Source organism: Pogona vitticeps, chromosome 1, assembly GCF_051106095.1.
Source record: "Pogona vitticeps strain Pit_001003342236 chromosome 1, PviZW2.1, whole genome shotgun sequence".
Classification (NCBI taxonomy): Eukaryota; Metazoa; Chordata; class Lepidosauria; order Squamata; family Agamidae; genus Pogona; species Pogona vitticeps.
In genome coordinates this window covers 270,890,477-270,962,565 of record NC_135783.1, presented here as the reverse complement: position 1 = coordinate 270,962,565, position 72,089 = coordinate 270,890,477, and the positions used below count along the sequence as shown (strand labels likewise).

Below are 72,089 nucleotides of genomic sequence, written 5' to 3'. Positions count from 1 at the left end.
TGTAAACTGCTCAGAAAGTACTTTAGCATATAAGTCAAAAGGACAGCAGCAGCAGCAGCAACAACAACAACAACAACAACAGTAACAACACACCAAAGCAAATAGTCTAGCAGTTGATTCTTCCTTCAACCCTGGTGATGGGATGCTGTTCCCTACCTTGCCCAAGGGCAGCAGGCCCAACCTAGGGACTGTAGGGCAAGCAACACAGGTCTATTATTTTCAGGACCCTGGCAGCCATTTTCTTCCCAGCTATCTGCTGTTTTAGGCAGACATTTCATTCCACCAATCATACAGCTGCCTTAAGAGGTCATTCAAAGCAAAAATGCATATATTATATACCATAATCCCCCATCTAACATGGGCATTCTCCAGACTTGGAGAAAAAGCTGAAAGGTGAAGTTTCAACCCTCCAACTTCCCTTTTCCCAACCCACAGCTTTTGGAATGTGCATACTTATGGTAAGATTTCCTTTTCATCTCCATCTTATCAGATATATTAACACATGGAGGAAATGCTCACACAACAAAATCTAATCAGCCTTTCCAGTATCACTGGGTAAAATACTGTGCACATTTGGTCTCGTAATTTTCAGCACAAAAAACTGGAGATCAACAAGGAAAATATATATACGTATATAATGAGTAAGAATTTCAAAAACTCCATCAGAAAGAAATGTTTCACAGAAAAACCCAGTTACCCAGAACAAAGAGGCAAACATGATTCTTGCCTTCCACAGACCAATCCAATCTGAACAGACAGCTTCAGTTTGGTAATGCGATACAGGATTGCGTGTTTACAGATCGGCAGAGTGTGTTACATTTCTGAGCTGCTCAGTGTGCATTATGTACAAAAATACATGCCTATCACACAAGCACCTCATGGGTTGCTGACCACATTGTAAGACATTCAGGTTAATAGCCTGAAAAATACAGCAAGCCTTGTTCTGGTTTGTTCATTTGATAAACTGTGACAAGTCAATTGTCATGCAAGATTATTGTGAAGTCTGTGATTCCAGTTATTTAGTATCTGCAAAAAGCGGTTCTGGAGAATTTGAGACGGTAACATTCTAATGGCAAGTCCCTGCCACCATTGTCTCTTCCTACAATTGTAATTCTATGTTCTGATAATAAAATTTCATTAGTGTCGGCACATTCCCTTCCTTGCCTTTGAAGTACTGTCTCATGCTGAAACAATTAGCAGTACTTTACGTCCTATCACTTGACTGTTTGACAAGCAGTGTGAGTGAACTAAATTGTGAGGAATTAAAATTTCTGACAATTCCCATTACTTCAAAATTGCTGATAAATTAAAGGATATTTACTTCTACAAATATTAAAGGTTGTTTAAAATTTAAACTGACTTTATTTTATCAGTAGGTTCTGCAATGTACTAATTCAAAATGACTACACGGCCTTATTTGAATAAATTACCAAGTCATATCCCAAACACCAAGGACATTTCCTCCAGGCGGGTTTTTCCCCCTTCTTTTTAAAAATTTCTTTACTGTTTGTGTCGGTAGTAAAAGAAAACAGAAACACTAATGAATATTTCAAGAAGAAAGGTTAGTGAGTTGTTTTCTTCCTTTAACTGGGGGGAATAATAGTGAAGGTGATTAGTCTGCTATTTAATAATATGTATGGTCTGTGGACTATTTATTTTGTCATGACATTAATTGGAAAGAAAACAAAATATATAGTTCACTGACTAGCTGAGGCAGCACATGAGATAACTTGAGTTGTCTCCAGAAAGCAAGCACCAGGGGTACTTTCAAGACTAACAAATATATTGTTGCATAATCTTTCGGGTTCTATAGAGAACTTCACAAGATGCATGAAAGTTCAGGTATATATACTGTATTACATATTTTTGGACGTGGAATTTTAGATAGCAACATCAGAGTGAAATTAAGTGAGAAAATATTGATGGTGACAATTACAATGTTGTCACTGGCTATTCACAAAACTGTTACTCATAACACAAACATTGCAGCAGTAAATAAGTCAGTTAACATATACAGCTTAATAAGAATCCACAATACACTACTTACCAAATGTCTGGTCATTGACTGGAGTCTCCTAATGAATTTAGGGCCTCGATATCTGGCGGAATGCCTACTCCCACCAAGATCTACCCGTGTCACTCCTGCGAGCCAGGAAGTGAGGCTGAGGAGCCTAATGTCAAGGGAGGCCCGGAAGGAGAAGACAAGAAATCGGGCCTTCTCGGCGGTGGCTCCTCGTCTCTGGAACAACCTACCTCCTGGGATTCGCGGGGCTTCCACGCTGGGTATCTTTAAGAACCAATTAAAGACATGGATGTTCTGGCAGGCCTTCCCACCAGACAATTCCTGATGTTCCTCTTCTTTTCCTCTTCACTGGTTTTCTATTTTTGTAAGGTTCTTATTATTTATGCTGTTTCATATATGTTTATTTTTATTGTCTGTTGATTGTTAGCCGCCTAGAGTGATCCTGAGCTGACTAGATAGGCAGGATATTAAATAAATAAATAAATAAATAAATAAATAAATAAGTAAATAAGTAAATAAACAACAACAACAACAACAACAACAACAACAACAACAACAACAACAACAACAACAATAATAATAATAATAATAATAATAATAATAATAATAATAATAATAATAATAATAATAATAATAATAATAATAATAATAATAATAATAATAATAATAATAATAATAATTTAATCCCTCCCCTGCCTTTTGAAGTTTGCTTCATGGCAGCTACTTGAAGATCAGTGAGAAGCTGAAATATTCTCCTTCTAGTTTTTCTCTACCGCGACTTCCAACGTCGGGTGTGAGTTTGTGTATGTGTGTGTAAAATGGCCAATTTGTCCAATGCTGAATACAATAGGGTGTTGCTGACAGAAAAGAATATATATCTCATTGGAAGATGAGTAAGTATATGAATTCTTGATGGTGTGTGAGTAAAATTATTGTTAGGCCCTGTGGTGGGGTAGCCAAAGTAGTTGTGGAAACAGAGTTTGCATCTGGCTTTGTTTTACAACAAATAAGACTTGGCCTGAGATGAAGTATGGAAGGGAACTCTTTAAGTTGACTTCATGACCTCCCTGCCACGCAAATCCTCTCTTCAGTTGTTAACATTCCACTTTGGCTGGCAAAAGTTTGTTTTTAATTTTCATAAAAGAAAGCCTTCAAGAATGTTGCTCAGGAGAGCAAGAGGAGAAGCACAGATAAACCATAAGGTAGAGTTTTTCATGAAAACAATTATTGCTAAAAAAAGATATCAGCCTGGCATTTGAGCTCATAACCTTAATGCTGACATCAAGGAAAAAGATTACCACAGCTCCAAGAGCAGGGGTGTGCTCACTTCAGTCCATGGCCTCTTTAAGCCCAGGACTCAGAAACTGACTTTTGGGCTGGAAAAGAAGTGGTAGAAGTATGTATGTATGTATGTATGTATGTATGTATGTATGTATGTATGTATGTATGTAGGTAGGTAGGTAGGTAGGTAGGTAGGTAGGTAGGTAGGTAGGTAGGTAGGTAGGTAGGTAGGTAGGTAGGTAGGTAGGTAGGTAGGTATGAGGTATGCAGGTATGCAGGTATGCAGGTATGCAGGTATGCATGTACATTAGTTTGAAACATTGTTTGGAGTGGTTAAGAAATGATAGCTTCAAACACTAACAAAGAGAATCAGAGAAGTAAAAGTTAAATCATGTCTTTGTGAGTGTTTGGTTCAAACAGCCTTTTGGGAGGGCAAGTAGCAGGATGCTTGCATGATTCTCCATATTCGTAAAACACATCACATATACTGTTTTGTCAAAAACCATCCTTTCATTTCAATGATAACATCAAAGCCACAGAGTTTTGTATGCATTTGTTTTCTATCAAGTGTAGCTCCAGAGTCATAGCTGTGGTGGTATGAGGAGTCAACCTGAGATGACAAAAAATTCTGAACCCTGCATATCTTGTCTTAGACTCTTTCTGTTTGAGCTTTTCCAGAAAGTAGGAATTATGAAGGATCAAGCCATTGAACGTTAGCCAATTAAAAATCAAAATGTGGGGAATCTTTCCCCTTTCTTTTTATCAGATATCAAATATACCTCTTAATTTTGTGAGGTCTCCAAGCTCAAGCTGTTCACGTTAAGTGTAGGTATAAAATCAATAAAATGCTAATTTAGATGCTTTCAAAGTTATAAAGAATCAAATCTTTTAAAACAATGAAAAACATTCAACAATCAATATAAAATAAAGCAATGAAAATAATCAGGTGGACAGCTCAGTGAGTTGGCTGCAGAATCAAACATGGTGCATCTTGACTTCCCTGTGTCCAAGCCACCTGCATGTATTTGAACTTTCATCAACTGGAAAGGAATACGAGACAGATAGGTCTGTAGGAGATGTGGTAGTATTTGACAGTCACAATTTTTTTGCTGGCTCCATCAACCACTGTAGTTCAGACATTCTCTACAATCTCCCACCTCTACTAAGTACCAGATCAGCTGCCTGCAAAAATGTTCAGGCTGTCTCAAACAGCATCTGTAGCGCTCATCTGTGAAAATGTCATTTAAGATGTACTATCATGAAGTCCATGAAGGTCTAGCAATGCAGGTCAAAGAAAATCCCTGAATCATATGTATCTTTGGTATGATCTACGTTCTAACAAATGTTTGAAAAGAGCTAGGAAGGCTTACTGAAATGTAACAATAGGTGTGAAACATCCTCTCTGGGTTGGGCTTGGTTTCACGGTGCATGCCGGGAGCAGAGGGAGCCTGCTCCTGGCTTCAACCCTGCATATATTTCGTGAGATCTAGTGCGGAGGTCGGGGGCACTAGAAAGCTCACACATGTGAAGGATTCTTTACATGCAAAGCAAAATGCTTGGTGGATTTGAAGACTAACAAAAAGTTCCTGAAAGGGCATTGATTGTTTCTGTCCATTGGTTTTGTTTTGTTTCATGTTATTCTGATTCTAATTCCCTTGCTAACTACAGGGAGCATAGACTTCCAAGAGCCCTCCCATTCTTGAGTTCAGTTCAGTCCTGTTTTTCACTTAGGTGTGAATAAAATAATTTCTCTGGCTGCAAATGCCACTGTTTCCTCTTTCGTTAACTATAAGGACAGAACCTCCTTTTGCAACTCTTTTGAGTGCCTTTGTGGTAGACCATGCATCTCATAAATATCAGTCTATGTGCTGCTGCTTGAATACGTATGTCTGTGTACTGAGGGAAAGAGAATGTCCCATGTAGAAAGAAACTATGATTTTCAAATCATAACTATTAGAGACTATCTGTAGTGTTCATCTAGGCCACTGACAGAAAGACTGATGGGTTGAAAGACAGAGAGAGATGCATACACACACACACACACACACACACACACACACACAGAGAGAGAGAGAGAGAGAGAGAGAGAGAGAGAGAGAAATGTGCCTTATCTATGTACATAAGTAGCATTTATTAACACAGATTATTGGAGTAGAATAAACAGAATTATGGCTATGATTTTTTCCCTCCCCATCAAGGTTGCGCACATGTGTTACATGTAAGCAGGATATTCAGCAGTATGATGCTGCCCTTAAATTAAAATAAAATGACTGTCCCTAGTAATGTACTTAATGGGACTCTTTTTGGTGCCATTTGACATCTCAATCTCTCTCCCATTTTCTTTGTATTTTAGTTCTCTAACATTTACTGTAGTACATCTGAGATTATAAAGCACTTGAAGACAAACCCAGGGATAAAAAAGTAGTCCCAAAGAGCAAATTATTGTTAGCGTCCTATTATTCCTTCCACTCAAGGCTCCTTTATACTAAAGGGAGTATTCTGAATGAGTAAGTGCAAGCAAGCTTTTACATTTCTCTCTTATTGCTTAAAAGCTACAGCAACATACACACACCAGCACCACCATAATAACTGCTACGGCTTGCATTTATTTAGAGTTATCACACAAATTCTGAGTACTAAAAGGAGAGAAAGAATAGATAATGTGTACGCTGAATGGAAAAAAAACTGTGAATTAGATCATAGGGAGCCAAGGAAGTAAATGTGCTGCGATTAAATGGGCACATACTGAGAGAGAGAGAGAGAGAGAGAGAGAGAGAGAGAGAGAGAGAGATTGAGATTCAAATATAGAAACTTTTAAAAGTTTGAGCCCTTCTGATTAAATGCAGGCCTACATAAATAATGGAAGCGCTGTAAGAAATTGTGATGTAAAGCTTGATGAGAGGCTCTTAAAGCAGGAAGATTACCATGTTGTTGATGCCTTTTTGTTGCTTTATGGCAAGCAGGAAGAGCTGTTGGAATGCTGGCAAGGAGGACTTGCTCCAGACACCACTGTCAGAGCTGATTTATGCCCTTTAGGATGTGTTCATGCACTACACATACCAATTCACAGTAAACATTTCCCTGGTGAAGATGCTGAAGAATGTGCCTAATGTTTTGTGCAATAATCACAAGGGTAGAAGGAGTGAAATACGGGGTATTTATCAGCATAGAACTGGATGTGGCTTTGGAGGTCACTTAGATCCGTGAGTCGCAGCTATTGACCTGCCAGATGTTTTAGACTTCAGTTCCCAGAAGCCTCAAGGTCTGATCAGGATCTTTAACAACAGAATGCTATTCTGTTCTGATCTGTTTCAATGGTGCATTTTTGCCAGAAATGAGACTCAAGATTGCTTACAAAACAGTTTAAAACTACAGAGAAATTAAAATCCAGTGAAATCAAAAGCATCAATATTTTAATCAACTGATTTTAGAAGTCTTTTAACGTTACTTGCATTTCAATAATATACATGGAAATGATTCAAGTTTAAATTTAACTATATTATCAAAGTACAATTAAAATTAAAGCACTTGAAGTCAATTGATTAAAAAATACTAATACTGATTTGTCTTAAAACAGAAACCTTCAACATTTAAGACTCTTAATTACTGTATTAGATCTTGGCAAACATACTACAGTAATTAAGAGTCTTAAATGTTGAAGGCCTGCTTAAATAAAAAATGTTTTCCCCTGGCATTGGGAGGACTTAAATAAAAGTGGATTCGGCTGAAATGTGACACACAGTTCACTAAGTTGAAAATGAAGAGGTTCCTTCCAAGTAGACACACACAAGAAAGGAAGGAGCAAACCTAGCTTCTCTTGGCAAGCAGTTCCAGAGCTTGGGAGCAGCCACAGAGAGAGCCTTCTCACAAGTCCACACCAAATGGCCCTCTGAGAGTGATAGAACCACGAAAAAGGCTTCTCCAATAGATCTCAAACCCCAAGCAGACTTGTATGTGAGCATACCATCCTTCAGATAGCCTGGCCCCATGTTAAATACACAGTTAAATACACTGGGTATTTAACTTATAGACAGCATTTTCCATTTATTCTGAAAACAGACGGGCAGTTTGTGAAACTGCCTTGGTTAGCAGCTTGGCTGCATGTTTTGAAATGAAGCAGCCTGACAGATGGCCATCCAATGAAGAAGCGGATTTTGATCCCTCCCCCCCAATGCCCAAATACTCTTTCAAGGCAAAAATGTTGAAACAGAGGCTATCCTATCCTTTGGGCACATCATGAGAAGGCAGAATTCTCTGGAAAAAAACCCCAAACTTCTAGGAAAGGTGGAAGGCAGCGGGAAAAGAAAGACCAAATACGGGATGGACTGATTCAGGAACTCAGGCCTGAGTTTACAAGAGTTGAGCAGGCTGTTATAAGACATGACATTTTGGAGATCTTTCATTCAGAGGGTTGCTGTATGTTGGAGGCGACTTGACGGCACTTAATAACAGCAATAAAATAAAGGTACTAAATTATTGGTTATATGAAGAATGTGGTTAGATTTTGAGGAAATATTGCATTTGATGCTGATCTTACATATGTGGACTTAATAAGATTTCTATTTGTGTTTTATGTGTTTTTCAAGTTGCCTTGAAAATAACATGACAACAAATAAATAAAATGTGATTGTTCAATGTTACTTAAGCTTAAAAACTTTAATTTCTTGAACTACAACTCCCATAATTCTCAAGGGAGCACTGCAATTCTAGGAAATGTAATCTAAAACAATTCTGCAAGTTGCAGTTTAAAAAGAAAGTCATGTTTTCAAGCTCTGAATATTATCTATTGTTTTGGAAGGGCTAAAGCAAAGTACTGTGTAAGAGTAGGTTTTTTTTAAAAAGTGTCCAGCAGGTGGAGCTACAGCAGTTGAACTTCACATCATGAGTGGAGGGGGGAAAAATACAGGCCAACATCTTAATTATGGTCACAAATCTTATAAAGTTCACAGTTTATGCTTAAATAAAAGTGGATTCGGCTGAAATGCGACACATAGTTAACTAAGTTGAAAATGAAGAGGTTCCTTCCAAGTAGACACACACAAGACTGCTCTGCACCTTTATCTCATTGAATGAAGTCTCATACTGAGGTGTTTAGTATCTCTTTAGTAAGTTACATACAGATCTAAGAAAATGTTAGGAAAAGGGTCTTTACAGGATCTATGAACTAAATCCAGCCCTCCCTCCCCCATGTGACAAAGAAATGGAATGGTACAGGGCTTCAATTTGCTGCATTAAGTTTCACAAATTGGGAAAATGACAGAATGACAAGGACATTTGAAACTGCAAAATCAAAATTTGATATGCAGGATGGTGATCAACACATTTTGGGCTTTTCATTTCTGTGAGAAACTTGGTTTCCTGCTGCTGCCTCTTTTTCTTCACATAATGGCTTCCAATCCACCCCAGAGGAGGCAGGTGGCTTCAATGTCAGTGGCACACAGAATTCACTCCAAATTCTTGATACGAGCTGCCCCAAATGCTGTGTTGTACTGTATGTTTGAACCAGGTTCATCACCTTGGATAGCTCCTTCAAAGTTTGAACTATAACCCAAAGCAAATTCACTGCCCCACTGACACCGGAGCCAAACACCCTCAACCTGTGTTTCTGCTGTTCATTCTCCTTGCCTACCTCTCCATGTTTATCACCATTTACCTGTTTTGCTGTGGCACTCAGTACTACCACTGCTCTGGCAGCCCCTGCTCTTCACCTCATTTCTCCAGCCAATGTCTTTACCACTACCTCCATATCAGGCATGATTTGCAAGCATCTTCATAAGAGGAGGTGGTTGTGCTGCTGCCTCTTTCCTTAGGGTCTGTCCCTTCTTCTCATAGTTTTAAAATGAGTTGCTTCTTTGCACCAGTGTTAAGAATGTTGAGTAAGGGGAGAGGAAATGCTCAAGAAATATACTGTGAATTTGCAAATGCTAAAACAAACAAACATGCTGATCAGGAGTTCCTCCCTGCACCCCAACGTCCTTCAACGAATTTGCAAGACAGAATCTCTCCCACCAAGACTATACAGACTCCCCCAAATCCACAAGGACTCAGTCCCACTCAGGCCCATTGTAAGTGCCATCGGCTCCCCAACATATGAATTAGCCAAACACCTAGCGACCCTCCTACAGACCCACACTGGACAAACCTCATCCTACATCAAAGACTCAGGACATTTCATAAACAAGATCAGCACCCTAAAACTCAACCCTGGGGACAGACTGATCAGATTTGACGTAGTATCCCTGTTCACTAAGGTACCGATAAAGGACACCCTGACACTCATCCAGGAGATCTTTCCAGAAGACCTCAAGGCTCTTTTCCAACAGTGCCTAACAACCAGCTATTTCCAGTGGGATAATGAATTCTATGAACAGACAGATGGAGTGGCCATGGGCAGCCCCCTCAGCCCGGTTATAGCAAACCTCTACATGGAGCATTTCGAGAAACTTGCCCTGGCTTCGCCACCCCTTGCACCCAGTCTCCTTCCGATATGTGGATGACACCTTTGCAATTTGGAGCCACGGTGAAGATAAACTGGAAGACTTTCTGAACCATCTCAACAGCATCCACCCAAATATACAATTCACTGTGGAAAAAGAAATAGAGGGCCAACTCCTGTTTTTAGATGTCATGGTCATATGCAAAACTGACCTCCGACTAGGACACAAGGTCTACAGAAAACCTACCCACACAGACCGGTACCTACACAAAAATTCCAACCACCACCCACAGCACTGAACTGAACCATCTGAATTGGGCCCTACAGGAAAATGGCTACTCCGAAAATGAAATCACAAGACCCATCAAACCAAGAAAACAACACCAAACTGAAGAAGAAAAACAGCCACCCACAAATAAAGTATTTCTGCCATACATCAAAGGGGTAACGGACCGCATGGGGAAACTTTTGAAAAAACACAACCTACAAACATTCAAGCCCACCACAAAAATTCAACAAATGTTACGGTCAGCAAAGGACAGAAGGGACCCCCTCACCACCACAGGAGTATACCGGATACCTTGCAGTTGTGGCCAGGTATACATTGGAACCACAAAACGAAGCATCCATACCAGAATCAAAGAACATGAAAGACACTGCAGACTAAAACAACCAGAAAAATCTGCAGTAGCTGAACATGCCCTAAAACAAGCTGGATATGAAATTCTATTTCAAAATACAGTGGTGCCCCGCTAGACACTTACCCCAGTAGACGACGAATTCGCTTCACAATGAGTATTTTGTGATTGCTATTGCGATTGCAAAACGGTGTTTAGATAGGGAAAATCCGCTTGACGACGATTGGTTCCCTGCTTTGGGAACCAATTTATCGCTTTACAACAATCAAAACAGCTGTTAGTCGGGGTTCAAAATGGCTGCCCACTATTTCAAAATGGCTCCCCGCTGTGTTTCCTCGCTTTAACAGGCATTTGGAAAATGACCGCCCTATGGAGGAGCTTCGCTTTATGATGAGGTATTTCACCCATTGGAACGCATTGAGCGGTTTTCAATGTATTTCAATGGGCTTTTTACTTTCGCTTGATGACGATTTCGTTCTACAGCGATTTTGCTGGAATGGATTATCGTCGTCAAGCGGGGCACCACTGAAATACTGGACAACACCAGCAATCATTACATCAGATTGCACAGGGAAGCCACTGAAATCCACAAGCACCAGCAGAACTTCAACAAAAAATAGGAAACTTTGAAACTCAAAAAACCTTTACTTTACTTTACTTTAATTGAACTTATACCCCGCCCCTCTAGACAAAGTCTACTCGGTTGGCTTCCAGCTCTGAAAAATACAGCGTGCAAAAGGTCAATGAACTCTACCCAGCCACAAGGATCGGGGATCAATACACACAAAAGACCAGCTAATGACACCCATCAATTACAGTGACAGATAATCTCTTCTCCTTACCCTAACAGTACACCCGCAACAAGACACATTAATCACCCACCTACTGAATAGGACAAAAGCCTATCTCACAGCCATAAATATTCCACTCCCAAGCAAACTACACCAGAGCACAGAGTGCTGTTCTCTGAAGATGCCGGCCACAGAGACTGGTGGAACGTTAGGAAGAACAACCTTTAGAACACAGTGAGAGAGCCCGAAAAACCCACAACAACCAAATATACTGTGACTTTTAGGATATGGGCATGATAACAACACGAAATGCACCAACAAAAAATTAGGATTATGAAATAAAATCCCATCACAATTTTAAAAAATCAGTCTGTCTTTACAGAGACTAAGCAAGTTAGAAGAACCAATTCCTGAAAAGTAGAAAATTGAAGGCAGTATAGTTCTTAAGGATGTGTTCAGCAAAACATTTTGTGCTTGTTTTGTTTCCAGTTCTTGGGAATGGATGGTGCCTCTTTCATTTTCTTCTGTGTGTGCGCACACTGGTACTTTTGTTTTACAAAGGAGGGAAAGCCTCTTTGAAGTTCTTTTATTTCAGGTTTCTCTTTCATGTCTGCTGGTAAAGAGAAGACAAATGAAGACATCAAGTGGTAGGAAGGAGAGAAATCAATCCACATTTTAGTTTTGTCTAAAGAACCCTTAGATAATATTCCAGAAAAGCAGAAGAAAGGCAAAAGAGTCTACTTCAAAAGAAGACAAGAATGCTTGAGAAAGGAAAAATAATTTTAAAAAACCCTCAATTAACCAAATAATGCTGTTTAAGAAGAGAAAGAGATTTCTTAGGAGTTAAAAAAAAGGTTAGGATCGTGCAAGGAAAAACAGAAAGAAGGTACAAATAACAGTAGGAGACTAGGCTGCTTTTCTTCAGAACTTGTCAAAGTTACTTTTTTAGACTACAATTCCCAGAATTCCCCAACCAGCACAGTATTGGCCATGCTGCCTGGTGATTTTTGCAAGCAATTTTTTAAAACAACCCAGAACTGTATTTTCATTTACTGTTACGAGATCTTTGAATGTATAGATCGGTGCCATTGGAGCACTGAAATGCCATGAATTGATAAAGCTTTGTTTCTAGTGATTACTCTGCTTTACTTTAAGGATTAACAAATGAAAAACCTGATCTTATGGGGCACTGCATTTTTCCTGCACAACATTTTCTGAAAATATTTCCCATAGTGTTAGTTCTTCAGTCTCAATCTATTCCCTTCCTCTGTCTCCTCCCGCCTTTTTTGTTTCTTTTTTAATGCCATCCTGGCCCATTGGTGGATTTTTCTGTCGCACTTTGTTCTGATGTCTGTCAGGGCAGTCTCCAGTGTCAAGTACAATTTGTTTCACTGCTTTTGATGGTAAATCTCTTATGATCTAATATTCTTTCATGCATTTCCTCATTTTTTGGACATTGAAACAGTGAATGTCTCTCTCTTTCAATCTCTTCTCTGTCATACTGGTTCATGTAGACTTTCCTTCCTGCAATTTTTTTCCTCTGACCTCTGCCACAAATTTATGATTGTCAGCATTACATGTAGTACCATCCTGTTTTAATTTTGCACATTTCGTGGAGATAAAGCTGCATGTATGTCAACATATGGTCTAGAACAATAGCTCTGATCTCAGAGATCGAGGCCAGTAGACGGATGAGCTCATCTTGCAGCAGTAGTTGGCCACTGAATGGCTCAATTCTGCCAGATGTTCAAATGTATTCGTGTTTTTTGTCCAGGATATAAATTAGAAAACAAAACGATGACAAGCACGCTGACACAGGACTCCCCTCTACTTTTTGGTTCTCAAAGCTATCAATGATACAGCAAAGGCTGGTGGGTTTTTAGATCATTCTGGGTATCAAGGCCATCCACTTCTTTGCAAGTTCTGACCTGGAACCAAGATGGAGGAACCAAAACAGCAGCCCTTCAGCATCACTGGAATCACTGCTTGGTTGCACTGGGCTGGAAAAAGGTTGGCGTGAAATGCTCTTAAACCACGTATTCCCTTTGGGACACATAATAATGTAACAAGGGATAGAAATGTACTTCATTCACATTTCGTTATTGTCTTTTTGTTTGTCAAGTTACTTCTGAATTACAGTAACTATGAATTGAATGTAGAGGAACCTATGGTGGCTCACAAATGATTTTAAAAAATCAACTATTGGAAAAATTATAAATGTAATAAATTGCACTATTTAAAAATATTAAAAAATTTAAAGAAAATCCCTTTGAATAATCATTTATAAAGGTTTTAAAAAGGTAGCTCCACCCATACATTCCCTTCTTGAGTAGCAGTGTACATATTAAAAGACTGCCTGTAAAGAAATATCTTTGCCTGCAGGTCGAAGAATAGGAGGGAGGGATCCAAACTGATTTCCCATGAGAGGCAGTTTCACAGCTTGGGAGCATCCACTGAAAAGGTCTTCTACCATGTCTGCACTAAGCATGCTTGTGAGGGCAGTGAATAGAGACAAAATTTTCCCCAAAGAACCAGGAAGGCTGATATGGGGTCCCTCAGGGTCCCAAAGATCCTGTCATTAACAGTCCTGCTCAGCTCTGGAAAACTAAAGGCTGTTGGTTCTTTTATTGAATCAATTTACCTCATGTTAGGTCCTCATCTTTTCCTACTGCTTTCTAGTTTTCCTAGTGTTATTGTCTTTGCAAGTGAACATTGCCTCCTCATGACATGTCTGAAGCACAATGGCTTCATTTTAGTAATTTTAACTTTCTAGTAAGAAACCAGTTGGATCTGATTTACAGCTCATTTGTCTGTCTAGCTTCACAGTGTCTGTAGAGGAACCTTATATTCACACATATCAGGGTGAATCGACTTGATTCATTCTTTCTGAGGCAACATACAAATTTAAACACAGCTCTTCTTTGGCATTTGCACTTCTAGGTGCATTACAAAACAACACAACACACAACATTCATATTTTAGGAGAAATGTGCCCAAAGATGTGCAAGAACATTCATGCTGGCTTTAAAATAAAATTAAAGCCTCATGCAGAAACAGGATGAAGTAAAATTCTAAGACTAGGAAAACCAAGAAATACTGATTTATAGGGTGGTAGCTATGTTCACCGGTTGAAGCAAAAACAGCAGGGTTTTGAGGCACCTTATGCATCTGAGAGGTCTGAGACTCTGAAAGATTTGGTAATAAAACTTTTTCAGACCAATGAAGAAGGGGATGAGAAAGTTTTCAGCTGGTTCCTCAAATTGAAAAAAAAGCAGAAATAATAGAAAATTGGGGAAATATTCTGTAAAATAAGTTACTGTATACAGTTTTTGGTGTTTATTTTTTTTAAGCAGTTCATAATGAGACAACATTATGAGTAAATGCTTAATAATAACAAATAAAATTATCTGTAGCAAAAATGTCTTCTCAAATATAACAAGCAAATATTCTTATGTACCTATTCCTAAATATATGCAGAGGCCCTGTCCTTTTAGGGTTTATACATCATTAATAGAGACAGCGCATGCTACTCTACCTTTCCTCCCCATGCATTCAAAACATCTCTGAAAAAAACTGTTATCTACCTTTAGAATATTCAGAAAAGTACAACCTCTTATAAGAACACACATAAGCAATTTATGTCCGGCCACCTTTCACACAGCAAAAACAAATAAGTTTGTTCTACAGAGTTTCAAGAAAAAGTAACCTGGTCTCCCCCCCCCCCCCAAATTTCCTCCTTCCAATCTCTCTTGAGCTGGGCCACAATCCACATTGTTAGTCCACTTTTTATTTACTGGTTGTATTTACAGGCTATGCAACACCTTTGACTTCAAAAGCTCTTTCCAGTGTAGTCACTATCATTATGGCTCTGTCAATGGATAGTGCAGTTATACAGAGGCTGAGTTAGAACAATATAATGAAAGCCATCCCCTATATTTATGGTTCTGCTGGGTCTTGAACCCAAATCTGTCAGGGTGCAAACAGATAAGAAGGCTGACCCGGGCAGATGGATTGATTGGATGTTTGCCATGGCAGTCAAATTGCTGTTGTTCACACATAATGCTAACTTATCCCAGCAATTTTGGAGGTCACGCTGCACCTCAAATTGCTGTCATTCTCACTGGGACAAGAGGGCTCCCTCTGTTCTCTATCATTAATATTTCTGTTTTCCCCATCTTTAAAAAAATGACAAGTGACATAGTGCTGATGTGATATAATAACTTGCAGAACTGCAGTACTCAGTGTTGTGTACACAAACCAGCAACAGTACTTTGGTAGTTTCTTGGAGGTTCGAGAAGTTGAACCAGGCACCCTTTGTATGCAAGGTATGTGCAATACCATCAAATTATATGGCTTTTCTCTCACTATGCATTGTCCTACTGCAGGGTTTAGCCCTGAAGCCACTCAACACCTACTATAATTATGTATATCTTAAACGTTTAAGTAAATGAAAACTTCCACTTAAATAGAAAAGGCAGATCTGGAAAAAAATGAGCATTCCTCCTGTCATGCACACACAAAGAAAGCTGAGCACTACTACCAGAAAACAGGAAAGCTTGTATGGGGAAAAGAATGATTCAGCTGCTTGGAATCTTAAACTGCCCTTTTCTTCTACTTATACATTAGTCAGAAAAGTCTCCAGAAATTTTTCTCTCATATCCTTTCACAGTTGCATTCTCTGGAAGTATCTCTCCTGAGAAACCTATATGTGGGACAGGAGGCAACAGTTAGAACTGGTCATGGAACAACTGAGTGGTTCAAAATTGGGAAAGGAGTACGGCAAGGCTGTATATTGTCCCCCAGCTTATTCAACTTATATGCAGAATACATCATGCGGAAGGCTGGACTGGAAGAAACCCAAGCCGGAATTAAGATTGCCGGAAGAAATATCAACAACCTCCGATATGCAGATGATACCACTCTGATGGCAGAAAGTGAGGAGGAATTAAAGAACCTTGTAATGAGAGTGAAAGAGGAGAGTGCAAAAAATTGTCTGAAACTCAACATCAAAAAAACTAAGATCATGGCCACTGGTCCCATCACCTCCTGGGAAATAGAAGGGGAAGATATGGAGGCAGTGTCAAATTTTATCTTCCTGGGCTCCATGATCACTGCAGATGGAGACAGCAGCCCTGAAATTAAAAGACGCCTTCTTCTTGGGAGGAAAGCGATGACAAATCTTGACAGCATCTTGAAAAGCAGAGACATCACCTTGCCAACAAAAGTCCGAATAGTCAAAGCTATGGTTTTTCCTGTCGTGATGTATGGAAGTGAGAGCTGGACCATAAAGAAAGCAGACCGCCGAAGAATTGATGCCTTTGAATTGTGGTGCTGGAGGAGGCTCTTGAGAATCCCCTGGACTGCAAGGAGAACAAACCTATCAGTTCTAAAGGAAATCAACCCTGAGTGCTCACTGGAAGGACAGATCCTGAAGCTGAGGCTCCAGTACTTTGGCCATCTCATGAGAAGAAAAGAGTCCTTGGAAAAAACCCTGATGTTAGGAAGGTGTGACGGCAAGAGGAGAAGGGGACGACCGAGGATGAGATGGCTGGACAGTGTCTGCGAAGCAACCAACATGAACCTGACACAACTCCAGGATGCGGTGGAAGACAGGAGGGCCTGGCGTGCTCTGGTCCATGGGGTCACGAAGAGTCGGACACGACTAAACGACTAAACACACACACACATCACTATTAACTCATGAAGCATGGCCTTGTAATAATCGGCATCAAGAACAAGCAGAAAGCTGCAGGACTAGCATTCAGATCAGGTATTTGAAGCCTTGGATCTGTTGTGAATTTTTTTTAAAAGCCAAGTTATTTGTGCATGATACATCACACACAAGTTGGCCTTACATAAGCCCTACAACAGATACTATTAACCAATGTCTCTTATAAGAGCAAGGGTGGGCAACTGTAGCCCTCTGAATACTGTTAGACTACAAACTCCATAATTCTTCATCACTGGCTATACAGGCAAGGGCTGCTGGGATGTACAGTCCACCAACACGGGAGACCCACAACTGCCCGTTCCTCTCATAAAGGAATTCTGTGAAAACCCTGATAGACACTTCAGTGACCATTTCATCTCCCTGACGAAGCAAGCTCTGCCTCAGGAAAAACTGGTCTCATTTGCTCTAAGATTCCAAATGCTATTAACTATTTGTATACTTTTCCTGCCCTCCACAGTGGACAAACAGTACCTTTGGAATGAATTAGGATTTTTTACGATGGGGCAAAAATTATACCCCAAAAGCTCATTATTGGTTGTGTTTTGATACCAAAGGAAGCAAAGCTTGTTGGATTTCACGTTCACACTACATTGGAAAAGCTCTTGTCTCCCCTGAGAATGAACAAAAATCCAGGCTTGCATCAAAAGCAGGGGAGAAATGTTATTGGGGAAAAAAACGGAGGAGACAAAGTAGGGGTGTGTGTGAGGGCTGCTTCTTCCAATCTCCCTCTTTTTTTAGTGGATAAGGAAATGGTATACTGCCCCCCCCCTTCAGAGGCAGCACTAGAATCCTTCAGTTACAAATCAAAATTCTCAGAATAATAGTAAAGAAATCCACCTCACCAACTACATCTTGTCTTCCAAAGTGATGTTTTTTGGATAAAGTGGGGGGGGGGGGGAGGTTACTAGAAAGAAATTGAAAGCTTCCCTCCAAGGGCTGTGACAGGGAAGTGTTACACTCACACACCCCACCTCCGCAACAACTCGAATTAAAAGTAAACGTATGGCTCAAGAGCAGATTTTAAAAATCACGGATTTCATCACTGATTGAACTGAGAATAGCCTTGCATCATGTGGATGGGAGGGGAAAAAACATCAGTGACAAAACAAGTACAACTTGAGTGGAAAATGCTCTATTCTAGATAAACCCTTCAGTTCTGCCAAACAGCTGCAGGGAAATTAAACATTCCATTTTCCTAGTGCCACAGCTCTGGAAAAAATTAGGTGTCTTTTCTCCCACAGCTGCTCTTATTTTTAAACAAGTGCAAAAAATTCCTTGACTCTACCCCCAGTTATCCATCAGAATTCCAATCTAGCACTTATAGGATTGGAATTGTTATGAGTTTTGTATGGATTTTTAAATGAAGCAAAAAGGGAAAGGGAGCCTGAAAGAGGGCTGATGCTGTATCGGATCTAATTTCATCTTTAGAACCAAAACCTTTTCTGTGCCTTACCATCACCATTGACTTTTAGGGAAGGCAGTGTGAATCTAGAGCCACTGATGCAGATATTTACATGCCCACCCCTCAGGGATGGCAGAGCCAAAACACCTCCCCCATAAGGAAAAAAACTGATGAGCAAAATCTTTATATCTGTCTTAAAGAATCCTGTAGAGATCTCAGGAAGCAAATGCATCTGCAAACCTGGAACTGTTTCCATCTAGCTTTGTTTAAATTTGCAAGGCTATTTAATGTTCACCACGCTCTTGATCCTTACAGTGTAAGCAATTTTCTTTCAGTAGGCTCCCTCCCCCTTCATTTTTAACAAGGAAAACTGCCCCTCCAAATAGAAAGCCTGCTTGTTATTTTGAGGCAGTGAGGCAAAACATGCAACATGAAGACTACATTTGGCTTGCAGAGCAGATGTCTACAGATCACTTGATGTTAATTTCAACATAAAAGCTATTATATTCTTGGCCTTGCCCTATTAGTTGTTAAATAATTATTTATGGTTGGCGCATGGAGCCTTAGAACCTTAAAGAAGAGCCATCAACACTACTGAGCTAACCATGTTTGACACAAACAGTTTTCTGTCATGAAGGACCTTCAGTGTAATGCTTATTTCATATATAATTCCATTTTGCAAACTAAAAAGCACTTCCCCCTCTTCTTCAGAAAACCAGTCTTTAATGTGACCACTAACACTACCTCACTGGCAAGGAATTAAATGGTCCAGTTCATTGACATTTGCAATAATGTTCTCTGGGTATTAGGATATTCAGCTTATCATACTAATTTTTTCCCACTTCACAACACTGTTGTTTGCTATTATATCATAGATGTAGACTTTGTCTTCTTGTTTTACTTTTCTGTAGTTTAATCAAGATCTGTGTTACAGTCTCAGTGGCTGATAAAACCACAATAATAAGTGGAAGCTGAGGGTGGTTAGTTTATACATTGAAACACCATTGGACATGTAGGGAGATACATGAACATCCACTTGAAATATTATGACTCCTGCCGCTTAAGCAAATTAAATGACAGTCAAAAACAAAACTTATCAAACTTGAAACTGTGTGCTAACCAGGATTAAATGTGTAAGTCACTGTAGAAATATTATCTGGCCTTACATATGCTGCTGTCGGAAGCCATTTTGATGATTTACTTCAACTATGAGCATTTCCCTTTTTGTTATCTAATTAAACTTTTGCATCTGTAACAGTCAAGCTAGAATTTTAGGAAGCTGAAGGACAAAGATTCTGAATATAGTATTAGATACAACTCAGTTGAGATGCCTACTTCAATTGAATTTATTTCTTGAAAGAAGCAATGTCTCTCCATTAAAATAGACATGCATGTTGTCTTTTTGTGGGCCTCCTGCCCTGTTTATTATTTGTTTGCACTGTCCGTTCAGATAAAATGTAATGATGATCCAAACTGAAAGAACAAATTTATTCAAGTGCAGAATTTACACTTTAGCGTACTCTCAGCTTCCTGTCCTAAAGTGCCATACATACAGAGTTTCTACTCCAGACGGAATTATTATTCCAAAGCAAATAAGCAAAGCTTAGGTAGAATAACAACCAAAATAAAAAATAAAAAGCACACACACACACCCAAAAAACTAGATAGATCACTACTTCCAGTCTGGACATAACACTAGTAAAGCTGACAGAAACTGACTTGCCCAATCAATGGTTGTGTTATGATTGGAGCCCAGGTCAACAGCACATCAAATTTAAAGCAAAACCTCAAATTTTCCTATATTTTTCCAGCTTTCTAGTTTCACTAGCTCTACAGAGAATGAGTGTAGCCAAGGTCTCTGTGGGTCCCCAAGACAATTGTGTCCTGTATTTTCAACAATTGCCTCCCATTTCCTCATCTGAAAGCTTTCTTACTACTCGGGTGTTGTGAATTTCACCCTCGAATTGAGTGTCTGAGTAGCTTAGAAGGCCTGGAGAGAGTTTAATGTCTGCTTTCATGAGGAGAAGGCTGTGACCAAGGAACAGATTTTGTCATATGATTGGTTTTACAATTATTATTAATGACAGAACCGTTTCTCTCCGCAGGTGTCTGCTGTCTGTGATAAATGCAATGTTTCCTTGAACATTATGGCATAAAATAAACTAGCAGAGGAAAGCAACCACCCAGGCAGAAATTCCAAGAAGGAGAGAAAGTAGCAAAACTCATTTACATCCATCTTTATTTATCAAACTTAGCAGATTTTTGACATGCTTCAGCAGAAGGTAATTTGAAAGATCCCTGGTAAAGTATGCCTCTTTTGCTAAATGTTGCATGCAATTAAAGTTTCAGAGAGATAGTGATGGGCATTGGGATGGGCAGACTCCTCCCTGTTCTTGTCAGTGCAGACTGGGAGACACGTCCGTAGAGAAGCAGCTTCACAGACCTGTAAGTACAGACAAAAAACATCTCTGTTCCATTTCAATCACTTAATATGAAGCTCTGTTAACAGTAGTCCTATATACACCATTGGGTCCTTATTATTCCAGAGATTCAGCTTTAGTCAGGAGGCTGGCGATCAACATTTGCCTACATTTCATTCGTTTTGTGACATCCCTTCTCCTACGGATCTTAGAACCAAATTCTATTAATTTGTAATTTTTTAAAAAATGTATATAAACATGCATACACACACATACAGACAACACCTGGCAGAAATACATAGTATTCTCACATGTTAGTCACAATCTTAAAAAAACCCATAACTATTTGTAAAATTACTATAAAGTATCAATTCACAATACAAATAAACAAGCAAGTGTGTGTTTATGTGTGTGTGTGTGTGTGTGTGTGTGTGTGTGTGTGTGTTTCTTCCAAGAAAGCATTCTACATGGTTAGCACCCCATCTCCGTCCCATATTCTCCTTATAAGAACTTTATGAGTTACAGTATAAGGAATGCCAATCCCATACCTTCCTATTGGTTTTTTGTGTGTCTGGTCTGCTATGTGCTATTCATATAGGGTGGGACAGGAGGGTGGGTGAAGACAAGATAATTCCTCCTTCTTTTTCCTCAGTACATTTGCAGGATTCCTTGAAAGGATTGGTTGTTTTCTCCTTACCTTTAACTTATTGTTTTTGTTATGTGCTGTCAAGTTGCCTCCAGCTCATGGCAACTCTATGAATGAGTGAGCCCCTGGATGCCCTGTCATAAAAAGCCCCGATGAGCTCTTTTAAACTCAAGAGACATGGGTTTCTTTATTGTCAATCCATCTCATGTTTGACCTTCCTCGGTCCCAGCTGTCTTCAACGTTCCTTAGCATTTTCGCCTTTTCTAGTAAATCTTGCTTTCTCATGTGACCAGGAGCAGATCTGACTATCAAACGAATGAAGCTTAAGCTTCAGGGCCCCAATCCTTGAGGGGCCCAGAAGTGACTTTAGTCCTTTTTTTAAAAAAAATTGTGGTTAATTGTCATGGAACAATCCCTTTGAAGAAGATAACAGTGGTTATCCAGACCTCCTTGGTGGTTATGGGGTCCTCATAACAGTTCAAGCTTCAGTACTCCAAAAATGTGGGTCCACCACTGGGTATCACCAAAGTATGCCAACCTGTTTCATCCTTTTTGCTTCTTATAGTAATTTTGGAAGAAAGAAAACCAAATGTTTTCTCATTAAAGGGAGCTATGGGGCAAAACCAATTTCCTTACAGCCTGCAAATGAGCTGAATGCAATGTAACATGAGGTCTGAGTGAAAAACGGTCTGCAAGGCAAAGCCAACCCAGCATAAATATCTCCTCTCTGAGAGACAGACGCAGTGGCGGCAGCTGTGAACGAAAAGTTACATCCAAAACTGGCCATCTTTTCTCTACAATATTAGTAACTAATTGCTGCAATTAGGAAGCAAATTTTAAGGGAAATAATGAGGTAATAAATGCTCCAGAAAAGCAGAATTTCCCATCTCTGGTCAGAGTAGGAATTAGACCACATCTATCTCTTGCAAGTACATGTAAGAATTTGCTAGAAAGTAGCAATGTGGGTGTGGACATTAGGTGATCTGTTGTTGCTTTTGAATTTGCTCTGAGTGCATTTGCCTCTGCACACCTATAAATGCTCATTTTATATGGACTATTTTTGACAAATAAGCAGGTTGTTACAAACATTTGTAAATTCCCTGGTCTTCCTTATTTCCTTTGTGGAAAGAGACTGTAAAGTAACTATGGATACTAAAACAATACTCAGTGTTAGTCTCTATGTGGGATAGAAAATGTTTTTATGGAACATATCAGTAAAAAGCAAAACAAATATATGAGGCAACAGAAATATGGAAGGTAGGGAATAAATATTGTTAGGAGTAGAAGAGGGAAAGTTATGAAAAGCAAACAATACCCCCGTTTCTGCACTATTTTCCACCCCATAAATCCTCAATGTTCACCAGTCTTTCATAATTCGTTGTTATTGTTTAGTTATTAAGTTGTCTCTGACTCTTCGTGACCCCATGGATCAGGGCATGCCAGGCCCTCTTGTCTTCCACTGTCTCCTGGAGTTGGGTCAAATTCATGTTGGTAGCTTTGGTGACACTGTCCAGCGATCTCTGTTGTCCCCTTCTCCTCTTGCCTTCACACTTTCCCAACACCAAGGTCTTTTCCAGGGAATCTTCTCTTCTCATGAGATGGCCAAAGTATTGGAGCCTCAGCTTCAGGATCTGTCCTTCCAGTGAGCACTCACGAGTGATTTCCTTCAAAATGGATAGGTTTGTTCTCCTTGCAGTCCAGGGACTCCTCCAGCACCACAGTTCAAAAGCATCAATTCTTTGGTGGTCAGCCTTCTTTATGGTCCAGCTCTCACTTCCATACATTGCTACTGGAAAAACAATCACTTTGACTATGCAGACCTTTGTTGGCAAGGTGAGGTCTCTGCATTTTAAGATGCTGTCTAGATTTGTCATCACTTTCCTCCCAAGAAGCAGGTGTCTTTTAATTTCGTGACTGCTGTCACCATCTGCAGTGATCATGGAGCCCAGGAAAGTAAAATCTGTCACTGCCTCCATATCTTCCCCTTCTATTTGCCAGGAGGTGATGGGACCAGTGGCCATGATCTTAGTTTTTGATGTTGAGCTTCAGACCATTTTTGGCGCTCTCCTCTTTCACCCTCATTACAAGGTTCCTTAATTCCTCCTCACTTTCTGCCATCAGAGTGGTATCATCTGCATATCTGAGGTTGTTGATATATCTTCCGGCAATCTTAATTCCGGCTTGGGATTCATCCAGTCCTGCCTTTCGCATGATGTATTCTGCATATAAGTTAAATAAGCTTGGAGACAATATACAGCCTAGCCTTTCATATACAGTACTGCCTGCTTAAGCCTACTGTTACCCAAATCACAGCCAGTTTTGCAACCTAGTATTTGAAATTCTTTTACACAATTCTTGCATACACATAAAACTCATATGAGTCACTGATAAAGCAGTGGATTAAGAAAATGGTATTTTTACACTGAATGTGAGTGAGCAATTTTTACAAGCCAGCTGCTATAGGGATCTTATTGTGAGTACTATATGTAGACTCAATCATTGAAATAAATGAAGAAGCATCAAGCTATTGAGGCAGACTGAGCACCAGAGTCCATTATTCTATTGAAGCATTATTTTTCTTCATTAGACAAAAGGATAATTAAAATGGAATTTCTACACAATCTCTCTATACTTGTTGTTATGTGCTGTCAAATTAGAAATAATTTATAATGACCCTAATAGATTTTAAAGGTAAGTGAGGTTCTTAACTGGTAGTTTTACCAGTTCCATTCCCCCTCCCCCCCCAGTGAGTTTTTATGGCAGAACCAGGGAATTGAACCCAAGCCTCCTGAGTCTTAATCCATTACTCTTTCCACACTGGGTAACCCCCCCCCGCCCCAGTATAGCACTTTATTATCCATCAAAGCTACCACTCTCTTAGCCAGTGCTGTTATCCCCATGGGCAGATCTACCTGTAAAGTTTACCCACATCAGGATTCTGTTCTGCAAAAGTTGCAAATAATATGAATTTAAATTTTCATCCTTGTAGGAATGACCTTTTGGTCTCTTTCTAAGGAGTTCAAGTGGGGAATTAGCAGTAATATCCTATTCTCTGCCCTGTTCCATTTTCTATTCCCCTGAGGGGGGAACTGTACCTGAAAAAATTCATTCAACTCTCATATTTACTGTATAGCTAAATAACATGATGTTGAGATGGTGGATTTGAAAAGCATTCAACATTTGGAAAGCAAATATTCACTTCTCTAGATATTGGATCTTTGGACAATAGCTGCTTTCTGGTATTGCTGTGCCACAGCTTTTGCCACTGTTCCATAACTCTACCATTCTGAGCAATCTTATGCTTATGAAGGGTTATGCCTACACAGATTGCAACAAACTGGAAGCCTAATGGTTGTTCTGGGTTTTTTGGGCTCTTTGGCCATGTTCTGAAAGTTGTTCTTCCTAACGTTTCGCCAGTCTCTGTGGCCGGCATCTTCAGAGGACAGCAACCATTAGATCCAGGCTGTGAAAGCCTTCGCGAATAAACTGGAAGCCTGTTACAGCAGAGTTGCAGAAGGTACGGCCCCCAGGCTAAAGTACTGGACTACAGTATTGTTCAGCAATAGACAGCGTAGCCAATGTTCAGGGACAAAGGCCGTTATAGTTCAGCTACATTTGGGCAGCCACATATTCCTCACGCTGTGTAACAGATTCCGGACTGGCATATAATTCAACATTTAGCATTGGCACAGAATTTGTAGCCCTATTAGGGTAACTATAAGCAGTCCAAACATTATATTCCAAAATATTCCATCTGGTATTTCTCCATCATATATTGAGTTTTCTAATAAAAGAGGTTGGGAACCATTGCTTAGGTGTTTAAACACTGGGGTACATACTGGCAGTGGTAGATGGTGATTAAGAAAACTTGCTGGTTTGGCTGCTGTCAGTTTGTAGGCTGTACAAGAAGGTGAAAAGGGAGGGTTCCAACTCGTGGCAAAGATGAGACCATTTTATCCCCTGCACTCCCTACCAGTGACAGCTCGTGGATGAAACAGTGGGCAGCTGCTCAAAATGTGAGGGTGAGGTGCCTCCATCCCTGTGCCACCCCCTGCTGCCTACTGTCTTTGAACCTCAGCCACCAGGAGCAGTAATCTTTAAGTTTAAGCAGCAAAAACAAATATTGTCCATGGAGTGGGGTTGGCACGGATGGTGGCTTTTGCTGTCTTGCATGCTGAATGAGCATCCCAGGGGTCTCCTCTCCTCATTTACACTTTTTCATGGGAGAGGGTATAGGGATTTTAATCCACAAATTAAACATGGTCTTGTAAGTAGCACTACCTGATCAAGGCTATGGTCCTGAAGGCATGCCTGAATGCCTGCTTGGAAGTAGTGAGCTTCATTTAACTGGGCAGCATGTCTCACTATCTTTGTAGAAGATGGATTGCACAGTAAACCTCGCAAGCCGTTAATGAATTACGAACACTGGGTGAGGAATTACAGCAGTTTTAATTGTTTGAAACATTATATTATTTGGATATAATTTAAGTGGTGCAAATGTCCCAAGATTTAACGTGGGTTAGAGATACAAGATACATGAAACTTGTAGACAGACATTTGGGGGATGGCAGCCATCCTGGACCTCTTCATATCAGGCAAAATCCAAAGAAACAACAAAAGACAGAAACATGTGGCACCTTGAAGACTAACAATTACATTTCAATGTAAGCTTTTGTGGACACGTCGTCCCCTTGGAGAGTAGCTCAGTCGTTCTCAGTAGCAATATTTACCTGCACAGTAAATACTGTTATCCATAATAAGGTTTGTCTTATCGCTCGATCTTTTGCCTGTTTACTTAAGAGTAAACTCACTGGGACGAACTCCAAAGCCAACATGCATAGGATCGACAAGGGCTAGCGCCCAGGGGTGTCACTTCGGGTCATGAGGCAACAGAGCCACACCACGCTGGCGCTGGGAATTTTCCTCGGGACTTTTTTCAATGCTCCTAGCCCATCTTCTCCGACTGCTTTTTTTTCCCGGCCCCGTCTCCAAAGAAACCCGAACCACCTTGCAAACGTGGCGCTCCGGCGGCTCCCTCCCTCCCTCCTCCTCCTCCCACAAACAAGACTTACTGCTGTCGCCCAATCGCGAAAGCCGTATCATCGGACTGGCAGGGAGAGCGCGTCGTTTGCAACCGCACTCCTGAGTGGCTGGGAAGGGGGGGATCCCAGCACCCAGCCCAAATTAGGTCATTCATGTGCATACCGAAAGCGAGACTTTCATGGCCGTCCGGCCGTGCAAAGGGGGCGATCGGGGGAGAAGGGCGACCCACGTTGGCTGTTTTACGTGCCCGCGGTGAGTGGGATCGAGTCCTGCAAGTGGTGCGGAGAACACCCTCAGCCACGTGCATGCCTTTTGCTGGCAGGTAGAGCAAACCAGCGTGAGTTGACTTGCTCGCTCCTCCTTGTGCTGCCCGTTAGCACGCTCCTCTTTCTTCTTGATTTTCTTCTGCAACGTTGCTCGGCTTTCCTTCTTCCCCCTCCCCTCCTCCTCCGCCCTGCCCAGCCACCTCCCTCCCCGACAGTAGCTCTCACTGGGCTGTCCAGAGGAAACGATGGACTCGAAAGAAACTTCCCGCTCCCTCTCGCTGTGGCTGATGCTGTTGCTTTGCATCCGGGGGTCCTTCGGAGTCCCCACGTTCAGGAAAGAGAGGGGCGTTCACCCCGACCCTGAACTCACTGACCGCCAGCACGAAGATAACCAGAGCTTCCAGTATGACCACGAGGCCTTTCTGGGCAAAGAAGAGGCTAAAACTTTCGATCAGCTCACCCCTGAGGAAAGCAAGGAAAAGCTGGGGTAAGACCAAACCTAGGGACTGGAAGGAACAGTGCTTCCCCATGAACCGCTGAACTAGTAATTTGTTACTGTTATTACTTCTCAGTAACTAATATGTGAAAGGCCCTGATTGCATTGTTTCCAAAGGAATACTGTATATATTGCTGCTGAGAATGATTGAGCCGCTCTCCAGACACGCGCTTGCTGCCTGTAGAAGTGTCCGGTTATAGCTTTAGTCCTGGATGCCTCCGCAAAATTGTGATCTCTCAGCCTGCCTGGAATCCAGTGTGACAGCGAAACTCTGCAGGGAGGGGGCGCCGGAGAAGGAATCGTTCCCATGACTTGCTTGCTGCTGATAACGTGGCAAAAAGGAGGTCCAGTGCAGGATAAATTGAGGGTGAAAGAGAGAAGTTCATTCCTGCATAGTGGACTGAGGGGAAAGCACTGTCAGCATCCAATGGTGTGCCCTCTCTGTATATGAAGCTAAAGTCCACTATCATTGCTTTTGAATAAGATCCTAAGGTCTGGATGATAGTTACAGCGGGAGGAACATTGATGATGAGAGGCTGGAAGGTGTCACTTCCAGAAGAGTAATCTTGTTGCAGCAGCAACTCTCCAGAGGTACAGGATGACAATTCCCATCATCACTAGTCAACCTGCCTGATGGCATCCAGTCTGGGATTGGTGAAAATTGGTAGGGCCACACTTCTGGAAGGCATCGTGTAGGGGAAAGGCTAATCTACTGCGGCATTCATGGTACAGAGCCCACTTCAGATGGCCAGTTAGAGATAGACTGGGGAAGGGCAGTTACTGTACCTTACTTTATAATGGGGCCTGAGACTGAGCAAAGTAAGGATGCTACTTTGAAAGATCAAAGTGAATGGCAAGCATAATGACAAGTATTAAAAAATCAAACTGGGTGTGTCACAGTCTCATCTTCACTGGGATCCACTGGGACTGGATGGGTAAAGCTGGTATGGGTACAACTAGAAACAATCTGGGGAGTATTTTAGCTTCTTTTGAGTGTCAAGCTACTGGTATGAAGAGCAAACATTTTAGAGAGCAGACTCCACTGATTTGGAATTCCGACAGAAATCCAACTATTTCAGACCGTAGCTGACAGAGGCAGAGGGTGGATTGTTCACAAGAGCAAATAATTGCTTCTCTTTTGCTTTATCTATCTATCTATTTATTCATATACTATATATCACACATTTTTGTAATACAATCATGTTATCCTATTTTTCCAACTCAGTAGGGGAAATATGAACTAGATGAAACTGACTAAACCATTTAGCATTTATTCATTATATTTCTATTAGTACATTTATAGCCTGTCTCCCCCACCCCCAAAGGACTCATAGTCTCTCTCTCTCTCTCTCTCTCTCTCTCACACACACACACACACACACAGAGAGAGAGAGAGAGAGAGAGACAGAGACAGAGACAGAGACACAGAGAGAGAGACTTTATCCTCACAGTGACCTGCTAAGTGGATATGACTGTCTCGGAATCACTCAGCGATCTCCATAACTAAATGGGGTTTTGAACCCAGGTCTCCAGATACTGAAACCACTACACCACACTGGTTGCTTTTCTGTTTGTGTTCTGCATGACACCTTTGTGTTGTGTGCAGAACAAAGCTAACTTTTGCATTGTGTTCACTTTTACTGTGCAAGATACTTGTCCTGTAGGCAAGTGCATGGTTTGCTGATCTTGTTGGGTCATTTTGCCGTGGCAGGTGAGGAAGATGAAGCTGGAGGTAGAGCCAAATCGGTTTTACATTTTGCTATCAAGCGTAATCAAACATGCAAGAGCCTCGAGCTGGAGTTAAAGGGAAATGGACATCCTTCAGTTCTGAGCATCCTTCTGTGGCTGGAGGGTACTCTGAGCTCACAGTGCTCTTTGACGGCAAAGGCCGAGTAGGCCAATGTGCTGCCTTGGTCTTCCTCCCCTTCGGTTCAGAGATGTCAAGTTCTGTTTGGGCCCAAAGGACATCCTGAGCTTGAAATGTTAATTAGGTCCCGAGCCATAGTAAGATGGTGCATCTCTTCTCCTACCAGCTCTCAGGAAGGTTTGTCTGGGGCCCATATTACTAGCCAGAATCCTGTTGGTTATTTATCCTAGCGCAAGTGCAGTTGCACAAATCTCAGTATCAAATTTCCACTGGTTAACCAGTCACTACTTGTGTTCCTTGTCATGTGCCAGTGTCATGACTGGTGCCTGACCAGCAATACCATTGGCAACTTTAAAGCCTGTTTGACCCTGTGCTTTATGGCATTGCACTTGTGCCTGTATAAATAACCAGCAGAATCTGGCCAGTGTCTTTTAGGCACTGTTTGCACAAGGCTTTTACATACAAAACAACTGTATTTTATCTGCTGTCTTGATTTCTGCATTTCATGGGTTTATTGGCATTTGCCTTGTTACAGATAACCCTAATGTGTATTTTTTTAAAAAAAGTGACATATAAAACTGTACATAAATAAATAATTCCCAGTTTACTGTCATTGATGCCCGCAGGTCTCTGTTTTCTTCCTTGTCTCTGTCAACCTTTTTCATTTTCCCCTCCCACTCTGCCTTTGAAAATTTCCCATTTCATGCCAAAACCTTCTCCTAAGAGCAACTGCAGATAAAAGAAGCTATTCCTCAGTAGAGCACCTTAAGATCAGGTGCTTTTAGCTGGCAATTTAAACCATTCATCGGGCAGTTTTGTAAAAGAGAGGAGGAGGGGTGGTAGAGGGAAAGACAAGGTGATGGCCCTCCAGGAATCCCAGTTGCCCAGCAGCACAGGAGGCTTGTTGGCAGGTTCGTTGTAGGCATTGACTGTGGTAGTAACAGCAAATGTATGCATATAACAAACATGTCTGCACTAGAAGTGTAACCATGTATGCCAGAGCCTGAAAAATTTAGTTTTTCAAACTGTGACTGTTAAGAGTCCCTCAGCCAGTGTGGCCTCAATAGTCCATATTGACTGAGGGTTTCTAACAGTGGTGGTCCAAAAAAGTGACTTTTCACAGCTCTGTGGCAGCTTTGTCACAAATTAAAGCATAACCTCCACACATTTTGAAAAGCTAGACTGCTTCCATTTCTCTTGACCTCAAGCTGTGTTGAAGTATAGCACAAGGTCCTGACCCCTATGCATAAAGGTCAAGGAAGAGTTGCAGGTGTTGATTGGAGTATATACACCAAACCCACCCACAAAATTCCATTTGCTCTAGCTCTATACTGGACTTTCTTGCATTATCAGGATCCTTCCTATATGTGGGAAGGATCAACCAGCATCCTTAGAATTAACATGTGAACATTTTAAAAATCTAAAGGGGAGGCCATCTGCCAGGATCTTTCTGCTTTTTTTGAATACAGGAGATCGAGCAGACTGCTCCGCCTTTCCTGATGAGACTTAATCTCTCAGACTGTGATGCCAGATATGGTGGACAAAGTGCTTGATCACTGTCGTGCCTCCTCCTCCTCCCTTGACCCTTGCCCAGCCTGGCTAATCAAAGTAGCCAGGCCTATAACATCTGAATGGCCCATCAGGAAGAAACCGAGTTTGGCGGCGGAAAACATTGACAATTATAGGCCGGTTGCCAATGTTTCTTTCCTCAGCAAAGTGGTAGAGAGGGTGGTGGCTGATCAGCTTCAGGCCCTTTTGGATGAAACCAATGCCCTGAATCCATTCCAGTCGGGCTTCAGGCCGTGCCATGGTATGGAAACGGCATTGGTTGCCCTGTTTGATGACCTGCTGAGGGAGGCCGACAGGGGCAAAATGTCTCTGTTGGTCCTTCTCGATATCTCAGCTTCCTTCGATAATGTGGACCGTGGTATCTTCCTGGGGAGGTTCTCTGAGCTGGGAATTGGTGGTCTGGTGCTTGCCTGGCTCCGGTCCTTCTTGGAGGGCCGTCCCTAGAGAGTACAGCTTGGGGAGAGTGTATTGGCTTCGTGGAATCTCAATTGTGGGGTTCCACAGGGCTCAATTATCTCCCCAATGTTGTTTAATATCTATATGAGGCTGCTGGGCCAGGTCATCAGGGGGTGTGGGGCTTCATGTTATCAGTATGCTGATGACACCCAGCTCTACATTTCCTTTTCCCCAATAAGAGTGGATGCTGTTTCGTCCCTTCAGTGCTGTCTGGAAGCCATATTGCAATGGATGCAGGTGGATAAACTGAATCTGAACCTGGACAGGATGGAGGTCTTGAGGGTGGGTGGCCCCACCATTGGTGGTTTGGGAAACTCCCTCTCTTTTTGGAGGGGTGACTCTTACCACGAAGAGTGCGGTTCACAGCTTGGGGGTCCATCTGGATCTAGCGCTTACCATGGAAACCCAGGTAGCATCAGTGGTCCGCACTGCCTACTTCTATCTCTGGTGGATTGCCCAGCTGCGTTCCTATCTTGATGTTGGGGCGCTCACCATTCTGGTCCATGGGCTTGTAATCTCAAGATTAGACTACTATAATGTGCTCTGCATGGGGCTACCTTTGAGACTTGATGCGGAAACTTCAAATGGTGCAGAACGCGGTGGCAAAGCTGCTTACTGGGGTGAGAAAACATCAACATATCTCCCCCACTCTGGATGCCCTGCATTGGCTGCCCATTTGTTTCCGCATTGATTTCAAAGTATTAATTATGACATACAGTATAAAGCCCATGGTTTAGGACCTCAATATTTGGCGGAATGCCTTCTCCCACCTAGATCTGCCTGAATTGTTACCGGCCAAACCTGGGTTCTAAGATTCTCTGGCAAGGAATCAGGCATAGACGCAACAGCTGAACCAAAGGCCCAATTTTATTTGAATAGCAGCAAATAAAAGGTCAGCTGGGACTTCTCTTAAAAGCAGAGAAGATCCTGAAAATACAGTGTACATATGTTTTATAATCATACAAACAAATAGTCATAAAATTCTACAATTCTGTTGATCATTTGTACCCCAAGTTTGGATCCAGTCCCTCATTGGGCAGTGATGCCAACTACGCTGATCTTTTGGTTCCCTATACATATGCAGATCGTGTACCCATGTGTCCTTGGCCTATGCCCAAGATGCACCTGAATGTCTACGGAAAGAATCTTATATTTTGTATGTTTATGTGTAGGCTCCCTGGGCCCAAATATATGGCCTTCACTGTCCTGCTCCCTGGTGTGAATGTTTTGGCCTGTCATGGCTGGTTTCCTCCTGCCTGCATTCCAGGACCAGGCCATCTGCCAGATCAAAAGGAGGATGGGCCAAACAAAAGTGTCACAATGACATTCTATACGATGTGAATGTTCCTCTGTTTGCCTGAGCTATGTGTGAATGTTCCTGGGCCTAGTTTCTCTGAGGCCTGCCTGTGTTTTCTCTGCTAAGGGTTATAGTAAAATCTAGTTTGATTCTGCTCCAGTATCAGAATCACTCACTTTAGCCAGGATGGGTGGCTGAGGGGCCTAATGCCAAGGGAGGCTTGGAGAGAAAGAACAAGAAATCTGGCCTTCTCGGCAGTGGCCCCTCACCTCTGGAACAATCCTCGCTCAGGAACTTGTCTGGCTTCCTTGCTGGATGTTTTAAAGAGCAAACTCTTTAGGCAGGGCTTCCCTCCTGTAAATACCTAATTTATTTATTGCCATTTTGATTGTATTAATGCTGTTGTTTTATTTTATATTGTTATTTGGATTGTTGTTAGCCGCCCAGAGTAGACTTTGGTCTAGATGGGCAGGTTATAAATTAAATAAATAAATAAATAAATAAATAAATAAATAAATAAATAAATAAATAAATAAATAAATAAATAAATAAATAAATAATTGTTAGTCTCAACAAGAGTGGAATTACTACACATTTTGCCTAGAGATGTACAGATTTATGTTTTTTGAGTTCCCCAGTCCAGAACTAAAAATATACACACCTTTAATGCTACCAAATTCCCACTGATTTGCTAATGGGGATTAACATTTGGATGTAGGCCGAAATTCTGAATCAGCTTACTTTCTCCATTACTGCAGGAAAATTGTTGATCGAATTGATGATAACAAAGATGGCTTTGTCACAACAGAGGAACTTAAAAATTGGATTAAACGAGTGCAGAAGCGGTACATCTTTGAAAACGTTGCTAAAGTCTGGAAAGATTATGACCTCAACAAGGACAATAAAATTTCCTGGGAAGAATACAAACAAGCCACATATGGCTATTACCTAGGTAAGAAAAATCAAGACATAAAGTTCAAGCAATACAGCTCAGTGATAATCTCCGGTAACTTGTCTTAAGCAATACTCTCAGAATTAGGCAATCTTGCTCCAACTTATTTTCACTGAGACAAAGATCAGACTGTCTCCTAGCCATCCTGATCTCCACGTCAGCCACCCGGTTGCCTGGTTTGCCACAGCCCTATGGCTCCCTGTGGGTGATTCTCTCACTTGACTGTGTTGCTTGGCTATTTGTAGCCCAATAACCTGATAGTGGTTCTGCTGCCTCCCTTTTCTCTACAGCAGGGTTCCCCAAACTTTTCACACGGAGGGCCACATAATACCCTTGCGATATTTTCAAGGGCCAAAGGAATGCATGTGTGCGCTCCCGCCCACCACACTCCCGCACACACCCCTCCGCATGCATGCCTGGCCGCACGCACTCCTGCCTGCCTGGCTGCATGCATGCTCACCCGCCTGCATGCACTCCCGCCCGCCCACTCACCAGCAAGCACTACTGTCCACATGCCTGCACTCATGCACACTTGCACAGACGGGCCGGAGAAAAAGACCAGGTGGGCTGGATTTGTCCCACGGGCCGTAGTTTGGAGACCCCTGCTCTACAGTTTTCTAGTCCTTTCAAATTGTAGTCATTAAGGTGCCACAACATTTTTGTTTTCTTTATTTTTATTTTTATTTTGTATTGGCCTGATATACTGCTTCACTTGGGCTGAGGTCCAGATCTTTCTGAAGTGGCCTGGGTTTCTTGAGGGTTCCTCTGATCCAGATGCATGGCCCTGATTCCATTCCATTCCATTCCTCCTCCTCCAACCTGGGCTAAGCCTGCATAAGAAAAGTGGATTTTGCACTGGCATGTGCATGTATGTACCAGAACTGCTTGCTTCCTAAGGAAACCTTGGATGGGTGGATACACTTGTACCACACCTCACACAACCATGAGCTGTGATTATTGCAATTTACTTCCGTACAGGAAAAATACTTCCCATAAGGGAGGCCCGCAGTCATATGTACCATTTCCAAATTCAGTACTGTTGCAGATTACCAGCAATCCTGGATCTAGGGTAGAATCAAATAGCTGGTTAATAAAAAATAAGGAAAGGGCCCGCATGCTGTAGATTCCCTTTTCTAGTGATATTCAAGGTTAATCTGCAAGAAACCTACATTCTCTGTTTTTGTAAATACGGCAAGTCATACAGATAGGAACTGAATAAAGAGAGAAGCAGTGCAAGGTATGTACCAGTTTAACTGTAAATGAAGCACTGAATGGGACTTTGGACACAGTTCAAAGTATGCAGAAGGCCTGGATGCTAATTAGAAAGAGCAGGTACCCTTCATTTCAGACCATGTGATTTTTTCAGACACATCTGTTCTTGCGGCCGACAGGCTGGTTCAATGCACTTCTTGTTAGAAACAAATTAATAGACCTTTGTATTCAGCACACAGTCCAAAGGCGTAAGAAGGAAAACCTTTTGCATAAGAAGGAAAACTGTTTGGCCTGTTGTGATGTTTGGCTTGTATTTTACAGTATTTGATAATAATGCTAAAAATTAAAATCATCTAGCACTCTAAAATTAGAGCTGGAGAATAACATTTTAAATTTAACATGTTAACATTAAAATCATTGCTAAACAAGAAAAATGTCTCTAATTTTAAGAGAGGAGCAGTGCACGGCATTCCTTTTTTAAATGTTGTTTTTCAGAGGCATCAGTAGGCTTGTCCTCTTGTTTCACATTGGCGTATGAAATCAACATATTATTTCCAAATGTCCAAATGGCACACCGATCTCAAGCAATCCTATTTCCAGTATCATGAAGTGGCTAAACAAGCCACTTCAAGATATTGGCAGATTGAACACTTCCCCTTCTCCTTTGTGGAGGGGCAGAGGAAGTGTAATTATTGTTTTGCCCCTGCCAGATATTGGAAGTGTGCAGAATCACTTAGATTAAATTGCAAAAAAAATGTTTGTCTTTGCTTTGTGCATAGTGTTGATTGAGAAACTGGTCACAGTCACAGTCACAGTTGACATTTCACTCAAAAGCAAAGATTTTTTAAAAAGATTTAGTCTAAGAGAATTATTGCATCTGTGTTGATCTCACAGGGGCAATAAATCAAGCCCCCAATGTATACAATGTCCCCCTACATTTGTACCTTGCCTGACGTGGAGCAGCAGTCAATGAGCAGCCACGAGGGATGGCTTCACCTCCGTCTCCTGCTGCTGCTGCCTCCACTGCCCGATCATGTCACTGCCTTGTCCCCTGCCTGAAGGGAGCCCGCGAGTGGTGCTGGAGGAGGCAATCTAGCAGCAGAGGCAGCAGCAGGAGGAGGCAGAGACAGAAGCAAAGGAGCAGCTGAGCTCGGCCGCCTCTTGCATCTGCCCATTAACTGTTGCTGCTTCTGTCGGATCGCTTCCTCCTGCTGCCAGGGCTCACCTCCAGCTCATGTTGTTACCTTGTTCCCTGCCCAAAGGGAGCCTGTGAGTGGCACTGGAGGAGGCGATCCGGCTGTGGCGGCAGCAGTCAATGAGCAGCCACAAGAGGTGGCCGAGCGCAGCTGCTCCTTTGCCTCCGCCTCTGCCTCCTTCCGTGTACAAAACAAACCTCAATTTTTCCTCTAATGATTTTAGGAAAAAGTGTCGTTTTATACACAGAAAAATACAGTAATAATAATTTCACTTCCTCTGCTCCTCTGCAAAGGATAAGGGGAAATTTCAATATCCTGAATTGGCTCATTTATTGAGCCACTTCACGGCGCTGGAAATTGACACTGGAAGAAGCCTTGGTAGCTTTGATAGTAGCGAAGCTCAATTTTGGTCCATGCACTAGAAATGGATCAAACTAGAGTGCAGCAACCTGCACCAAAGAAGCAGAAGCCCCTGAGAGGGGCTCTGAAAGATGTGGGTAGGGGTGCTCTGAGGCCAAATTGGCCTGCTCTAAGATCGCCAGAAAAAAAAAGCTAACCAGTCCACTCCCTCAGTGGAGAAAATACTGGGGCAAATAGCTGTCTGATCGAACCTTTTATTTAATTTTTTGGTTGAGAGAAACTCATTATTTGGATATTCGGTATGACATTGTTCAGCAACATTGCTGCATTATGAATTATGGGCTTTTATGTTTAGCTTACACTAAGATAGCTATCTTATTTTGATCATTTTTCAGTTATGTTTGTCTTGTTCTTATTACTTAAATTAAATACAAAACCTTCACCTGATTGGAGATTGTTTGGTAGTTGGGTTACTTGGTTCTAAATTCAGTTCCTTTTAGACTGGAATTGGCTATGCTAACATTTATTGTGTTTTTTTTTAAACTACTTGGGGCTTTGTCCTACATTGTAGGGCTGGTGTCCATCCCTCAAGACCACTGGTACTGGACTTGTAATTCCCAGAATGAGGGCACTTAGGTGCTGATATACACTGCATTTCCTAAAATCAGTAGGGCTTTCAGCTGTATTCTCATGGGGCAGTCTAGAAGATCTTAAAGTGGGTGGATTTTAACCCACATTGAGATTTCTTCTTGGTGGCAACACTACCAAATTTTGTAAATGCCCCAAGGATGTGGGTCTGGCCCTTGGCAATAACCAGACTGAGGTTCAAATCAGTTGCAGTTGCCATGCTGTAACTACATGTTCCTTGTGAGCTGTACCCCACTTTTCCATAGCATTTCCCACTGCTGTTTGACTCCCAACTCACTTTAATACTTCTGGTTTTCTAGAAAATCCAGCAGAGTTTCAAGATGCAACAGAGCAGCACAGCTTTAAAAAAATGCTGCCTAGGGATGAGAGAAGATTCAAAAGAGCTGACCTGGATGGCGACTCTGAAGCTACTCGTGAGGAGTTCACGGCATTCCTTCACCCAGAGGAATTTGAGCATATGAAAGACATTGTTGTTCTAGTAAGCAACAGCTAAGCCAATCTCACTTCTTTGGGTTTCCGTTTACTAAATAGATTAGAAAGCTGGCTTCCTCGTCTTTCAGGGCAAGCATTTCTACACAATAGTTACTGGTCGTTTCAGCAGGAAGGAAAAGCTATTTGAGGTATCTGGCTCTGTTTATTCAAAAGTGAACTACTTGGTGACCTCCTTTAAGTTGTATGTTATCAGGCAGTTCTATATAGTTTGAAGGCTCGGTAGCAAGGCGACATATGTGGCCAGAGACCGAGACCTTCTGTGTGTGGCCAGATCCCTCTATTGGTCCAAAGGATTTTTGATTTATGATTTTTTCCTGACAAATCGGTGAATTTTTGGCATTAAAATCCTATAACACACACACACACACCCAGGACCTAGAGCCAACAAATTTGAAGCAAAGCTCCTCTGGCTCTCCTCTACAATCCCTCCTAGTTTGATGAAAATTGGGTTTCAGACATTCAAGTTATACACCCACAAAGTAGCCCCCCACAAAGAAAGTGTCCTTTAGCAGCTGGCTTGGGGAAACTCAATCTTCACTAAACTTGTAGGGATTTTAGAGGAGAGTCAGGGGCAGCTTCCTTGCAATTTTGGTGTCTCTAGGAGCTGGGGGGACATTTTATAACCAAACTAATTGACAAATAAAAATTTCCTAAAATTCATTGATTCATATTTGTTGGGGTGTTGAATCGTACAAGTACGAATCAACAAATTAGCAATTTTTGAATGAATTTGGTGATTCTGTTTTTAATTCATGCCCATCTCAAGTTGTAACCCAACAGGGTAATTTTTCCCTGTTCCGCATGTGCCTTTGGTGAACCTTATTAGCCTCCTCCTTATAGTGCCTTATAAGCATATTTTACTATTGCCTTCATGGGGCAAGTCCACTTTTATGGCCCATAAAATGAGTTGCAGAGATCAATTCTTTTTTGACCAGTGCTTGACCTTTTCCTAAATGTTCATCCTGCATCCTAAATGTTCATACTACATAGTGACTTCATAGAACAGCAGAAAACTTCTTTATTCTCTTTCAGGCTGTTGGTCTTCTATCTCTGTGCCAGCTAGACTGTTTGACAGCAACTCGGGGGCTGCAGGAAGGATCTTTCTCAGCCCAGACTGAGCCTGGGACCCATTGACTAATAGCTTTTCCTTAGTCACAGGATCTATGTTACACGCAAATGTAGCAGGACAGTTTTATTCACAACCTTTAATTTGAAGAATATTCCAATAATTATGTTATTAAACTGAATTACTTTTCCAAGCCTAGAAAAAGTGCTTTTTCAGTGTCATGAGATATTCATGTGCTTTTCTGGTACCTGTAGATAAGCGATATAGGCAGACTTCTTATGTATGTATGTATGTATGTATGTATGTATGTATGTATGTATGTATGTATGTATGTATGTATGTATGTATGTATGTATGTATGTATGTATGTATTCTTTATTTCTTTATTTCTTTATTTCTTTATTTCTTTATTTATTTATTTATTTATTTATTTATTTATTTATTTATTTATTTATTTATTTATTTATTTATTTATTTAATGTTGCCTTTCTCCTAAAAAAGGACCCAATGCAGCTTACATCATTAAAATGCAATATTAAAAGCTAACAACAGTAAATTATTCAAATACTACTCCTGTCCTCTGAAGATGCTGGCCACAGAGACTGGCGAAACGTTAGGAAGAACAACCTTCAAAAGCCAAAGAGCCCAAAAAACCCACAGCAACCAGAAAGGTCTTTGCCTGCTTGCGGAAGCACAACAAAGATGGGGCCAATCTGGTCTCCTGTGGGAGGGAGTTCCAGAGTCTGGGAGAAGCAACCGAGAAGGCCCTATCTTGTGTCCCCACCAAACATACCTGTAAGGGTGGTGGGACCGAGAGAAAGGCTTCCCCAATGGTCTTAACACCCAGGCAGGTTCATAAAGGGAGATGTGGTCTTTCAGATAGCTTGGACCCAAAGTGTTTAGGACTTTATAAGTTAAAACCTATAAAATCTTTCCATCCAAAGCCCTGTGCAGAGTACAGTAAAATATGAGCATGTTATATAGTTATCAGTATTTTCTGCATGTTTTAAAAAGACAAACTCTTGCTGTATAACAGTTCCTCAAATGAAAGAGATTTATAATCACTTTGGGTAAAAAAATAAATAAAAAATCACACCCCTTTATAAAGCCAGCTTTTTTTCCTGATTGTGACAGGAAACACTGGAAGACATAGACAGAAATGAAGACGGCTTTGTGGATCAAGATGAATACATTGGTAAGTCATGGCACAGAGACTTCCAGCATTTATTATAAAGAACTTTAAGTTGTGGCTGGTTTGAATGATTTTCTCCTGAGGTAAAGGCTGCAGACAGTAGCAAGACGGAACATTTCTGCCTTCTCTCGTCATGTTCAAACTGAGCATCTGACAGATATCTGTGCATAGATGTACTGTTTGTGTGGCATGTATTTGCCATTCACAGTCCCAAACCAGGCAATCAGTTGCTCACATGTAGTTTAATCAGTGCAGGCCTGTGCTAACTGAGGCCCACTCAAGGATCTCTAGCAGGCTCAGAGACAGGATAAGCATTACTGATAGTCTGAGCAAAGTGTAGTCTTGTTCCCTACCTTGGACAGCGATGGGGTAGTGCTTAAAGCACTGCACTGAGGTCGGGTTCAAGTCCCTACTGAGTCACATAGCTAACTGGTGACTCTGGCCCTCTCAATCTCTCTTAGACTGAGCTACCTCCCAGGTTTGGGTGAAACAAAATAGGGAAGGAAGGGACAGCTATATTGGACAAGAGACAGGATAGAAATGTAACTAATACATAAATACCAATGATTAAAAAACATCTGAGGGCAGGATGGTTATAACAGACTCTTAGAAATCTGAGCTATTATTAACACAAAATGAGAACTACTTTGGGTTAATATATCTGTGAAGATTCTCAGTCATCCTGGTGAGGTTATCTGGAAGTTGAGTCATGGCATACTTTGGGTTAACAGTTGGATTATTAGAGTAGGACCAGGAGAACCCAATACAAATCCCAATTTAGCTGGGGATCTCACTGTGTGATGTGAGCCAGTTACTCTCCTGAGGCTTAATTTACCTCATAATTTTTGTTTGCATGGGGGTTTTTTTTTTGTTTGTTTTTCTATGACAGGAAAGGCTGTAACAGCCCCTCCCCCACATTATTCCCTGGCTTAAACTTGCAGCCTCCTGAGATGGCCTTTGATTGAAGAGACGATGAGGGAGTGTTGTGTAAAAGATAATCAAGATTGCAATTGTCAGATCTAGTTTGGACCCCAGATGGCCAAGTTTTAAGTGGTGCCATTGGCCCTCTCTTTGTCCTCACGGAAGTGCAATCTCTTCAGAGAGGTGGCTGTGTCAGCCTTCCGTATTGCAAAAAGAGGGATGTTATGGATGCTTAACAGTGAAATATGCCTCCAGTGCTCTTGCATTTCCAAAGCACCATTGGCATCTGCTGTAGAGTGCTTATTGTTCAGTACTAAGGAGTTAAAAGGGGGGTTAATTAAGAAGTATGTCTCTTGCATGGAGACCTCTTCTTGAAAACAGCCTTTCTAAAAGCCATCCAGTTTCATGTAGCTGATTTTTGTTTCCTTAAGTTTCCTTGCGCCTTTTTATTCCCTCTCCCACTTTTGCTCGTTTGAGTCTGATGTTATCCACACAGACACTTGCTGGCAGAGACAAGATGCAGTGTTGCTCTGGGTCCTTTCCCCTCATACTTCTGAACCTAGCATAAAAGATTGTGATTGCATCTTAAGAGGGGATCTTGAAAGAGCCTTGCCTTCCTCTCTTCTCCAGCCTCAGAAGAAGCCCACCGGGTGAGAGGCACACAGGGCCAAAGTTCTCCTTGAAATGCTTCCCCATCAGATGGCAGGATAAATAACAAAAGGTGATATAGTAACACAGAAGTAGATCAAAATGCTGTAGAGATGTAATAGCAAATACAGCTGCAGTAGTACAGACCCGAAGTAGAAATGTGAAGTCTGCAGGGTATGGAAAATGAGAAGGACGCAGTAGAAACCTGTCTGTACTTGAGAAGCATAGTCACTCCTTCATGGAAGTTTACACGCAGAATATTTATTTATCAATGTATGTATTTATTAGTTAAGTTAATGTCGGGTGGTTCCTTCAGTTTGCTCAAGGTGCTGACTGTGGCTGTCCTAGTCTCTCTGCTTTAGCCTCAAAGAAACCCTTTGAAGTTGGTCGGTCAGAGGAAGAGTTGCCTAGCTCTAGTTTACCCAGTGAACCACACGGCTCGGTGGGGATTTGAACTTGCATCTCTCATGCCTCAGTTCAGTATTCCAACCATTACACCAATATGGACTGGCTCAGAAACTTAATGTGGGTGGCAGCAGCTGTTTAGTGGAGAAGAGGCATGGCTTGCTTTGTTCCTTTCAGTGTGCACAGTGGAGAATGCGTAGTTGCCGGGCCACTGCATGTGAAGGCCGTCACAGGTGGTTTCCTTTGCGCATGATCTAGCCTCCCTCCATTAATGGCAAGAGTGGAAGGACAACCTGTGCTTCTTTTCTCTCTGTACTAGCATGCACAAGGACAAGGAGGTTATGTAGATCTCCAGCCCTTCCAGACACCATCAGTCGCCACATTACTTTCCTTACACCCTAGAATGGTTTGATCCAGCGTTACAAATGCATCCACAAACCCAAATATATCAAGCCAGTTCAGCTTTTTATTAGCCAAACTGTCCACAAGAAATACTCATGTCACTTGTGGTGCAGCTAAGAATACGCTCTTGTACCATAATAAAAATGGCTCTGTTTGCTCACTTGGAAGTAGTTCTTCACTACAGGCAAGCGGTGGTACTCAAGCTGTTTTAATTCTGGATATTCCATGACAGATGAGCAATGTAGCTTTGCCTCTTTAGGCTTCAGTGGCTAGGGCCTTCTTTCCCATCTTCCTCCATAGGTGCTGATTAGGTGTGGAACAAGGATCAGCCAATATGGCTGTTATGGTGGCATTAAAGAGGCCAGGCTGGTGAAATGGAATTGCAACTGTCCTCACCTGGAGAATTTGTTTAGCCACTATATAGAAAATCACACCTCCTTCCAGTATGCCTCAGGGAGGGAATAGCTTCTGTAAACCAAATGTATTGAAAGTTACCCATTAGATTATAATTGCACTTTATCAGTCTTGCCTCTTTCTTGCCTCTGTTTTGTTCTTTTGGTGCAACAACTTTTTTTGCTATTGTGGTGGTGACAATACCATAAAATAGAGAAAGAAATCTAGCGGATAGGAAAGAAAATAATGTATAGCATGTGTGTGTGTGTGGTATTTGAGCTTGTCTCTCTGTGTGGAGGGTGTGTCCTACTTAAAGTGGTGATTGGCACTATTGCACAGAGTGCTGCAAGTGCAGCAAAAGAGCACATGGAGACAAATTAAGGATGGCATACCACCCAGGAAACAGAGAGAAGAGAGGCACAGAGAGACGGGAGGGGAAGCAGTTCAATCTTACCCATCCTGTGAAACAGGATGGGTAAGCCTTAATTATACTTGGGATGAATCAGAGTTTGCTCTAATTTAAATGTAGGACATAGCTGTACAACAGAGATTCAGTTTGTAGCTGAGGAGCAAAACCTCGTTTAGGTAACCATGGTTAGTGCTGGTATAAGTGCAGTACTAAACCCTGGAAAAGAGAAGGGCAAGAAAGGTGAGTATGATTGTGTTAACACAGCCCCATGATCCACTTCTGAGTCCTGAACTATGTCTAAGGGAAGGCATCTGTTATGTGTGCATGGGTCCTGGATGTGGATGTTCCTTCTCAGACACTTTCCCAACCTAACTATGTACATATACTTCTTCTCTTTACAAATGTTAACACCTGTGATCCTTTCTGTGTCCACTAGACTGATTGCAGACTAATTTTGCTTTCTTCTTTAATATGATTCTTGCTCCCGTAGATAAACTGGTTTTGGAAGATCTTGGACTTCATGTATCTTGGGGTGTACAGAAGGGATTTTTTTGAAGTCATGTATTTGCCTGATTCTTCTGCATTTCTTATTAACGAGTCTTGAGCACCTGGTCCTCTGATATTGTGCAAATTAAAGAGTGGTTCCAAAACATGACTCTTTTCCCTGTCCCTAGCTGATATGTTCACACATGAAGATGGTGGTCCAGAACCTGACTGGGTATTAACGGAACGTGAACAGTTTGCAGACTTTCGAGATCTAAACAAGGATGGGAAGATGGATAAAGAGGAGATTCGGCACTGGATTCTCCCACAAGACTATGACCATGCCCAAGCTGAGGCCAGGCATTTAGTCTACGAATCAGATGTTGACAAGGTACATAGTACCTGATAGAAGTGATAGAGTGAATGATAAACTGTATTGTCTCAACCACAAGAGGCATCCATTAAGACAAGACGTAGCCAACAGATATATTTATGTAGGGGAGAGGGAATTGTTGATTTCTTTCAGTGAAACTATTGCAGAGTCAAGTGACCCTTTTTATTTTTATTTTCAGACACAGCACTAAAGCCCTCTAATTGTAGAATTCCTTTGACAGATTTACCTTTTTCTCAACAGGATCAGAAATTAACTAAAGAAGAAATTCTAGACAACTGGAATATGTTCGTTGGAAGCCAAGCTACAAATTATGGTGAAGACCTTACAAAAAACCATGATGAGCTATGATACTCTTTCAGAGGTGGATGTATCAGAGATTTGAGTCTGTTTTTCTTGTACATGACCAAAATAACAGTGATTATTTTGGTAGGCTGGTTTTGCACCAATATATTTTTTGACAAAGCAATTTTGTTGAATGCAATAGTTACCACTTCTCTCTCTTTTTTTAAAAAAAAGCACTTTTTTAAGGATAGGATTTCAATTTAATTAGGAATGAACTTTCTAAATACATCTTGATACTTTCTAACCTCAGTCCTCAACTTGGGGAATTCCGCAGCAGAATCAATAAGACTTTACAAACAAAGCATAAGCAAGATGGACTTAGCATCACATCATATAGCCATTGTTGTGGTCATGGAAGTGGGAGCAACATTTTTGCGGGGGTTTTTTTTTACTCTTTCATCACACATTCAAAACCAGTACCTCAAGGAGAGAGACAATCACAACATACCCATCTTTTCGCCTGATATGATGATTTTCCTTATGTGATGATACCCTTTTTTCCATCAGAAGAAGGTAATGGAAACATTTTGATTCTTCGGCAAAAGAAACATCACAAGAGGCTATGGTGTCCAGCAGCCTTCCACAAAATTATGTCCTCCAGAAGTTAAGACTATAGGTCATCTCCTCTACCCAGCACAGGCATCATAATGGGAAGTGTGGGAAGATGCCAGATTAGGAAAGGCTGGCAAGTAGTGTCTCCTTATTCCAGGTCTCTGTGTTAAGGATTTCAGTGTTAGGTTTCTGTTTAGGGCAACAGAAGCAGTGGGAAGGTGTCCAACCACTATTTGCTGTGTCCCTCTTAGCTGAGTCATGACTGGCACTATCAACTTCAATAGCTGTCCTGATGAGAGCATCTCTCAACATTCCCTCCTGTACAAACTGATGTTGGAAAGTTCTTTTGGGATTGGGATGTTACACTTGCTTTCTTGTAATATAGTCCAGCATTTTTCAAACAGAACGAAAATATGTGTGTTACCAAGTCTGTTCAAAAACTCTTTCAAAGGTCTGATTCCATATCTTACTCTTTGAATGTACGAAAAGAGGAATGTTTTCTGTATCCTTCACTGTGCATGAGCTGTTCCTTCATTTCTCCTTCCTTCTCAAGTGTGGTTCATTATGTTGAATGATATGGGCAGCTCTTGTGGGGGAAGAATATATGAATAATCCACTGAATACTTGCCTTGAGATGGGACTTAATATTAATAGCTGTTGTTCAGGATGGTGCAGTTTACTCCACAGGTAAACCAGACATGTTTTGTCTGTAGGTGATACTGCTTACAGTTGATGTGAATAGCAATTCTCCCCATTCAAGAAGGGATTGATGGTAGCTAGAACTGAATAGATCATACATATGGGTCCCCACTGCAAACACTACATGCTGTGCATGGTGGAGGGTGCACCCAAATCCCACCAGGCATGCAGGGTTTCTGCTCATTTGACTATGTGACGTGCCCTATAGGTGAACCACACATTCAATATAGTGGCAAGACTGCTCTCACTTCATCCCTGTTTCAGAGGCAGGGATGCACCAGCCGCTAGGCCTCTTCAGACCTGTGGAGGCTCTTCTTCCTGGAAAAGGCCCATCCTTGGTATGGATGATTCTTATTGCATGACTGCCAGTCTGGAAGATGAGCAGAGTGCAAGTGAATCTCTGATCACAGACTGAAGAAAAAAAAATGGTATTCCTATTCTCCCTACCCCTTCAGAGATGAACAGGCTCTCTCAGCTACTTCAGGGGAAATTAGCTTTCCACACATTTTCTCTTGTGGACAGAAAACCCCTTGCAAGAGCGCTCTCAACATTTTGGACTTCTTCCCCCTGGTGTACAGACATAAACCTACATTCAAATTAATACACTTCTTGTGAGTATTTTAATAACAGCATCACCATGTTATGTACTTTGTTTATTGAGAAGAACCTCCAGTGCAGAGCTGCTATTTTCTTTTCTTTATGGGTAGCAGATTACTTCGTTTCTACAAGAGAAGAGTAAATTCACAAGAGAACAGAAACCACAACACCATTTCCAGTCTAGGTCTTTTGGTGGGAACTTAAAAAGCCTTTCGAGTCCTTTATTTGCAGCAAGATTGTGGGGACACCATACTGAACAGACGGTTGTGCAGGTATGAATATAGATGGAAAGATGTGCATTGCCACTTTAAGGAGATCATCTGCTAATATAACCTTTCAGCTTTTCTGTATTGTGTAAAGCATATGAGCTGCTCCTTGTACTAACTGCAGTTTGACCTGTATTGACTTGAAGGTATGAACAATAAACATTTTGGAATAATTTTGAACCCTATGTTTTCTCTTTCCCGTTGTTCCTGAACATGTTGTAAGAAACATGGGACTATTTATAAGAACATTGCCCTAGCTCTGTGACAGAGTGTTCTTGTGCTGTCGTCATTATTAGAGATGGGGACGAATATAAAAACGGATTAGCTTTTTCGATGAAAATAGCCAATTCGTTAAATATTCATCGGTCCATATTCATCAAATTTTAAGTCTCTGGAACAACTTGCCTGTAGAGATCCACCTGGCTCCTTCCCTGAGGGCCTTCAAGACTAACTTGAAGACATGGCTGTAGAGGCAGGCCTCCCCTACAGCCATTATCTAGCCTATCTCCCCTTTTCTTTTTTCTCTCTCTTTTTTTCTTCTTCCTTTTCCATCTTGGACCCTGTGATTAATCTGGATTTTATTTTTATGCTATATGTAAACCGCCCAGAGTAGACACATTCTAGATGGTTGGTATATAAATAAATAAATAAAATTAAATAAGTCCTGATGAATACGGATTGATAAATATTTTCCTGTTTTAATTAGATATGGGGATGAATATAAAAACAGATGGGCTTTTTTGACGAAAATAGCTGATTCATTTATTTGTTGATCTGTATTCATCAAATTTTAAGACTTGATGAATACTGATCAATGAATATTTTCCCACTTTTATTCATCCTTCATAATAAAAATAATAAAAACCATTCTGCCTAACCCCAAACCATTCTGCCTATTGGCCCACAACCTATTAGTTGTAGGCCGATAGGTAGCCACCTACCCCCACAACCAACCACCCCTACAGTCTACACCCACCCCTTCCTCTCCCTACCTTAGCCCCGCCACCCCAACCAACATGCCCTTATTGTAATTGCTGCTACCGCTGCCAAGGTCTCCATCAGGCCTCTGTAGCCACAGTCTGTAGAAAGGGAAACTGGCTGCCCTTTGCAAAGATGGTGGCTGTGGTTTCATTTCGGGCAGGGAAGCTGCAGCTGCCATCTTTGCAAAGGGCAGCCTGGATTCCCTTAGCCTGCCGGCAGTTGGGGGAGTGGCAGGGTGGTGGGGGTGGCAGTGGGGGGGCAGGGGTGGTTTTTAAAATAACCTCCCATGAATCAACAACTTCGTTATTCATCGCTTCATGGGGGCAACTTCGTGCTTCGTGAGTCATCAAAAGTTGACTCACAAAGCAGGACGACTCGCCAAAATGGTGAGTTGTCCCCATCTCTAGTTCCCCTGCCAGCAGCACCCAGTGGTGTTCATGGGCATGACCTCCAAATGTCTAGATGCCAGAAAAGTTACATCAGCATCCCGCAACCCAGCACCCTTGAGATTGCAGTCCCCATCATCAACTACCAGGATAATGGCTGGCGAGATTTGGGAGGATTGGAATCCCAGCACATCTGGAAACATCCAAGTGACAGAATTTTGACTTTATATTTTGAGCAGAGATTGATAAAAGTTAATTCTCTGGACTACGTGCCCCACAGCATTCTAGCCATTGCACTGGTCATGTCGGCTGGAGTGTTCTGAGTGTTGTAATCCAAAAACAATATTTCCAATCTCCAGCATTGAGGAAGGATCGAGAAAGTGCTGCCATTCAGCTCTTCAGTGGGACTCCCTTCTTGGTTGCTCAGAAGTGATGGCCACTGACTATGGCTGCGCCGTCTTGATCGTTGTGTCCTTGTAGCAGTAATATTTGCCATTCTGTTTTCAACCACAAAGGCAAGGATTGAGAGTGCCTCTTTCAGTGGTGCAGATACTGTGTCAGCAATGGAGGTGTAAGGGATGAGATTTTTTTTTAAAAAAAAAACCACATTGTCCACTGTTCCTTCCCAGCTGGGCAGTGAACACAAAAAGGGGAGCAGCCATGAATGGGGTTCATGGACTGAATTATACTGGAATCTTTCCTTCATTGCCACAGACTTGGTTTTACTGGTAAACAGAGTCATACAATCTTCTGAAACTTCTCTGCAGTGAACAATAAGGTCTTTTATGTGGCATTGTGGTTTGGGCATTGGACTGGAATTTTGGAGTTCCATGTTCCAAGTCCTCCTCCAGGCATAAAATTCACTAGATGACTTTTGCCAAGCAGTCTCCCTCCTAGCCTAACCCACATACATTATAAGGTCATTGTGATGATGAAGTGGCAAGGAGAAATGCCATATACACTTCTTTGAGATCTGTGGATGAAAAGCAGGGTAAATGTCACTAATTAATAAGGAATTAATACATACTGTAGGTTCTTGATAATCACTGTCTTACAACATTTCCTCACCCCTTCTTCCAAAATCTAGCCCACGAAGGTCAGTTTAGGAATAGATACAATCAGAAGGAAAAATAATTAGGTCTCTTTGGAGCCTAAAGAGCAAGTAGAGTCTATTTTCATGAGGTTTGTGAACCTGTCTCTCAGGTGACATACTGGAATCTCATTAATAGCATCAAGTGATTTTTAAAAATCCATAGATAATAGGAATACAGTAAATGAATTTTCACAACAATACTCATCTTAGAAACTTTAGGCAACTGGTAGCTCAGAGAGATCTAAGCTTCTATTGAAACAGCAGTTACAAGTGACTGATAAAAGTATAAGCCTCACGCATCCCTTTCCTGCCTGCTTTGTGCAACTTCAATAGCGCTGAGTGCACTATATTCTCCTTTCAAGCTCAATGCACTGAGGAAGAGTAACTCTAAAAGAGACTAGGGCTCCTGGGTTTAGATTTAACACTATTTAAGGAAAGCAAACCTTTGCTAGGGGACATAACTGTTAACATTGTGATTTTTCAAGCCTAGGGTTTCTAATGGGGTTTGACTGTTCCAGAGATAACATATTTTTTTCTAGGTAACATATTTCAAGTTCGATTACGAGCAAATGCTACAAAATTTTACTGTAATGTGAAATACTGTAATGTCACATAGCATTATTTATCTGCTTCATATGACAAAAAGCATTAATTGCTGGGAGCCATGATTCAGTCCAGCAATATGGAAATCCATTTTGTGCCTATCTCATCAGTTCTTGCAGATTTTCTTTCCTAATGAATTGTGATGGGAGATTCTTCTGGGAAATGTGTTTGTATTTTTTTTTCCACCTGCAGGTTCTCTATGCTCACTGTTGTGACACAGATCCTCCATTAAGTAAATGCGTTCATTATGGTTGTGCCATGACACATCAAGGGTGCCTCTCTTTCCTCTTCGATTTCTGGAATTGCTTTAATCATTGCTGTACATGCCGTTTTAATTTATTAAGACTTAGCAAATGGACAAAGTGGCTAATGTTCATTGTCTTTAAAGCCCCACTTAACTATTCAATCAGATGAAATGTGTCATCCATTTCCAATCAAAGTAATATTGTACGCACCCCACAGGAACACAAAATAAAGCACACAGCCTGCTCTAATGACTTTTACATAAGGATTGCCTTAATGTTTCACAATTTGCAACAGAGAAGCTGATCTTATTCCTTATGAAGGCAGGGATAAACTTCTTCAATGTTACAAGGAGAGGTGGAAAAGCCAATAGCTTACCTCCAGCATTGCACTGATACTGCAATGTCAGTAGGACAGAACTTTTCAGGTCCCCCCCCCCCCCCAGTGGTCTCCATTCACCCCACAAACTGGCTCCAGGGCAAGGTTTGGGCTACCTGGAGGGCTGCAGAGAGGAGGGGTGATGTCCCTTCTCTGTACTCTATTGACAGAAGCAGTTCCATCAGTTGATGTCCTCCCCTCTACACTTTAGTGTCTTTCAGTTGGATAAAATGATCACAACTTGTGGTGAACCTTTGGCCCTCCAGAGGTTTTTGCTTACATCCCCTGTCACCTCCACCGAAAATAACTAATGGAATGCAATGGTGGGTTTCTAGTTTCAAATCTCTGGAGACACAAAGGTTCCTTGCCTATGCTATAAATAAATTAAAAGTTCTTATGTGTCTTTGAGAGCTTTGGCCCCTACTCCAGCAAGGAGATCTGTCCAAGGAAGTAGTTCCGCAGCCAATTTAGATGAAAGTATGCATCGGGATGCCACATTGCTTATCTGGGGTCCCCTGACGAGATGCATGTTTTGACATGGCTGCATAGCGCACTGGGCAAGACTAGTTGTATTGTGTGACTGGCAAAGATCAGCATATCAGAAATACCCAATCAGCCACCTTTGGTCCTGATTTGTATGATTAGTTGGTGTCATCTGTTTTTAGTGTTGTTGTTGCTGCATTTAATGTTCCTGCCTTTACAGTGATGCCTCAGTTTACAAACACCTCGGTTAATGTAATTTTCGGTTTACAAATGAAAACCCATTGAAAATAATGCCTTGGTTTATAAATGTTTTTTGCAATATGAAGCAAGTTTCCCCAGGATGCATTGCACCTGGGAGGTTTATAGTGTCACCCCCATGCATTCATTCCTATGGGAAACTGCGTTTCAGTTTGCAAATTTTTCGCAATACGAAACGTCCCAGAGAATGCATTAAATTTGTAAACTGAGATATCACTGTATTTTTGTTTTCTATTAAATGTGTTGTAACTGCCCAGAGTAGTGCCTCAACACTAATGGGAGTGTGATACAAACTGTGTAAGTAAGTAAGTAAATAAGTAAGTAAGCAAGTAAGCAAGCAACAAACAAGTATACATACATACATACATACATACATACATACATACATACATACATACATACATACATACATACATACATACATACATACATACATACATACATACATACATACATACATACATACATACATACATACATACATACATACATACATACTGTGGCATCCGCCCAGGTCATGAATATGCATATGCTATTTGCAAAGACCAATGGGAGTGCTGGAGAGGTGGAGTCACGAGATATAAGAGACTCAGCAGCAGGAGGAGGGGTTTAGATAGGGTTTAAAGATAGGGAGTTTGAGATTAGTTGAAAATATATAGAGAGAGATTTGGAGTTTGGGGTGGTTGAGAGTGGATAAAGGAGAATGTTTGTTTAAGTGTTAACAACATTGCTTGTTCTATCAGCACCTGTATGGATAAACAATTTCTGTTTGGTTTTTTAAAATGACATATAGCCTTGACCTTGATTATTAATAATGGGTAATGTTGATGTAATCAACTGGTGGCAGCTGAGGGGCATGTAGCGTGAGCTCCTAGTTTGGTGAAACAAGCAGGGGCCACATGGAGATCGTGACACATGCATGCATGCATGCATACATACATACATAAATGAGAAAGGTAGAGTAAAATATTTGATATAATTGATAAATAGTAGTAGTAAACCACAAGTACTTTTGATTTCTTATGTCTCCGTAAATGTGTCATGATTATAAACACAGCTTCTTATCAATAATATGTTGGATTTGTTTAGGCAGCTTAGTGATAGTCTGGCATGGTAATGTTGGGATTGCAGTAAATGAGTTTGCATTTACTACCCTCACCTATATTGGCTTCACCGGCTTGGCAACTGGGCATAATTTATATCTGTGCTAAGCCACTGCCAGTGGCCCTTTGGCAAAGAGGGGAGCAATGCTCTTCTCGTGGCTTTTTCCAGCTGAATTTAGCAATGTGGCTGATGACCTTGTTTCTAAGACAACTTGGTCCTGAAAGCTGGCAAACTTCTGAATGGCATTATTGATCTTGGGGGCATACCAGATGAGGGCCAGCAAAGTCTGAAACACATACATAAATTAAATAATGCTTCTGCTCTTTGGCGGAACAGGATAGGGAATACCATTTCATTACCACTTAGCTTCAAGGCAACACTTTTAAAAAGTGGAATATTTGTTTGAACCTTTTTAGAGTTTGTATACTTGCAGTTTTTAAATTTAAAATTTGTTTTTTTAATGATGTGAGCCACCTTGGGTCCTTTTTAAGGTGAAATATTTTAAATAATATTTAAAATAAATAAACACTGTTGGTAGTCTCACACTGATTTTCTGAAATATTGATCCCTAGAGTCCATAAGTTTTAATGGACCATATATTTTCCCTAGGGATGTTGAAAGGAGAGTAGAGGTGTCTGTTAGACAATGCTGCTGCTGCTGTCGCTGTCTATTTCTCGATCACTTGTATTGGTGCTTGTTTTTAGTCACCTTTGTAATCTCCACCTATAAGTAATGTAGATGGTTACAACCCAGGCGTAGCCAGCAAGCCTGGTGCAGGAAAGAGTTCGATTCAAAGAAATGTGCATAGCTTGGCATTTTGTCTTATTCAATGTCACCCTCCAGTTATGGATGGTGTATACTGAGAAACAATGGGGGGTTGTTCTTCCAAGAGCCAAATGAGGCACTGCATTAATTGCATGTTTAATTACTGGGATCCCCCATTTTTTGAAAAATACAAAATAAAGTCACCATGTGGGCCTCAAATCTGGATCAGGAATGCTGTTTATAAAAGGGTATCAACCCTTTTCCTCATGACATTTTCCTACTGAAAATTGTCCTTGCAGCATGTATGCACTCCTTTGGACAGCAGCAAGGTAAACAAAACAATAGTGGTTTGGCAGAGTGTGCTGAGATAATCTTTCCTGAGCTTTTCACAGGATGACTCTTCATTTGTCAAGGTGTTGTTCCACGGAAGCCTGAACATGTGACCGTTTGAGATAACAGAAGAACTTTGGAACTAACAGGATCAAAATTAACTACCAGTCCAGTCTGTAAGTAGTTCATCCACACACGAGGAAATTACCCATGGAGTGTACCAGTAATATGGAACACACCCTTTCTCCACTCATGGAAGGAAAAGCACCTTCACCCCATTGTAACTCTCTTGGACAGGTTAAGACTGCTCTCTTAAGTGTCCAACTAGATGTGCATGGCAGCTGATTGGAAGTTGAAAGAACATGAGCATTCCAAATAACACATCCTCCTGAGGTTCCTGCCCCTCTCACATGAATGTTGTAGTAAGGAAGGTTTGAGTCCCATGATCCTGGGGATCCAGAAAAGCTGGAGTCAGGGCCCTCATGAGTGCAAGGGAGGAGGAGGCTTGGGCCCAGATTTGGACAAGGAATCTGAATGGAAGTAAGTTTTGGAGCTTTCAGATTTGGCTCTGTAACAAGTGACACTAAGGAAAGGTGAAGGCTAAGCTATAGAAATTAAGAAGCTGTGCTTGGCTTAGGGGTGGTGGTGTTACCTAATAAGCAGAGGGTTCCTTAAAAGCAAGTGATTTCCCTAAGAGTAAGACCCTGCTCGTGGAGTGACCCAATGCCAATTGGCTCACAACTGAACTTTGAGTGAAGCTCCCAGCCTCAGCAGCAGTATATAAGCAGCTGGTGCCCAAAGGGCCAGTGATGGGAAGAAATTGTTCTACTGTATAAAGCTTGAGTCTGTTCTTGCCAGGCTTTGCTGCTGGAATTCCATGTTGTCATTGCATGAATGACCTGGACTATTTATTGTTGTTCCCTATGTTTCTCCATCATACTCTTGTTATCTCTGCTGCTAAATGATTTTGGTCTGTTGACATTGCCTTGGATCTTGTTTGAACTAATGCCACTAGTAAGACTCGCTTGGCTGCCTGCCCAGACTACACACTGTCTCATTCCTTGATACCTTATTCTGGTTTGCATGCTTCTGTAATACCTGTAGGAAGCAGAAAAGAGACTTATGTTGCTGATTAATCAGTTGCAAGTAAGCCTTGCTTTTATCTTCTGATGAACAGTCGCAAAACAAAGATATTTAATTTAGAAAAAGAGAAGTTGGTGCCATGACAATCACACAACTTTGAGCTCTTGGAGAATTCCCATTTCTAATGATGTGCTACCTGTATTGCCTACATGACTCTAAAAAAACTATTTCTTAAAGTCAAATCAAATTGGACTTTATCTATTGAATCAGAAGTGTAGAGAAGGGGAGATTAGCATTCTATCAGAAAACTTAGATTTCCTGTTTTGGGCAGGTAAACCTAACACAGTTGGAAAAGTCAGATTTTCTCTGGGGGAGGGTGTTTAGGAGCCAAATGGATACATAATCCTCTGTGGCAGCCCAGGATGAGCCTCAGAAACTTATTCTGAATGGCTGCAGAATATCAACTGGATATTTTTAAAAATAGTATCTTTATATCCTGCAAGATAAGTCACATATCAATGTGAAAAATAAACATAAATGCATGAGACATGTTAAGTAAGCATCAGCAAACAGTCTTTGACATTGTGCTATTCTGGGTGTCTGTTTCTCAGAAAAGAATGGGCAGTATACCTCTCAGTTACATCACACTTTAGCATGCTGTTTAGGTAAGCTATATTGCTGAAATCTGAATGCTATGTTAACTCATGCAAAATTAGAGCAAAATCTTCGTCACAGACTTTAGTTTTTAAAAAAGACCAGACACATTGGAACTTAACATTTCAACCGACTAACCCATATCGCATTATTCAGTGTGGATTCCACTCACAACTCAAAATTGTGCAATTTGATATTGGAAAACTTAAATGTAGTCCATGGAATAAGTCACCTGTAGTTATGTCTGCTGAAAATAAGAACCTACCTTGACAGGAGCTGGAGCTTCTTCCCCTTTGAACAGTAAGTAGCAACCATGCATCTTAACACAGACTGGGCTGACTAAATCACATACACACAGGTCTATTTATCAGGAATTTTATTCGACACAAAAGGCTTAGAATATACAAAATGACTACATTACGAAACACTAAAGATTACAACATCTGTGGATCAAGACAAAAAGGCCAGTACAAATAACTGGTTACCTTGAATTGTGGGGGTCAAGGAAAAGTAGGTCACCAGGCCATCCAGATTCTAAACTGGTCTGAGGAGTTTAGGCAAGAGGGACACAAATGAGGGGCTTTTAATGAATTGGGTCCTACAAACTAATAGAGCTCTCAGAATGTATAGCTCTCAGCCTTTTCATAGATATCCAGCCGTTCTTAATTAGACCTTGAGACACTGCTGCTGCTTTTGCTCAAATTTTTGAAGCCTCCATCTTTCTCTTGGGCAAATGGGCCCCAATCTTCCAGGCTCTCCTCATTACTTCTATATCAATGGCTTAGTTGGGAATTTAAGTAATCCCAATTTTCACCAACTTAAACTTGCCTCTCGCCCAGTTGCAATCTTACTCTATGCTGATGATGCTGTTTTACTGTCAACAACATGCGTAGGATTTAGAAGACTCCTGAGATCCTTCTCCTTCTACTGTAATAAAGAACAACTAATAATTAATTATGCTAAAACTAAGATTATGGTTGTGAGTAGAAGGAGAATAAAGCATAAGTGGTCTCTAAATGGACACCCTGTAGTGCAAGTAGCATGCTACAAATACCTTGGCATAGTTTTTCACTCTTCAGGATCCTGGCTTACTCATGTAAACCATGCAGCAATGAGTAACCAGAAAAATACTGGAGCACTAAGAAGATTTTTCCATACTTTTTTTTTTGTATACCACCATCTTGGAAACCTTTTGTTTAGAACTAATTAGTATAAATGCATTTTATATGTTTTTTAACTTGTTTTAACTGATGTAAGCCACCCCGAGTAGACGTTGTCTAGAGGGGCGGGGTAAAAATCGAATAAATAAATAAATAAATAAATAAATAAATAAATAAATAAATAAATAAATAAATAAATAAATAAATAAATAAATACTGATGGGGATAAACATGTACCATCGGCAATACAAGTTTTTAAGGCCAGGATTATTTCACAAATGCTTTATGGCTCACAACTATTCGCTTATGCTAATCTACAACCTCTGGAGATTGTTCAGACCAAATTCGTGAGAGCCATTCCTGGAGTTCCACCTTGTACTTCCAATGTGGCTCTTCATTTAGAGGTTGGGTTAATATCCATCAAAGCACGGGCTAAAGTCCTTATGGTGAAATACTTGCTTAAACTGATTTTTGCATTGGAAGGCTTGGCCCCACTGATCCTACTAGATTCCTTTCAGTCGGAGTGGAAGAAGCATATAACTGAAGAGTTATCGAAAATTGGCTTTTCCCCCAGTATACTTATAGCAATGGGTCTCAAGGATGGCATCAAAGTAGTGAAGTTAAGGGTGTGGGACATTGAACTACAGAACCATGTTGGCCAGTTAGGGAAATATAATTTTCTGAAGAAATCTGCTTTTATCACCTCCTCGTATTTAGCCAGCACTATGTCATCTAAAGCCATAAGGGCTTTCACGCTAGCTAGGCTCAATGTACTTCCTTCTAAGCTTTTGGAGGGAAGATTTTGAGGTTTGCCAACATCAGACTGTCTCTGCCCTTGTAATAGTGACAAAGTTGAATCAGTTGGTCATGTTCCCCTTTTCTGTACTCGTTATTGGGATCTTCGTATAGAGCTTTTATCACCTATTATCTGTAAATCTCCCGGGAGATCAGAGGAGGATTATGTCCAGCTGCTACTCTCTGACAATACCCCTTATATTACGAGACAAGTGGCCAAATTCTGTGCAGCAGCAAAGGTTATTCGTAATCAAATGTTTGGGTAGGTTATTTTAGATGGATATGTTTTTAATATAACTCTGTCTGAGGTTTTCTTATATTAAGGATACATGATGTTATTAACTGGAAAGAAGGGGTTGTTTTATCATGTTTTAATGGAATTTTATTACCCTGATTGATTTTACCAAACTATAATTATATGTATCTATTTTATATTGATTTGGTTTTACTGGTCTTTGACCGTAATAAAGTATTCATTCATCCAACGCTTCACTGGCAGACGTGGTGTCTGTCCTTCTCCCCAAGTGTGGCATCCGCCCAGGTCATGAATATTCATATGCTATCTGCATAGAGCCATGGGAGTGCTGGAGGGGCAGAGTCATGAGATAGAAGAAACTAAGCAGGAGGAGGGGTTAGTCAATTAGTTAGACTGGGAGTTTTAAAAAGAGTCTGAGAGACTTGGGAGAGTGAGAGTGGAAAGACTTTTGGAATATGGGTGGGAGAGTGGAGGCTGAGAGTGGATGAAAAAGGATGTTTGTTAAGAATTAACAACATTGCTTCAACTATCATCGTATGTGACAACAAACAATTTCTATTTGTTTCTTTTTAAATGACATATGGTCTGGACCTTGATTATTAATAATAGGTAATGGTGATGTAATCAACTGGTGGCAGCTGAAAGACACATAGCATGAGCTCTTAGTTTGGTGAAACAAGCAGGGGCCACGTGGGGATCGTGACACCAAGGTTACTGTCAAATGCCTCACTGAGTTCCCTCCTGTTCACTGCCTCCCTCTGGCTGCAATATATACTGTTCCCCTTCTTGAGATGACTGATCAAGGTCAGGCAGGACAGATAGCAAAGATTTTATGCTAAGTGATTTAGTGTGCAGGGGTTGCTTCAGTTATGGAAAGGGGTGAAGAAAGAGGCACACAGTGAGGCCGTAAATATCTTTCCCTGAGTCACCTCTCTGAAAAGGATGGGGTAAATATGGAGACTACCAATATGTGGAGAAAGTATTTCTGGAGATAGATTTAGGGACGACAGCTGTTCCCTCTCCTGAGTCCCATTAGACTACCTTGAAGCTGGGAAACATTGTAACTCCAGCCATGCAAAGAAAAAGGAAATCTTGGGCAAAGATCCAAGAAAGAAGGCCAATGACAGTTCTAAACCAAAACCAGGAGTTTTAGGAGAGAAAGAGGCTAACAGGATTCTCTGGATAAATTCTGGATTTGGGGGGGGGGGTGGTGGTGGCTGAGAATGTGATCCAGCTAGGCCTGATCTCTGAAAGACTAGCAAAGTCCATGCAGAAGACGTTGGCAATGCTTCATCAGGAGGCTTCCTGAAGTGCAGGGCATGTAGCTTGAGGTTGAGTTGTAGGCTTGTGCAGATAGCGAATGATCTGTAATGGCCCTAATCTGTCAAGAGCAGCAAAAAGTAGAGAATGGTGAAGGACCCGAGTAGACGTTGTCTAGAGGGGCGGGGTAAAAATCGAATAAATAAATAAATAAAAGACCCACTAGTTCTTCTGGAGGAATATTTGGAGAATGTTTTGTTTAAGAGAGAGGTGAAAACACTTTGGGCTAATTACTCTCCTGACATCCTGGGGATCTTGAGAGCATAGCAAAAGCTGGTGACTCCAGATGTATTGGCTCTACGCATGATGTCTGCACCCCTGAGATGATCTATTGTCTGGGATGTTAACGTCGGATGTCTCTCTGATTGCCCTATCTTCCTTCTGGGAACAAATTCCACTGAGTAGGATTGTTCAGCGTTATATTGCCTGTAAAATGTCCTGTCATTTAGGGCAGTGGTTCTTAACCTTGGGTTATTCAGGTGTTTTTGGATTGCAACTCCCAGAAGCCTTCACCATCAGCTCTGCTGGCTGAGGTTTCTGGGAGTTGCAGTTCAAAAACACCTGAGTAACAAAGGTTAAGAACCACTGATTTAGAGCCTTGTTCAGCACAAAGACTGACACTGGAAAAAGAACAGGGCCAGGGCTGTGATGGGTGAAAAAGAGGTTTCACCCTTCCCACTGCCCCTGCCTTTATTAATATCACAGCTCAACTTGCACAGTTCTCCTTTGGTTTTGCACATGGAACCCTACACTCTGTAGATCTAAGTCTCAGGTTTCTCCTTCAGATAGGATGCCCATGTGGAACTGGGGGTACTTTTTCAGAACCACTCCACTGCAAGACTGGAAACTCAAACTGTTTCTCCTTTCTGTTTTCTAATCTGAGCATACATACTATTGTTCCAGGGTCACCCACCCTCCTTTAGCAATATACACAGGGAGCATCCTCTCTTGTTCTGTTGTCTCTGATCTCAGCATTAAAAAATAACTTTTTCAGAATCAGTGCAGTGCCAGCTAGGCTCTGTGTCATATCTGTTAACTGCTGGGTAGCTCAGTGGTTTGATCCCTGCTGTGCCTCCTTGGCAGGGCTGGACCTGATGATCCATAAGGTCCCTTTGAGCTGTGCAATTCTAAGATGATGATATGACGATATAAACACTATGCTTTACAAATATTAAAGGAATTCAGCACTCACTTCCAAGGAAACAGGGGGATGAAAGAAAGGGAGGGGAAGAAGGTACTACAAAATGACTAAGGAAGATGTAAACCACAATAATTGGAGATGCATTTGGTCTCTTGCCTTGAAAGTACTAGGAATAAGTGGACAGTTCCACGTCAACATAAATATAGTTCTAAATGCTATTCAAATGTCTCCATCACCTCAATTGGGCCAGATCCAACAGTTCCCCTAACTAGTCACACAGGTTTTCCTGTGCCTTGGAGTCCTTATGATTGTTCCTTTGTCAGCCACTTTCTCTCTCTTCTCCATGATCTGCTCTCCAAATATAGGCAGATAGATTGGCTTGCTATTCCCGGGTATTGCTGAAATGGCCTCCTTGGTTCCAGCGGAAATTAAGTAAGACCCATCCAGTGCAAATTCTTTAGTACTTGATGAAGATCCCAAATGTGCCACATAGTTAAGATAACTTTAGCTGTTGGTTTTTGCCACCACTACCATTCAGTGTAATGTAAGCACCTTGGAGACGCGCCATGCAGAAAAGGTCTCTTAATAGTCCATGGGGATGCACTGAGTTAATGCAGAAAATTCTGCAGTAAGTTAACAAAATATGAATTACTTTGTTGCCTGTGAAGAAGGCTCTTAACGCAACTCTGGGGAGTAGGTTCTAGGCTGATGGAAATCGACATACTTCCATTAGCTTCCATTTGTAATTGGCTTAATTGAATTCTGTTGGGATTTGATGAGTTTTTCAAAGTTGCTGACATTGGACACTCAATGAGTAAGGGCTTTATATTAAGCATCTTCAAGAGGCACAGATGTTTCAGTGAAGGAACTAATACTATCTGCCATAGAAATGGCAGACATAACACATCATCCATCCAAGTGCAGGAATAATACCAATAAGAAGAACAATTCACATAAAGCATAGGAAAGCTCTGCCCCCTGCCCGCCCACTTAGCACATGTGTGTAAGGCAGGTGGAAGAGGGAAGGAAACCCTAGTCAGATTTCTCCATACCATATCCAAGGCCTGTGGTTGTGGCTGGAAGGATCAAGTCCTAAGTATTAGTTTAGAAAGTTAATCTAATTATCACAATTGCTATTAGAATCTAATAGTGTTTAAAATTAGTGGTTGCTGCTTGGGAAAAAATGGAGTTGCTATTCAAGAAGCATTTACTGACACTAACTATAGAAGACATATAGCTTTCTGTAATTAGTGTGCACCCTTTAGATGTGGCTAATTACCTCTTATCATTTTTTTTCTCATTAGATACTGTAGTCATGAGAGAGAACTGAGAGGTCCAGACTCATATGGCAGCAGAATATTTAGCTAGATAATGTCTCCGATTTGGTTAATTCCAGGTGACTATCAGGTTATTCAACCTAGGAGAATTTAATGATTCTGGACAGTTCTTGCAATGAATGTCTCTGTAAATCATTTATAATTACAAACATAAAAATTAAAAATCAGTCTGAAGAGAAAGATAACATAATATTAATGATGGAGAGCAATAAGCTAGAAATGGACGCCTTGGCCTTTTAATCAAGGACATGCTGATGGCAGACCTGTAAACCTCACAGGGATTGTACTGGAAATTCAGAACTATATAATTTAATCAAATTAAGTCATTAACTAAACGTAGGTCCCATATTTTCTCAGCAACTATGTGGGCTTCTCCTACTATCCAGCTTCTCTTACTATCCTACTACCGGGAAGAGTCTAATCTATTATAACCAGCAGTTTCAGTCTATTTCTGTTCTTTTTGCAAACTGGGATTACTGAGTTGGGGACAGCAAAATCTGAACCACTCCTCTGATTAACCAGGAGCAATCTGTTAACTTAAGGCCTATCCACATCAAGCATTGTTCAACTTTCCTTGCACTCATGAGACCAGTACTGCATCCTGATATCCACTTGACTCAAGGCTGAAATTAGAATCAACAGAGGCAAAGAGAGACAAAAAAAAATCCTTGCTTTTCAGGCTTTTAAAAACCAGCTCTGGGTGCTATATTTTTGTCCTCATTTGTTCTGATTTGCTCTAGTGCAGAGGCTGCTCTTGTGGACCGAAGCACCACACTGAAGCGCAGTGACCCGTGCATTTTGTGGATGTGTGTCATTTGATGACATTTTCTTAAAGGCATTTTTCTGCTGATGAGTCTCCACCCTTTCTACTCTTCTTTAGTTTTCTTGAGTTATCAACTGTTCCTGATATCTAAAACTAAGCATTGAAAAACTACAAAGGGGGGGGTGGATAATAAAGATTTCAGTCAAAATACACAGTTTTGAGAATGGTGGCTAGCAAGGAGGGAATGGAGGAGAGAGGGAAGTAGGAGGGGAGAAGATGGAGAAGATAGGCCAAAGGGAATGACAATCTGTCTTCGCGGTGAGACCTCAGGGAGCAATTTTCAGGTTCTGGTGACAGGTGGTGCCAGAAAGATCCACTGCAGCACTTCAAGTAACAAATCTACTCCCCCATATTTGGGCACCAATAGCATAAGGATCTATTTAAAACTGCCTCAAAAACTACCAGAATGAGCCAAAGCAATCCCAGAATGACAAGGGTCAACACCGCAGTGTGGCTGAGTCCTCTCTAGAGAATCTAAATTAAAATACCTAGCTTACATCTTTTTCTAAGGAGTATTCACATTACTCTTGACTGATCATGATCTTTGACCAGAGACTGACATAAATTTCACATCCCTGAATGATAATGCAATGATTAACCTGCCTTTTGACTGAAAGTAAAGGGAGATCAAGGTTCTGCAAAACTGTAGTAGACCTGCAATAATTCAGCTATTATATTTTATTGCATTCATGAATTCTTCCATAAAGCAGTACTCCCAGAAAAGACAAAAGATGAGAAAGTGAGCTCTAGACAGAACAAAACTAATTTTAAATTTGACAGGAGAGTATTTGCAGTAAAGCTTTCTGACACCTATGATCTAATTCATATAGCAGCTGGATGTTCCCACGTCAGGATGACTCCAAATTGTTGTTGAAGCTCTTTATTCTAACATTTCCTAGTGGCATTCACAAACCTGTAACAGCTCAACTTTATTATGCTGTTCTGGAGCTGTGGCCAGTGGGCTTACTGCTCTGAAGTCAGATATGTAAACCACTGATCTATCCAGCAATGCAAAGTGGTATTAAAAAAAACAATTGTATGACTATCATGTGCCTGTCTTTGTACATATCTCTGCTAAACCTCCATTCTTAACAAAACTGTTTACTTCTGTGAATTGACCCAGTCATCTCATGCAGTGTTCCTTAATGGATTTGTTTTCAAAATTGGTTGAAAGTGAATTCTAGTACTAAAAATCAATATGCAGGAGTGCTATAAAAGTGGTGGTTTTAATTGCCACTTGGTTGGCATCACATCCTGTTCCTGGTGAACAAGCTCTGTCGTTCTTTACTCAATTAAAAACATGTATCCTTGCACATTGTTGAAACCCTTCTATTGTATCATATTTATAGCACATCCATCTTTGTTTTCTCCATATAAAACACTCAAGTGTAGTCACATTAGCACATTTCATTGCAAGTTAGTACAAAAGAAAGTTAATATGGCCTGATACTAATCTCCCGTGACAGAAAATTCCTAATACGATAAAACTTTCATATCATATTAGAAGAAGAAAGTCTGTTCCTGCCTGTTCCAGGTCACTTTCAACATTGCCCTTGAGCATGAAGTAATTGCAAACATTCGTCTGCACACACAAAATCCCTCATAGAATTCAATAACACACGGCAAACAATACAAAACTTTACAGTATCTCGTCCCTAATTAGGCCTATAGAAATGACCTACTATTCATCCACTATACTTCATTGCTATGGGATTTTAATTTGTATTGGATACCATAGTTCCATTCATGAACTGTTTCAGTGTTGGCCTCCAGGATTTCAAGCATGTGCCACTGATGTGCCTTTCTTAGAAGAAATCAAGAATCAGCAAGAGTGTGGTGCTTTTTGAGAGCTACTTTTCAGTGCAATGGCATACAAAGAATAGGAGGATCCTTAGTCCCCACAATTCTTGCCTTATCTCTGCAGATAATTCTGTTCCTTTTTCATTCTGTTTGACACAAGCTAGCAAGAAAATGTCCAGTCCTGGGTACAGGAAGGACTGGGTTAAATACGTGATCGAATGTTAGTATTTTTGCCCAAAAGGAGTTTAAAGTTAGCCAGATTATTTCACGGCATTTCCACTTATATTTGGTCCATGCAGTAAACTCTAGCAGACATTACTTTAGCTCCATAAAGGCTTCATTCAGTAACTGATAACTGATGTTTTATCTATTTCTTAACCTTTTAAAAAGCTAGATTAATTATTACGAGCTAGGATAAAGACTTCATGGAGCCAAACTAATACCAACTATGGAGTTTGCATTTTAACATTTTAAAATAAGTAAATAAATAGCTTGGATTAAGATATCACTGCATTAAGAAATTGGATTTCTTTCTTTTTTTAGTGGTTTAGATTTGCATATAATATTTGGGTAATATGTGAAAATCTTTAAATATTGTTTTTGAAGTCTGCATTTATACCTACACAACTCCAGTAGCTTCATGGATTGTTTTCATTGCCATTTATTTCTTTAATTTCTTTTATTTATATCCTACTTTTCTACCATTTGGGTGACTTACAAGCAGTTGCAAAGAAAATTGTTTTTGGTCTCAGTGAGAGCTGGCTTTGTCATCTTGGTTCTTCAAGCAGAAGACAATCTGTGTTTAGAATCAAAATTAACAAACACTGAATCAGACCCCTGGTCTATGTAACCCAATGCAAACAACACTGGCCATTGCTCTCTAAGATTTCAGGCAGGATTATTTTCTGGTGATACTAGGTTTTTAACCAGGGATCTTCAGCATGTGCCTTAGCCTTATGTTATTGGAGAGGCATAACTGTGGGCCAGAATCCTCCTCTGACAACACTGTCCAGCAAGGGTTCTGTTGTAGCAGCAGGACAAAGAGCAAGTGCTCCTGATATCATCTCCCCCACTTCGCTAAAAGATGTAGGAATGGCGCAGATAATAATAGAAAGCCAATGTGATTTACAGTGGGGTCTCGACTTACGAACGGCTCGACATACGAACGTTTCGACTTACGAACTGCTCTCATAGGAATATATGGACTCGACTTACGAACTTAGATTCGAGTTACGAACTCTTTTTTTCCCTTTTTTTAAAAGCTAAGTCATCTTAGGTTAAAAGAAAAAAAGAAAAAAATATCCCCCTCTAGTGGCAGAAGGTGGAATAGCAGCTTCCCATTAGTTTCTATGGACGAAAAGAGCAGATACGGATTAAATGGTTTTCAATGCATTCCTATGGGAAATGCAGATTCGACTTAAGAACTTTTCGACCTGAGAACTGCCTTCTAATACAGATTAAGTTCGTAAGTTGAGACCCCACTGCACTAGTTTAGAGCATTGGGCTGCAACTTAAAAGATCCAAGTTTGAATCCCTATTAAACCATAAAACCTCATTGAGACATGAAATTCACTGGGAAGACTGTCCAATTACATTGACAAATAATGTGGGAAATACTCTGGGATTGGAAAGGTCTGATTCACATTATTTTCCTTTGACTACCTGATGTTCAAACCCATGCAAATCAGCCTGGAACACAGGGGGGGGGTAGTTTTATTCCTTTGTGGCTAGGGCTTCTAATATTTTGGAATCAAATGCAGTTGCATCAGATCAGGCAGGGTGATCACTTGAACAAATGTGGACGGGTTGCAGCTGTTACCGTATATATGAAGCCATTTCAGCCAACTACAGAAGCAGTGAGAGAGGCATGGCAGCAGGGAAATTGGCTTATGTTTGAATCTCCTCCTCTGCATACCTGATGCTTGGATATACTGTAATCTTCCCTTCCCTCCCTCCATTTTCCCCTTCTTCCTTCCTTGTTCTTAAAGCCCTACTAACCTACTACTAGAGCAGCTAGGCAATCAAAGGGAAAAAAAACAGCAAATAATCAGCAGAGAGAAAGGAGGACTTCGAGATCTCAGTCTTTCACAATGAACATGTTTGTGAACACAGGTTTCCAGTTGCGTCAATGCATGTTTATTACTTTAAAAAATCCAAGCTTTCAATGGCAATAATCTGCACCATCTTCATCAGGGAAGGCAAGATTTAGTTGATATCTTGCCTTCCCTGATGAAGATGGCACAAGATATTGCAGTTGAAAGCTTGGACTTTTTTTGACAATAAACATGTATTGACATGACTGGAAACCTTTGAGTTGTTTACACAGAAAGGAAAAGGTTATCAATTTGTCTAGTTTCTAGCTTGTTAAGGTAGCTCTGTTCTGATCATGCTTCCTGCAAGTCTAATGTTCAGAGCTACCTTAACAAGATGCAAGCAAGGCTTTTGAGTGCCAGTTCTCTTCCTTCTACTGGCTCATATGTGGTGGACTGAAGTGAGATAACTCAGGGAAACATGACTTCTTGGGTGCACTTTTACAGCAGATCCACTCACATTTTTTTCCTGCTGTGTGGTCACATCCATGGGATGTTTAACCTGTAAACACTCTCAATGTCAAAATGACCTAACACTGTGAGTTTATGAAGGTAAAATGGCGAGCAGGAGAGCCAAGTACAGTGCCTTGATCTCACTGGAGGAAAAGCAAAATATAATTGTAACAAACAAACAGACAAACAAATGATAAAGTATAATTGTCCAGGTCAGGGGGCTGAAACTGTTCCTGCCATGTAATCCTTGTAGCTGTCTTCATACTTTATAGAATTCCCATATTTTTGAGATGTGTGGGATGCAGTTGCCTTTCTCCTTCCATGATACAGTGGCAATAAAAATAAATAAATAAAATAAATTCTCATGTAGTAGATCCAGATTACATCTTCCGTAATCAAGCTGGTGACATTAGTCATATTAGGTGAACAGTAGGTTCCCATTTTCTGTCAGCAAAAGCCCAGATTTAGTACTGAAGAGACAATGAAACAGATTCATGCAATTTAGGTGCAGTTCACATTTGTACTATATGTTAATCCTCAGGAACTGCCTTATCATTAGGTAGACTGAGGCAGCTGCCTGAGGTTGTAAACACAAAGATGGGGGGAGGCAAAGAAAATTAGAAAGGAATTTGAAGACTGCAGGTTCAGTTGAAATGGCTTCAAATACATCATTTTCCACAGATGCTAAAGATTTCCCAACTTAAACAACTCTCTAGCTTATACTCTAACTGGCTGGGCATTCTCAAGTTGCAGTCCCTTTTATCAAAACGTAAAGAACTTTCATCATATGCTACTGATGACCCCAGTTTAAAAACTGGACAGGCTGTCTCTCAACAGTCCATACAGTCCATGTTGCATCTTAAATCACTGAATAGGTGAAAGCTTGACTGGCCATGCTGGACTAAGGAATTCTGGGAACTGTAATCCAAAGACATTGCATTTTATCCAGTTAGCGCTTGGCTGAATATTTTAATAAGTGCTGGGCTAAGTATTGGGTAGAGAAAGAAAATGAGAGAGAGAATAATAGTATGGGGGGAAACCCTATTCGGATGGAAGAAAAATAAGAGAAATAGTGGTGAACGTACAAAACAGATTTCTCTAATGTGCAAGAGACAAATTTAAAAGATAACAGCTATTTTCAGGGTAGAGAGGACTACCACATAATCCTTAGAAATGAAGTGTGGGAAAGGAGCACTCTTAATTCAGCACCAAGTTAGCTGAATACATGGGGGTTGAAAGACAGGCAGTTAAGATAATTCAAAGTCCTGTACCTAGACAGATGAATCTGTCAGTTTTGGTTACTCCCGCATTCAGAGTTTGTTGTTATTATTGTTGCTGAATTTGAAGAAATTTATGAATTCTGGTAAATTCCCATCAAAAATAGAAACTAAATTCTGAGCTATTTCTATGTGAAAGGCCTGCAGTACCATTCCCAGATTCAAAATTTTATCGCTGCCACCACCCTTTTCCTGAGGAATGCCTTCAGGATGCTTCCCTTCCCCAGAGACCAGACCAAATAGATTTTGGGAACCTGAGAGGTCCTGGGAAAATCATCCTAGTTTCAGGCCATTAACAGTGCAGTCATGAAGCAGAGGCTTATGAGCTGGGTTACAGCTGTATGCAATTTATTATTTAACACTGGTTAGAATTTTAGTGAAAGAAAAGCTTTAATAAAATGCATTTTAAAATACCTGTTACACATATTCCTTTTTGCTGCCGCTTACATTAATACAAAATAGAAAAAGAAGAGGGGGAGGAGATGGAAGGAAGTGACCAGGTTACAAAAAAATGTGCAAATTTCAACAGTATCACTGCCTGTGAAATATTACAAGTGCAAAATGTAATTACCTTAATGCTATTTTTGATATCATATCAGCAAATTGCACCAAGTCCCCACTGTGACACTTATACGAGGGTAAGAATTATCCTGTTGTGAGTGTCGATCCCGAGGGAAAATGAGGCAGCACAAATGGTTGAGATGCTTCAGCAATTAGCTACCTCAAGACAGCAACCATTTTCATTTTTAAAAAATACGGAATGTTTAACCTGTAAACATCTAGGTCACATATATTCAGTTTGTTTTGATATTTTTAAGCAATTAATTCTCTAGAGGTTTTCACGCTACATGTATATCTTCCTTAGCTTTATTACCCCTCCTCCTTCCTCTCTCTCTCTCTCTCTCCCTCTTTCCTCCTTCCTCTTTTAATGACGAGGGGAGGAAAAATCCCTTGCTGCTCTTGAAATACACACTGTGTAAATTCGGATGTTTGCAACTTGTATGCCTTATCATTAACACTAATGCCATAATGCCATAAGACAACAATATAATGTGCCAGAGGATTAATATAACTTCATGTGGAGCAAACAAAAATTAGATGAGCTACAACCCTTTTGATGTTTCTCACCCAAAAGCTCTTGTGGATTAGGAAGCACAGAGGAAAGGGATGCTTAAGAGGGCTGCCATTCCTGGCAAATTCATCGGACTTTATCTCGGTCAATGGGAGATGCCAGTAAGGTTCAAATGATGAAAGCTGCAGCACTGAGTACTGATTTATAGCCATGCAGGGTAGGAAAAAGGCAACATAACCAACACACCATTCAAAAGAACGGTGTACAGAACATTATTTACGCAGTATGAAGGTATCTAATTTTATTTTTCCAGCTCTCCTAAACAATCTGTCTAGTCTCTGTGTCTGGTGCAAGGCCCTTGTTCTGTGGGATACTCCTTCTACAAAAACATCACAGCCCATACAATTAGCATATAACCGTTTTTTTCCTCATTTCATCTCACACAGAAGGAGAAAACAGATGATTCCTAGAGGAAACAGCTGTAGTGGTAATTGAGGTTTGCTTGCAAAGCATGGTATATTCATGTTAAGAACAATGTGTTCTTAATATGATATGCTGAAGCCATCCATAACCAGGCACTGATAGGGTGGATGACGGGATATAGGATGAATTATAAAGGTATTACGATGGCTTCTGTTTCTCTTAGGGATAGACACCAACCCCACCAACCCTTAGGTTCAGCTCAGTTCAGACACTGATTTGGTTATTCATAATGCAGACTCAAACTAATATAGAGCTAGATTCAGGAACCTGAAGGTTTGTGCTTCCCACTGACTACCTGGAAAACAAAAACTGCTCCACCCCCCAACAATTTTTGTCATAATTGAACAAAACCTGCAAACTTCTCCACTCCTTAAGAGACTGTACCTCAGAAACTGCTGACAAATAATGACAAAGTTCTTGAGCCGTGCATCTTACATGTCTGACCTGGTTTTTAACAAACAGAAGACCCAAAACATTTTTTAAAATTCCTGTTTCTTAGCAGAATGGGAAGAAATATGTAGGATTTAAAAGTCTCCAATGAAGGAATCAAAATGGCCAAACTTCTGATGAAAGGAGCAGAGAGGTTTGTGCAACAGCAGTTTTTCTATTTAGAAACTATTCGGAAAAGGGCTTTTTTTTTTCATCCTAGATTCCCTGTTCTTCATGAATGGTGCCATTTAACGAACCTGCAAAGTTTCAATAGGATACATGCAGCAGATACTATGGAAAAATCCTCAGATGTGCAGAAGAGAGACAGGGGGTAACAATTATCTGTTATCAATTAGTACATTGTACTAAGAGCAGTATAATGGTTAAAAGAAGAATTTAATTCAAATAAATCCATTATTTCTTCTAAGAGAAGAGAGACAAGCATGTGCTGCTTACATTGTAAATGAAATTTTTAAATGGGTGGCTGTGTCTTACTGCCTTTGCATGTGGTTTCATTGATGCTTTTGTTTACTGGTTTTTAGTGTGGTATTTGTTCAATCATTTTTACTATCTGTATGCTTACCATTTTTAGCTTTAAATGTTGTCTTTTAATGACATACGCCTTCTTGGATCCTTTTACAGGAGAAAGGTGAGGTAAAATATTTTAATAATGGTAATAAATAATAGATAGTACACTGATAAAAACTCGCACCTGAAGATAGATACAAATACAGACACAGATACAGAAACAAATGATATGTACACAGCTATGGATGATAATAGATACACCTAATTAAGGGAAATAAGGATGTACTGGGTGGCTAAATTCTACAGAGCACAATGAACAAACATTTTAATTAAAATCAATAACATATTTTTCCATATTAGGGGATGATGAATTTACTGCCTAAATTTTGCACAACTTGCACATTCATCACAACACAGAGGGTCTAAGAAACTAAAACAACTGCAAAGAGAAGGATTGAATCCTAAATAAAAGGAAATATTAATTGCAGAAAAAAAGTCTGAAAGCAAATTGAAAATATTTTCCCTCCCACTTTGCAACCCAAAAATGAAATTTGGAAATGCCATCTGCCTGCAACCAAAGAGCACAGCAACTGAAAGGAAAGAGAAGGACATTCTCCTCATTCTTTGCAAGATGCATAGCGATATAGGCTTTGGTTTGGTTTGGTTTGGTTTTTTAGGAGAGAGTCCTGTGTTTCACAGAATAGACACAGTCTCAACATAAGCCACTTCTCTTTTCAATGAGGAAACTTACATGGAACATGGAGGTCACCTAAAGACTGAGGAAAAAAACCATGAAAATGAAATGTAACAGGAAACACTAAACAGAGCAGTGGATTTTCATGATTCCAATTGCACTGAAGAGTTTTCAGCAAGAAAAAAGGCTCAAAATGTTCTGCTGCAACACTAACTACACTGAGGCAATGTTTTCACTTTCAGGGCATCTACTCATTATCATGGGGTACAACAGGAAGAGACCAAGTGGTGTGGAATAATCCTATGGCTTCTCAGAGGAAATACTAAGAAGGACATCTCACCCTTCCAACCTTTACTGATTGTAAAAGGAGATAAATGACTAGCCATCTGATCCTATGGTTTAAGACAAAATATCAGATATCATTTCTGGAAAGTAGGATCTTAGCCTTGCTTGTTAAAAGCGGTGGCGGTGGCGGGGGGAACAATGGCAAAGATCCTGTAGAGAGAAGTAGAAAGGCAATGGAAAGACATGTGATGTGATACCCAGCTTTGTTGTGTGAAACTGAAGCAATGAGAACTAGATTCCACCCCCATATTATGGAACATAGCAAAATAGGTCTGAGAAGTGATACTGGATTTGGACAGCTCCCAGACAATCCAAGCCAGTATGGCCAGGGCCCATGCTGGCCAGGGTATTCTAGGAATTGTAGTCTTTGAAGACAATTTTTCCATTTCTGGGTCATCAACTGGATCATTGGCTCTTGATCCATAGTTCCAGAGTTTGTGAACTTCATTCCTGACACTTCAAGTAGCCCATTGAATGGAGCTGTCCACAAGTTGCAAAAGGAGATTGTATTTTGAATGATGGCTAGCATTTGGTTTGGGAATGGATTTTATTTATTTATTTATTATTAAATAGTACAATACTCACTATGGAAGTAGAATAACATACTTTCTCCATCTTCAGAAAAAGAACCTATTGTTTCTTGTCTTTTTCTTCAGCGGATCTGAACACATCTTGCTGTCTCTCATCTAGCAGAAAAATGGAATATATCATTCTCCATCCATGCATTAGTGATCTGTTGATCCTAAGAGCCTCGCTCTTGTTCCTCTCCTCTGTAAACACACACTGTACATGATAGCTCTCTCCTATAATCTATACTTTAGGCTATTAATGTCAATCTAATGCTAAATCTATGCCAGTCTAATCTCCACCAAAGACAATGAGTATAATTATTAATGTTATATGGTCTGCCTTGTATGTGACTAAAGGGGCACGGCGACAGAAAGAATAGATTACTACATATACAGCTGTAATGTGAATTCTTCCTCTCTATCTAAGGATGTAAGGAAATGTTCTCAACCTCAACTTAGTATGCATTAAAAAGAAAAGAATCTGATGAAAGAATCTGTGTTGCCACCTAGAGTGGTCGCAATGACCAGATAGGTGGGATATAAATAGAATAACCAACCAACCAACCAACCAACCAAACAAACAAACAAACAAACAAACAAACAAACAAATAATGGTGGTTAATGTAAAATGTTGCAGTTTATCTATATGTTTTTACAAATTATACCCCAACTCCCTTCTTCCCCTTATGTTCCTTTCTCAAGCCTTCATCTGAGACAAAATTCAAAAATGAGAGAATGATTTCAATATGAATCCAAGGCAGACCTTTCAACCTCACAGTAATCCACGTTTATGCATCAACCACCCATGCTGAAGTGGCTGAAATTGACCAATTCTATGAAGACTTACAACACCTTCTAGAACTGACACCAAAGAAAAATGTTCTTCTCATTCTAGGGTATTGGAATGCTAAAGTAGGGAGTCAAAAGATAAAAGGAACAACAGGTAAGTCTGGCCTTGGATTTCAAAATGAAGCAGGGCAAAGGCTAATAGAGTTTTGTCAAAAGAATAAGCTGGTCATCACAAACACTCTTTTCCAGCAACACAAGAGGCAACTCTACACATGGCCCTCACCAGATGGGCAATACCATAATCAGATTGATTATATTCTCTGCAGCCAAAGATGGAGAAGCTTTATACAGTCAGCAAAAATAAGACCTGGAGCTA

The 72,089-nt window shown here is 40.8% G+C and overlaps 1 protein-coding gene and 1 long non-coding RNA gene across 4 annotated transcripts; one reads left to right on the top strand and one right to left on the bottom strand.

Annotated features, from left to right (window-relative positions):
* Positions 1 to 19,275: 19,275 nt before the first annotated feature.
* LOC140703114 (uncharacterized) lies at positions 19,276 to 26,409 on the bottom strand. 2 transcript variants are annotated; one of them, XR_012082449.2, is made up of 2 exons: positions 26,099 to 26,409; positions 19,276 to 20,745 (listed from the first exon to the last, which is right to left on the bottom strand). It is a non-coding gene; the product is annotated as an uncharacterized LOC140703114 (long non-coding RNA). The 2 variants fall into 2 exon arrangements; XR_012082450.2 differs by having other exon boundaries at positions 26,180 to 26,409.
* An 82-nt stretch (positions 26,410 to 26,491) lies between these two features.
* RCN1 (reticulocalbin 1) lies at positions 26,492 to 46,171 on the top strand. 2 transcript variants are annotated; one of them, XM_072985824.2, is made up of 6 exons: positions 26,492 to 26,663; positions 33,121 to 33,314; positions 37,030 to 37,208; positions 39,423 to 39,483; positions 43,333 to 43,532; positions 43,776 to 46,171. In XM_072985824.2, the coding sequence occupies exons 1-6, from the start codon at positions 26,590 to 26,592 to the stop codon at positions 43,881 to 43,883; spliced, it is 816 nt and encodes a 271-aa protein (XP_072841925.2). In that variant the 5' UTR covers positions 26,492 to 26,589; the 3' UTR covers positions 43,884 to 46,171. The 2 variants fall into 2 exon arrangements, with proteins under 2 accessions (XP_072841925.2, XP_020651288.3); XM_020795629.3 differs by having other exon boundaries at positions 26,556 to 27,164.
* Positions 46,172 to 72,089: the final 25,918 nt, after the last annotated feature.

What these genes read in the sequence shown, in the direction of transcription:
- RCN1 (XM_020795629.3), top strand. Translation starts at nt 26,923, where the DNA reads ATGGACTCGAAAGAAACTTCCCGCTCCCTCTCGCTGTGGCTGATGCTG. An exon ending in TGAAAGACATTGTTGTTCTA is followed by an intron (nt 37,209 to 39,422) that starts GTAAGCAACAGC and finishes TGATTGTGACAG; the next exon opens with GAAACACTGGAAGACATAGA. An exon ending in ACGAATCAGATGTTGACAAG is followed by an intron (nt 43,533 to 43,775) that starts GTACATAGTACC and finishes TTTTCTCAACAG; the next exon opens with GATCAGAAATTAACTAAAGA.